This window comes from Euphorbia lathyris, chromosome 2, assembly GCF_963576675.1.
Source record: "Euphorbia lathyris chromosome 2, ddEupLath1.1, whole genome shotgun sequence".
NCBI lineage: Eukaryota > Viridiplantae > Streptophyta > Magnoliopsida > Malpighiales > Euphorbiaceae > Euphorbia > Euphorbia lathyris.
In genome coordinates this window covers 2,361,137-2,433,225 of record NC_088911.1, presented here as the reverse complement: position 1 = coordinate 2,433,225, position 72,089 = coordinate 2,361,137, and the positions used below count along the sequence as shown (strand labels likewise).

Here is a 72,089-nt window from a genome sequence, read left to right as displayed (position 1 = left end):
TGACGTTGACTATGGACGAGATAAGCTAGAGCGAAAAAGAACTTCAGGAGGATGTCACTTCCTTGGAAGCTGTCTTGTGCTTGGTTCAGTAAGAAGCAGTCGTCATTCGCCTTATCAACCACTGAAGCTGAGTACATTGCTGATGGTAGCTGTGTTGCCTAAGTCCTTTGGATCAAGCAACAGCTAGAAGATTATGGTGTTCAGACCAAAATAATTGAAGTCAAATGTGACAACAAAAGTGCCATTGACCTATCAAAGAACCCAATCCAGCATAGCAGGATGAAGCATGTCAGCATAAGGCATCACTTCATTAGAGACCATGTACTCAAGGGTGAGATCAAGCTGACCTACGTCCCAACGAATGAGCAGCTTGCCGATATCTTCACCAAGCCGCTGGCTCGTGAGCAATTCACATACTTAGAGAAGCTATTGGTATGTTTAATCCTCTTCAATAAATGCTAAGTATAATTCATACTGAGTAATTTGTTACATGCTGAGTGGCTATGCATGCTGAGTGCTTTTACTATGCAAAGTTATCAAACTGACCTATACACTCAGCACTTGAACTACTGAGTAACTACGTTGCTGAGTAAAGCAACTTGCACAATTAGGGTTTGCATGCGTATTTAAGTAGCCTCTACGATGATGTAAACGTCATCATTAGTAAAACCACGCGCCGTATCTCGCAATCAATGTCAGTTATTTCTGACTATCGATGGTTCAAATTCCCACCGTTCTCCCTGACCTATAAAATCGACACTTACCAGCTATAAATAGTGAAAGATTTCTCACTATTTTCTTTCTACGCTTGATTTTCGCACTCAAACTCTCTCTCTCTCTAAATCTCTAATCCTTCAACAAATTCCCAAGAACTCTGCAAGAACATCATGTCTGATTCCCAAAATCTCTCCGATGACCATTACGAAGACAACCTATCAGATATCAATCCTAGCTCTCCACCTGAGTAGGAGCATGATGAAACCTCTGAAGAAGAAGCTCAAACGGGTCATGGTCGGCACGACAAACCCATGGATGAAGTCAGCATCCTTGGCATTGACCCCAACACCGAACAGTCAACTCCTTCAAAGAAGAAGAAAAAGGACAAGGGTAAGAAGCCTAAAGAAAGAACATTCCTAACCTTGTTGTCATATGTTGAGGGCCTCGATGTCATCCCTTCACGATGGTTCTCCAAGAGCTTCGTCGAAGCTGAGAAACCCTACACCGACTGGATATCCAAGAACGGATGGACCAAACTCTTTTCTCTGAACGGTCTAACTTACCCGAGGCTGGTGACTGAGTTCTACACAAACCTATTGGTTGCAAAAGACGATGTTGATTTCATGGTCACATATGTAAACAAAAAACAAATCATCATCGACCCCTCATACCTGTCCATTCTTTGATTTGATTAGTTTATGCATGCTTTAAGCTTAACTGATGTTAGGAACAGGATTAATTGCTAGAATGAGCATTGATAATGATCAACTAGCGTGTTTGTGTAAATAATGTGCCTAATGCCTGTAACCCTGACATTAGCTAGATAATAGATGGATTGATTCTTGACCACATAATCTTCTATACAGAATTTGCATTAAACTGGCTTCGCTAGAGACCACTAGGAATGAGGCTTGGTGGCTGGGCTACGACTTAAGCCTTAGTTGCCAAAGAACCTAATGCTTTGCATGACCTAGGGTATATGCCTAATCAAGCCGTCACCCGAATGCATGTGAATAGGAAGGACAATACTGATCACATTAGTCTTTCACTTAGGGCAATTACCTTCAATCACTTGTTGAACTTAGACCTGAACTCCTATAAACCCATTCATAGGAATTGACTAATAGATTCCCTTTCCTAGGTTGTAACTATCATTCTTCACAATCCACCCTGTGACTAGTTCTGTTTACTGCTTTCTTAGTTTAGCTGTTTATTTTATTAGTTTAAACACCAAATTGCTTTTCAACCCTGCTAAACAGACAAACTACCAATTAATTGCACTAATTAGGATAGTAGTCCTTGTGGTTCGATCTCATGCTTAAGCACTATATTACTTGTTGCGATAGGATACACTTGTCCCATTTATTGCTATATATTTTACGAGCACCAAGTTTTTGGCGCCGTTGCCGGGGACTACTTTAATTTTGATTAGTTTAAATTTTGATTGGTACATATTTGTTTGTTTGGCTTACCATGAACCGACGTTCTCGGAGTCATTCTCCATTACGGTTTGATCCTGATATAGACCGTCTCTCTCGCAGGTTAAGGAAAGAACGCCAGGCAGCCTTGCTTAGATAAAGAGCCGAGGAGAACTTCAACACAGCAATCCCCGAGGAAGTTTGTGAAGAGGAACCGATGGCAGATAGGTCTATTATGGAGCTGCTCAAGGCACAGAGGCCGGCTGCCACCTCAAGCATCCTTGATCTCGAGATTACGGCAGCTTCCTTTGAGATCAAACCGGCGATGATACAGATGATCCAGAACTCGGGTAAGTTTGGTGGGGATTACCATGAAGATCCCAACGCACATCTCAATAAATTTATGGAGTATTGTGGCACCTTCAAATACAAAGATGTTTCACCTGAACAAGTCTTCATGAAGCTGTTCAGATTTTCTCTGAAGGATGATGCTGCAGATTGGCTAAGCTCACTATCACCAGGTTCTCTGATGGATTGGAACGTCACAATGGCCGCATTCCTAGCCAAGTTCTTCCCGCCATCAAAGACTGCACAGTTCAAAAGCGACATCATGTCATTCCGGTAGTTTGAGAGCAAGAACCTACATCTGGCATGGGAGAGATTCCAAAAGTTGTTGAGGAAGTGCCCCCACCACGGTTTCGAGGTGCACCATCTTGTGGACCTGTTCTATTCAGGCATCACTTCTGCTAGCAGGGCCTCACTGGATGCTGCAGCGGGAGGTAATTTGTTCAACAAGACGGTGGCTCAAGCATACAGTTTGGTAAAGGAGCTGGCCGAGAGGAGTGCACATTGGCAGATCGAGAAGCCAAGCCAGAGAAGGGGAGTGTTTGCAGTAGCTGCCCCGAGTGCATCTGCAGAGCCCAATCCACAGATAACAACACTGACTGAGAAGATGGATATCCTGGTAGCTCAGTTTCAAAAACCTGAAGTAGTGGCTAAATGCGAGCTTTGTAGTGGCGGGCACAGTAACGCAGAGTGCCCAATGGTCATTGAGTCGGTGAACTATATCAAGCAATTTGGACCATACAACACTCGTTGGAGGCAGAATCTATTGGGGTTTAGTGTCCTATAGACAATTGTTCTAGGATACGAACTTAATGTAAATGAAGTGTTCTTTATATCATTTGTTTTAATGAGATATATGTTTTATAACTGTATTAAGGCAATCCCTTTTACGAACTAAATAAAGTCTAATAAAAGGAAATCCGTAAGTTTGTTTAAAGTGATCATAAAGTGTTCATACAAGCATGAAGTGAGACTAAACTTTATGATAAACTAATAAACTTAAAACCACCCCAAGTCAAGTGATATGCCCAGGATTGACATATCACTGTCCGACAGAAAGCTGATCTCACAAGCTTCATATATACAGATATATGGACAGTTACGTGGATCCAATAAAAGGGAGTTCATTAGGATTGGGGATCCGATTTGAGATAACTGGATGGGTAGATTCATCCTTGTCACCTGTTCATCTTATTGGTATTAATAGGTATAACTAATCCTCAGACTCAAAGGAATGTTAATTGGTCATTCTGAATTACTGAATGTGAGACTTTGATCCTGTTGTAACACGATCCTTAACAGAGATGACTCTGGGGTGTGAACAGCAAAGGTTGGGTGTCACAGGAGGTAATTTCAGGATAGTTATACATTGGATTGAGCATTTATCACTCCCGATAAATGGGAGATACATCCAAGGATCGCTTGTGGAAGACTCGACTCTAAATCCTTGCAAGGTGATAGCTTAAGACTTGAAATACAGATTTCACTTAACCTATCTATTTGAGTTGACTCGGCCTGTACAAGTAAAACGAACATCTCGCTATATGTGACTTGACATCATCCATAGTCATAAGATTCAGTTCAAGGATGTAGTTGATAAAGGATCGAATTATACTATAACTAATACGGATAGGTTAATGACAGAATCAACCTGTCTTCTTATGGCTCTAGGGGAATGATTACGGACTTGCTAATCACATACTCTGTACACCATTCCGTTATGCAAAGATTAAATATAATTCTTTGAAAATTAATTTAATAGTTGCATACGGCCAGAAGTAATAGGAACCTAATGGGTCACACATAAGACTTGGAACCTAAAAGAGAGATAGATGTTAATTAATTAATGGAAGCACAATTGAGCCCAATAAGGCCCATGGACCATAAGGGGGGTCGAAATTCATGTATAATGCATGAATGATTAATTTGATTTTAATCAATCCTAATTAGATTAGGATTATGAATTAAATTAATTAAAAGATAAATAAGTTAGGAGTTTTAATTAGATTATAATACTCCTATTATTATCCAATAAGGTTATTATTATTATCCTTAATATATTAGATATATAATGAGATAATAATTAGGAATTCTATTCCGAATTGAATTCCTATTCAGTAACCTAATTCTATCTAACTAGGGATTAGATACAAGAGATTATAAATACCCCCTATATAGGAATTTCGGCCAACACAAGCCAAAATCCCTAGAGTGATTTTCGAAATCTACTATAGTGCAAGAGAGAGAATTTTTGACCCCCAGTTCGGGGACGAGATTTTCTACGGCTTCCTTCCGATCAATTGATTTCATCTATTTCTTTTATCCTTGATCTTGTGTTGATTAATTAGAGGCAATCTATTTTGGTTGCTATTCAATGGTTGATTCTAACTTAATCTTCCTGTGTTTTATTTTGTGCTTGGGAACTCGGAGAAGAGTTGTGGGCACTACATTAACAACGGTAGATTGATCATCAAAAGGTAATTCTTCTTATCCCTCTTTATATGAAATAACGATTAACGGATCCTAGGGTTAATGGAAATAGGTTAAAATATTTATATTTCCGCTGCTATACCTTAGCCTAATTTCCAACAGAATCATCCAGGGTTCAGTTAGTCCAACAACCAAGCAGCTCTTGGACCACCGGGATTTGCTCCTCCCCCACCTCAGCAGAACCAGAACCAGAATCAGGGGCAAAGGCCCAAGAGTGGAATGGAGGAGAAGATTGATGCTATGGTGAAGATCCTTGGAACAATGGAAGGCAGGTTAGCCAACAATGAAGCCTTCTGCAAGGGCTTAGAAACTCAGATTAGCCAGCTGGCTAAGATTAATTCTGAGCGAGCTACCGGACAGCTACCTCCTAACAATGAACCAAATCCAAGGGAGAGACAACCACCAACACCCTGAGGGGGAAGGACAGTCTAAAGCTCTATAGACTTTAAAATTGAGCGCTGTTGGGAGGTACCCCAAAGATGAGTACAATTTTTGGACAATTCTTTTAATTATTTCATTTTAATTTTTAGCAAACTATTTGAGTGATCAACTCTTTGGTCCTTTCTAAGTTTTGTTAGGATTCCATTAGGATTTGTTATTATTTAAGTTTTAATTGAAATTTGGTGTCTATTCCTTGCTTGTATAAATTAGGATAGCATTAGAATAGAGTGGGCAGGACTAGGATAGATGGATTGGGATCAATAGGTTAGTAATTCTTAAATATATATATATATATATATATATATATATATATATATATTTCGCGCCTCGTCTCGGTGAGACAACTAGTGTCTCGCCGAGACAAGAGAACGTCTCGGCGAGAAACAAGACGTCTCGCCGAGACGTACTATGGGGCCACGGCAGCATTTCTGCCAGCCGCGGTGTCTCACCGAGACACTGTGTGACTCAGCGAGACGAGCCGCCTAAGGCTCATCTTGGGCGGCTAAATCAGGGGATTGGCCGAACCAATCCCCTAAACTCCCCCCTATTTATTATTCTAACCCTAACCTACCCCTTCACCTACTTTCACCACCATAACCCTTATTCCATTCTCTCTCTTCCAACTCCTTTGCTTTGCTCTCTCTCTATATCCATAAAACCAAACTATCTTCTACCTTCTTCCTCCTCTCCTCAACTCCATTTCTTCCCTCCTTTCATTTGTTCTTCGAGATCATTAGCTGGTAAGTTTTATTTTACTTTGATTCTAATGATTTTGGTTAATTTATGCTTGTTGGTACTTGGATTTGAGGTGGGATAAATTGGGGATGTGCATGTTTTAGGTTTTCTTTTGCTTATTGCTTAATTTGGCTTAGGTAAAATTAGGGCTTTTGATTGAGATAGAATGCTTTAGGGATTTCTGCTTAAAGGACTTCATTTTTCTAATTGAAAAGTGTTTTAAGGGTTATTCGTGTGTGGTTTGCATGTTGGGTATGGTTTTTGTTTTGAATTTCTTAGATTTAGGATTTTATTTGGGTTGTGTTGAATGATTTTTGGTTTTAGGGGTTAGTTTATTTTAGTGAGTTTCTTTGTTCTAATTTCAAATCTTTTTAGGCTTAACTTCCAAAATTGCTACTGAACAATCTTACCTCACTGTTTCTTTTAGTTCTGACTTCAGCAATTTGTTGAAACACCTTTCCACATAATTTTGATTTGACAAAATTGTTTAAGTATAATACATATTCTAAACACACTAAGTTTAAATGCTTTGATTTAATTCTACTAATGTGTTTGTTCAATGTTGAGTTAAAATGTTATAAGACATAAGGATCAAATGGCCCAAGCCCATTACGGAAGCCAAGGCCCAAGTCAAACAACTCAGTACACTCGGCCCGCGTATGTCAAGACGTTGCCGTTTTGAACAAAACGCAACTCAGCAAACGGAAGGATCTAGAAGACCTTCGGGAACAACTTCAATATGAAGATGCTGAGTAGTCTCGACAAACGTACAAGACAGCAGTTGGCGAAGGAAAACTTCCAGACAAAGTGTTTCCTCTTTTGGCAAAGTTCAGACGACACAGTATGCTGTCAAGTTGACTTTACCATAAAAGGAGAGACCATCTGCTGAGCTGACCGAGGACAGAAGATACACGATTCTGATTGGCAGAGAGCTCTGAGCAAGTCAGGATGACAACGACATATAGCCGTTTCCCTCCAACGGTTATTTCGAAATTCGAAATGACCGACGCCCAGACGTCTCTATAAATAGTCCCATCACAAGCTTCACAATACACAGAACTTGATCAAGCCATTACGCTGACCAAATCTCTACAAGTTCTGCAAGCAAAGAAGCAAAGCAAAATCTTACACTACATTTCTCAATCTGTGTAAAAGTCTAGAGTGATTGTTTCAATCGTCTAAAGTGTCTTAGCACATCTTTGTATTAGGACAAAACACTTATCATTTCTAGAGATAGAAAGGAGAGGCTGAGTACTCGGTTTTAAGTACTCAGCGGAGAGATTAGGATTGAGTAGAAGTATAGAGGAAGGTACTCTTGTCATACTCAATTGCTGATATTGTAAAAGGTTTGAGGCTCTACCTTTAAAGAGCTCAGTAGAGGATTTGAAATCTCGGAACGTGTTCCGGGGACAGGACGTAGGCTTAGAAGAAGCCAAACCTGGATAAATCTGTTGAGTGAAGTATTTCTTACCTTAACTCTTTATTTATATTGCTTGCTTTAAATAATCAAAACTGACCAAGTAAAGAGGTCAAGTTGAGTTGTGCGCGTTGAACGTCTGACCTCAGGAATAGAATCTAAGTGCTATCTCCTGACTCAAGCTAAGAAACTGACCTAGTCACCAGTTGACTAAGCCAGTATCTTGCTGTTTACTCAGCGCCGCTGTTCAAACTTTTTTCCTGAGAAAGGAAGTCTGCCCTAATAGCTTAAAAAGTTTAAATAGTTCCTAACCCCCCCCCCCCTTGGAACTATACTTGCAACCAAACAAGGGACCAACAAGTGGTATCAGAGCTCTAAAAGCTCACCTTAAAAGGTCTAACAACCTTGAGCTGATCCCTACCATGGGCGAAAACAGCACTCGGTTTCTCCCTGGAAACCAAACAACTTAAATACTGCCTGAGGGGCTGTCCATTACAAGGCCTCCCCTATTCTTCGGGTCAAACTATACCTTCTGGAAGAATAGGATGAAAAACTTCATTCAGGCTACAAACATGAGTGTCTGGCTATCTATAGTCCAAGGCCCATTTGTACCTGTTGAGGTTGTGGCTGGCCAAACAGTTGTAAAAGCTGAGGCCAAATGGACAGAGGATGATCTTAAGAAGCTTCAAAACCATGCTTCGGCTATCAATATGCTTCACTGTGCGCTCGATGCTGCAGAATATAACAAAATCTCAGGTTGTGAGTCGGCGCAAGAGATCTGGAAAAAGCTGGAAGTCACCTACGAGGGAACAAACAAAGTAAAAGAATCCAAGGTGAATCAGCAGATGAGACTGTACGAGCTGTTCGAGATGAACAATGATGAGGGCATTTCAGACATGAACGCAAGGTTCGCCAACATCATTAATGAGCTCAAGAGACTTGGGAAAATCTTCACTGAGGAAGAACAAGTCAAAAAGATACTCAGGAGTCTTCCGAAAGACTGGCAAGCAAAGAAGACATCAGTTGAGGAAGCTCAGGATTTAACCACCTACAAATATGACGAACTCATCGGTTCATTGCTGACCCATGAGATATCCATGAAAAACTTTGAGTTGAAGGAAAAATCTGAAGACAAGAAGTAGAAGTCACTTGTCATGAAAGCTGACTCCACTGACGGGAGCTCAACTGATGATGAGGAGATGGCTATGTTCACAAGGAAGATGAAAAGGCCGTTCAGGAAGAACGACAAATATTCTAAAAAGCCTTAGAAAAAGTTTGATAAGTATAAGGCTGACTCAAGCGACAGCAAATACAGAAAGGACAGCTCAAAGCCCATTACATACTTTGAGTGCCATCAAACTGGCCATATTAAGTCGAACTGCCCCATGCTGAGGAAAAACAATAAGAGTGGGAAGAAGGAAATGGTGGCTACTTGGAGCGACAGTGATGAGTCTTCATCCACAGAAACTGAGGCCACCGAGTCAGCGAAGATATGCTTCATGGCTGACGAACTTGCTGAGCCATGCGTCTCTGAGCATGCTGACCCATCCATCGCATCAGATGATGAGGAGCAATCAAATGAGGTAATTTCTCTTCCCCAGCTCAGAAATGATATGGTTAATGCCCTGAGTGATCTCTATACATTTGTCAAGAAGTGTAATAAGAAAGTTAGAGCACTCAGCAGGCGCTGTGACGAAGTGGAAGAGGTCAAACTCAGTGACCTCAGATTCCTTCTTCAGGACAATTCAACTCTGCATGATAATATGAAAATCATTGCTGAGTCTGTCTCTGAAGTCCAGTCAGTTTCAAAGAAACTGAGAAAGGACGTCACAACTATCCAGAACCAACTAAAGGTTCCAAATAAAAATAACCTTCCTCTGAGAACTCAGTACCAAGGTACTAAGCAGAGATGGAATCCCCAGCGAAAAGTCCAGTGTGACTTTTGTGGGAAGTTAGGACACACCACTAAGGTGTGCTACCATGCTCAGCACTGGGGTGCTGACAAGTCAGTAAAAAATCCTAAACAGAAGGTCAGCTGTGACTTCTGTGGGAAGAATGGCCATACTGTCCATGTATGTCGCCATAAAATAAAGTATGATGCTATACCTGTTGCACCTAACAAGTCAGGACCCAAAAAGAATTGGGTACCTAAAAGTAACTAGTTACAATGCAGGTAAGCCTGAGATGTGCCGAGAAGTCAAAGATGTGGTATATTGACAGCGCATGCTCAAGGCATATGACGGGTGATGAAACTCAGTTCATCACGTTTGAACGTAAACGAGGAGGGAGCGTAAGTTTTAGAGACAGCAAGAAGGGTAAGATAGTAGGGTCAGGAACCATCGGAGGTAATCCTACTATTGAATCTGTCTCCCTAGTCAGCGGACTCAAATATAACTTACTCAGCGTAGCTCAGCTATGTGACAATGGGAGAAAAGTTATATTTGATGCTACTGGATGTAAAATATACGAGGGTAAAACAAATGAGTTAATTTTAACTGCCCCTCGAATAGATAATGTCTTTATGATAGATTTAGAGAAAAAGTTTTCAAAAACTGTGTGCTTAGTAACAAAGGAAGAAAATTCCTGGCTATGGCACAGGAAACTTGGTCATGTAAGCATGGACCTCCTGGCCAAACTAGCAAGAAAGCAATTGGTTGAGGGACTGCCTGAACTTAAATTTCAAAAAGATCAATTATGCCACGCTTGCCAAGCTGGAAAACAAACCAAACAATCTTTTCATAGCAAAAATATCGTCTCAACTAAACGTCCGTTAGAGTTACTACACTTGGATCTCTTCGGTCCAGTCCAGCCACTGAGTCTGGGTGGAAGAAGATTTTCCTTGGTCATTGTAGATGACTTCTCTTGGTATACGTGGGTTATCTTGCTGACCAGCAAAGATGAGACCTTTGAGACATTTTCGAATTTGGTTAGAAAAATTGAAAATGAAAAAGACCTAAAATTAGCTCACATCCGTAGTGATAACGGTGGAGAATTCAAAAACCAAAAGTTTGTTGAATTCTGTGAAGCCAGCGGCATTGACCACAATTTTTCTGCTCCTAGAACACCTCAGCAAAATGGGGTTGTGGAAAGGAAGAACAGAACTCTGGTTGAAATAGCCAGGACAATGCTGGATGAGCATAGGCTTCCAAAGTACTTTTGGGGAGAGGCTGTTAACACAGCATGCTATATTCTTAATAGGGCTCTAGTTAGACCTATACTTAAGAAAACCCCCTATGAACTTTGGAAAGGACGAAAGCCCAATATTGGATACTTTTGTGCCTTTGGCTGTAGATGTTTTATTTTAAATACCAAAGATAGCTTAGCAAAGTTTGATTCAAAAGCTGATGAGGCTATCTTTTTGGGCTACTCAACAAACAGTAAAGCATACAGAGTTTTTAATAAGCAAACTCAAGTTTTAGAAGAGTCAGTACATGTAGAGTTCGACGAAACTGACCCTGCAGGTAGATACCAGCCGCTGACCGAAGATGATCCAAACTCAGTAACCACCGCTGACCCAGAACCAGCTACTGAGTCATTCACGAAAAGGCTGACCAAGAGTAAGAGTGAACCTAAGATTACTTTTACTGACCCATCTACTTCTGCAAAGATTGTTGAAACAGGAACAGCACAAGACATAAATCTACCCAAAGAAATAAGGATTCCAAGAGGGCACTCCGAAAGTGCAATCCTTAATTCTGCTGGGAATACCCTGATGACGAGGAATCAACTCAGGAAGTACCTCAGCAATGTTGCCTTCGTCTCAGTACAAGAACCGAAGAATTTCGCTGAAGCTGAGTACGATGAATTCTGGATGAACGCAATGCAAGAGGAGCTCGATCAATTCAGAAGAAATGATGTATGGAAGTTAGTGCCTCATCCAAAGAGTCAAAAGACCATCAGAACAAGATGGGTCTTCAGGAACAAGATGGACGAACAAGGAAACGTAGTCAGGAACAAAGCAAGGCTTGTAGCTCAGGGCTACAGTCAGCAAGAAGGTATTGACTACGGTGAGACCTTTGCCCCAGTGGCAAGGCTAGAGGCAATTAGAATACTATGTGCATATGCATCTTACAAGAACTTTAAATTATTCCAAATGGATGTCAAAAGTGCATTTCTTAATGGATTTATAAACGAGGAGGTTTATGTAAATCAACCTCCAGGTTTTGAGGACCCTAAGTTCCCAAACCATGTTTACAAACTCAAAAAGGCTCTGTACGGCCTCAAGCAAGCACCACGTGCTTGGTATGAGAGGCTGACCAGTTTCCTGCTGACTAGAAATTACGTCAGGGGCAAAGCTGATACAACCTTATTCATTAAGAAAAAGGGTAAAGATACCCTGCTGGCCCAAATTTATGTTGATGATATAATATTTGGTGCAACTAACGAATCAATGTGCAAGGAGTTTAGCAAGCAAATGCAGACTGAGTTTGAAATGTCCATGATGGGAGAACTCAACTTCTTCCTCGGTCTTCAAATTAAACAAGGAAAGAATGGCATCTTCATCAGTCAAGCCAAATATGCCAAGGAGATTTTAAATAAATATGACTTGGAAAATTGCAAGCCAATATCCACTCCTATAGGCACTGACACTGTCCTCTGCGCTGATGAGAATGGTAAGTCAGTAGACAGCAAATTATATTGAGGTATGATAGGCTCTCTACTTTACTTAACAGCCAGTAGACCGGACATTCAGTTTTCAGTATGCTACTGTGCTAGATATCAATCTAACCCTAAAGAATCTCATTACATTGCTGTAAAAAGAATCCTTAGATATTTGCAAAGCTCAGTGAACGCAGGTTTGTGGTATCCAAATACTCATGATTTTACACTCATTGGATACACTGACGCTGACTATGGACGGGATAAGCTGGAACGAAAAAGCACCTCTAGAGGATGCCATTTCTTAGGAAGCTTTCTTGTATCCTGGTTCAGCAAGAAGCAAGCGTCAGTAGCCTTGTCTACCACTGAAGCTGAGTACATTGATGTTGGTCATTGTGTTGCTCAAGTCCTATGGATTAAGCAACAGCTTGAAGACTATGGTGTTCAAATGAAGACAATTGAAGTCAAATGTGACAACAAAAGTGCAATTGATCTCTCAAAGAACCCAATTCAACACAGCAGAATGAAGCATGTCAGCATTCGACATCACTTCATTAGAGACCATGTACTCAAGGGTGAGATCAAGCTGACCTTTGTCCCAACGGACGAACAGCTTGCGGATATCTTCACGAAGCCACTGGCCCGTGAGCAGTTCAGCATACTAAGAGAAGCAATTGGTATGTTTAATCCTCTTCAGTAAATTCCTGTGCTAAATGATATGAATGCTGAGTGAATTACATGCTGAATGATTTATTGTTTGCTGAGTAACTCATCGAAACTGGCTGAATATACAATACTGAGTAAACTTGCACACTGAGCAAATTAGTTTAGAACTTGAACTTAAAATCATCCTTAAATACAATACTGACCACTCAGAATATCAAACGCTTGACATTCTAAATACTGAGTGATTGATCCGTTAGCATAAATGCAAAGCACGCGTATAGCCTATGATGACGTATTCACCGTAATGTGTCATAAATGCCAGGATCATTGTCGGTACATGATCCCAAGGCAAAACTGACACATGGATTTGATTAAGATCCACACTGTTCACTTCGTCTATAAATTATGGGAATTTCCCCATCTTTTATTCTTTACGCTTAATCAATTCTAAAGGCAAAGAAACCACCTTGAACCTCTTCTCTCTCAAATTCCTCTAAGTTCTCCATATTCGAAGAATGACTAAGTTATCTTTCAACGTCTCCGGTGCCGGCCACCAAAAGTCCAGCTCCGATGAACCTTCACGAAACCCTTCTACACCGAGCAAGGGTAAAACTGGCCAACCTTCTGACCAAGGGAAAGCTATTAAGATCCGAACCTACTCCAAAGTATTTGAGAACGTATGCGAATGGAAGGTAGAACCCTCCAGATGGGTTTCGGAGCACTTCGTATAGAATGAACAACCATTTGCTGAATGGATTTCCAAGAATGAATGGACTGGGCTGTTCGAGGTCAGGGATGAAACCTATCCTGACCTAGTGAGGGAGTTTTACCACAACCTCAAGGTCGCTAATGACAATGCTGGCTACCTATGCACCGAGGTAAAAGGAAGAACCATCTTTGTCAACCCTCTCTACATAGGAAATCTCCTCCAGCTCAAAACTGAGGGAGTAAGGCTGAGGAAGTCAGGCGATCATGACAAAACCAACTATGTCCTTACCTTCTGCAAACCTGAGGGTTACTCAGGAAAAGTCTCAGCATCTTCAATGGGTCAGCACCAGAAGATGGCTCACTATCTGCTGATGTACTTTATCTATCCGAAGATCAATTGCACTACATCAGCAACGAACTTCGAGCAGTGCTTCATCTGGCACATGCTGACGTACACCCCCATCAACCTACCAGTTTTTCTTGTTGCTGGCTTTCTAAGAAGCACTAGTACACTGAGGTTAGGGTGAATTATTACCAGGATCCTCATCGACCACAAGATTGACCTCGAAGGTAAGGAATCCGTCAGAGGAACTGAGATCACAGCTGCCTCGCCGAGGGCACTGAAATTTGGGCAGCCCTTGAAGAAGGGAAAAGCTGCTGCTGCTGGTCAAACTGACCAAGCTGAGGAATCTGTTTCTGAGCCTAAGAAAGGGCGAAGAACTAAGGCCCCAGCTTCTCGCAAGAGAAAATCTGCTGAGACTCCTTCACCCAACGTTAAGTCTCCAGCAAAGAGGCAGAGGTCAGCTGGTAAGTCAGCTGAGAAAAGAAACAGGCAAGATGAGCCTGACACTGAGGAAGCTGCTGAGCTACCTTAGAAGAAGCAAAAGCCTTCAACACTGGCACCTCTGGACGTCATGCCAACTGATTCTATTGTACCGAGTGATTCTCATTTCACTCAATGCCAAGGTACTGATGCTGAGGAACATGAGGTCCAGTTAGATGACCACTTCATCTCCCAAGTTGAGGAAGAACTTGATGGAGATAATACTGAGGAGGAAGAGGAAGATGATGAAACCAGCGGCCAGGATGACGCTGAGGATTCAGAAGAAACTGCCAGCGAAATTGAAGTTGAGGATGCTAACACTGGGTTAGCAGGTGGAGCTGTGCAAGACTGACACTGAGTTGGCAGCTGGAGTTGAGCAAGTTGAGCAAGTTGATCAAGCTGACCAGACCCATACTGAGCAAAAGGAACCTACTCCTACTCACTCAGAAGAAGCTGCTCCTACTTTCACTCCACCACGAAGAAGGCGGAAGCTGGTTAAGGCCAGTGAGGTGATGATCAGTGAATCTCCTGTGCAATCACCTTCTATTCCTGAACTTGTCCTCTCCAAGACAACAAAGGATCCTTCTACTGTCAAACTGACATTCTTCAAGCGGCAATCCATGACAACTACCTCCGCGCCGTTAGAAAAACAAGCCTCTGTTTCTTCTCAACAGGAACATGCCGACCATCATACCTCAACCACTTCAACCAGTCAGGTTGAACCGACCACTGCTCATGCTGTGTCCTCAAGCATGGTGCTGACTCCCCATCCTTCCGCCGTCAGCACAGACAGTGTTCGGGTTATTACTTCCACAACAAACCTCTCTGCTGATCATTCAACACTTCCTCCAACTCAAGTGCAGATTGAGCCCACTCATCCAGTCACTGACCAGGATACTCCCTTCACTCCACTTTCTTCTGGTCATACTGATGTACATCGGGATGCCACTGAGTCCGGCAAAAAGCTCATTGACTCAGTGCAAGCACTCATCCACGATCTTCAACATTCCGCTTCGCCTGCTGCTGGATCTTCAAATCCTGAGACAACTCAGCTCTCCCAGGTCACTCTACTTCTAAACGAAGTCAAGGGACTCAAGGATCTGCTGAATGTAGTCTTGTCCTTCTAAGCCCAGCAAGCTACGCAGGATTCTATTGCCAAGTTGGCAGAAATACAGCTGACAACAGTTCAACATCTGAACTCTCTCCATCACCAAGTCCAGACGTTGTCCACTGTGAACACTGACTACACCACTTCCTCTGAACTCAAGATGCTCTTTGCTCAGCTTCACACTGAGCAACTGAAGACCAACGAGCAAATGGTGTCATATAGTCAGTGCTCAGTAGAGAAAATCGGTGAGGCCATCAGGCTACTTAACCTCAACAAGCAAGAGATGGATAGTGACGCGTTGAAGCAGAATGAGTTGCTGTCTCTCGCACAACAATCTTTCAACCACATCCGTCATAATAATATCCAGCGTCATCATTATGACTCAGCTCTCTTGAAGACATTCCACCAAGTCTTTGTTGGCCCTTCTGAAGCTCTCATCTGGCAAGCCAAAGCTCAAGCGTTCAGCATCAATATGCTCAGTGCTGCTGATCTTCGAGTACCAGTAGAAGTATCAGCTGATGGAGTTGCCATTTTTGATGGCGTCAATGATAGTGCTGACAAGCTAAAAGAGCTTTCACAAGAACTGACTCGCGCTGTCTTAACCGATGCGTTCAAGCTCCCTGAAGTTGACAAAATGGGGGAGAAAGCGCAAGCTGCTAGAGCTCTTCATGAGCGACGTCAGTACGAGCGAAGTCAATCACAGGGCAAGAAAAAGAAATAGATAGGCTAGCATAACTTAGGCCATAACAGTATAATCTATTTGTCTAGTTTATTTCTTTTACTGTGTAATTGCTGACTTCTATCAATATATATCATACTTACTTTTCTTATTCAAATACTGAGTTATGATATATGCTATTAAGTACTGAGTCATTATGTATCTTCAATTAAATCAGCTATGTAATACTTGTAACATTTATTGACTAAATGATATGCTGATAACATGTTTGACATTAACCTATGTGTTTATAAAACATTCTGATAAGAACTCATTGAACAACAAATTACTCAGCGCGCCCTCTATATGTTTAAACCTTCCGCTTAACATTGAGTAAATAGAATATGTGATATAACTGACCTATTTCTGAAAACTGACCTTAGACTTACTCATTTAAACCCTTAAATGTTTTAAGTAAAACTAAGTCAGTAGCTCAACCCTTACGGGGGAGTTTGCTAAATTATACTAGGTCAACTATCATGGGGGAGCTCATACTGAGTTCCTTGCTGAATAGTTTTGCCAACATCAAAATGGGGGAGTTTGTTGAAACACCTTTCCACATAATTTTGATTTGACAAAATTGTTTAAGTATAATACATATTCTAAACACACTAAGTTTAAATGCTTTGATTTAATTCTACTAATGTGTTTGTTCAATGTTGAGTTAAAATGTTATAAGACATAAGGATTAAATGGCCCAAGCCCATTATGAAAGCCAAGGCCCAAGTCAAACAACTCAGTACACTCGGCCCGCGTATGTTAAGACATTGCCGTTTTGAACAAAACGCAACTCAGCAAACGGAAGGATCTAGAAGACCTTCGGGAACAACTTCAAGATAAAGATGCTGAGTAGTCTCGACAAACGTACAAGACAGCAGCTGGCGAAGGAAAACTTCCAGACAAAGTGTTTCCTCTTTTGGCAAAGTTCAGACGACACAGTATGCTGTCCAGTTGACTTTACCATAAAAGGAGAGACCATCTGCTGAGCTGACCGAGGATAGAAGATACACGATTCTGATTGGCCGAGAGCTCTGAGCAAGTCAGGATGACAACGACATATAGCCGTTTCCCTCCAACGGTTATTTCGAAATTCTAAATGACCGACGCCCAGATGTCTCTATAAATAGTGCCATCACAAGCTTCACAATACACAGAACTTGATCAAGCCATTACGCTGACCAAATCTCTACAAGTTCTGCAAGCAAAGAAGCAAAGCAAAATCTTACACTACATTTCTCAATCTGTGTAAAAGTCTAGAGTGATTGTTTCAATCGTCTAAAGTGTCTTAGCACATCTTTGTATTAGGACAAAACACTTATCATTTCTAGAGATAGAAAGGAGAGGCTGAGTACTCGGTTTTAAGTACTCAGCGGAGAGATTAGGATTGAGTAGAAGTATAGAGGAAGGTACTCTTGTCATACTCAATTGCTGATATTTTAAAAGGTTTGAGGCTCTACCTTTAAAGAGCTCAGTAGAGGATTTGAAATCTCGGAACGTGTTCCGGGGACAGGACGTAGGCTTAGAAGAAGCCGAACCTGGATAAATCTGCTGAGTGAAGTATTTCTTACCTTAACTCCTTATTTATATTGCTTGCTTTAAATAATCAAAACTGACCAAGTAAAGAGGTCAAGTTGAGTTGTGCGCGTTGAACGTCTGAGCTCAGGAATAGACTCTAAGTGCTATCTCCTGACTCAAGCTAAGAAACTGACCTAGTCACCAGTTGACTAAGCCAGTATCTTGCTGTTTACTCAGCGCCGCTGTTCAAAATTTTTTCCTGAGAAAGGAAGTCTGCCCTAATAGCTTAAAAAGTTTAAATAGTTCCTAACCCCCCCCCCCCCCTTGGAACTATACTTGCAACCAAACAAGGGACCAACACAATTAACTTTCATTGTTATTGTGTTTTTCTTTTCTTTTGTGTTCGTGTTCTTTATTTTGCAGATTCAATGGAAGATCAACCACGACGCCGCCGTCTTCATCGACGTACTGATTCACTCCCTGAGGAGCTGGTGCCTATTCCTGGCACAGTTCGTGCAAGAATCGTCGATCCTCCTCCTCCCCCCCCACCAAACGCCAACCGGTACCACCACAGCCCATTGTCGCAGAGGTATCATTGTCCTTTCCTTATAGAATCTGTTGACGAGGGTAGACTTTTTAGAAAAATCAAAAATTATGAATGTGCAATCCCTCGATTTTTTGATTGGGATTGGTTGGCACAATGTGGTTTATACGAGCGGGTTCAATCTTTTTTGTCTAATATGGGTTGGTTGATAATTGAAAGGCGCCGTCGCCACCTCTCTCCCTCTTTTATTTTAGAGTTATACACGACTCTGAAATTGGAGACAGATGACGACGGAGTGAAAACTTTGCACTTTCGCCTTAATAACATTGAGCATGTCTAGACTGAGGAGGAGATGAATGAGGCCTTCGGGTTTAAGGAGGCCGATATTGTTGAGTGGGAGCGGGACTTAACCCACAGCCAATACTTCACTGAAGTATCGAGAGAGCCTAGTTATAACAAGAAAACAACCACTAATGCAAGTTTGACGGACCCAATGGACCCTCTAATGCACAAGTGGATTTTATTTAACCTTAATGGTCAGAGGGAGGCTGATAAGGTCACAGAATTGGACCTCCTTATGCTGTGGTGTATGAAAAAGGGTCATCCAGCTCGGATGGCCCACGTCCTATGGAACCAAATGGCACATTTCCGCTTCACTAAGCGCACTGCCTTCCCGTTTGGGGCAATAATTAGTCGAATCGCCTTTTTAGAGGAGCTCGAAACGGAATTGAATGCCAGACCCTCCACTCCATTCTTGTTGCTTGATAAAAAATACTTGAATAGGGCACATATTATTCACAACTCTGGTGTGTGGACTAGAGATTTTGAGGCAGGTACAACTGGAGCTAGTTCATCTAGAACAGGTGCAGTAGATATGATGACAACACGTTTTGAGGAGGAGGAGGCTGAGGATGCAGATTACCAACCGGGTCAAACTGGTGCACTCGAGGAAAGGTTGGAACTCGCCATTGCTGTGGGCGAACAGAATAGGGAGAGTATCTAGGCACTCAACTACGAGTTCCAGGATTTTCGCCTCGATTTCAATAGCCTGGCGAGTGATATTCGGGGTTGGATGGATCGCCACCCCTAGGGAGTATTTCTATCCTATTTCTTTTTCACAGTTTACTTTATGCTTTACTTTTGCATTTTTGGAATAAATGCATATCGTAAGTGTGGGGAGGTGGCAATAGGATAGAAAACTTTGGAGTTTTTCCATTAATTATGCATGTTTTTTCTTTTTATGCATTTTTGTGTGTGTTGCGTTTAGACCGCTTGCATGCCTTAGGATTTCTGAATTTTTGTGTTTTTCCTGTTTTTGCCATTAGCTTTTAGGAATAAAAAGAATCCTAGGCAGTTGATTTTGATGCATCTAGTAATCATGACATGACGATTGAAATTGTGTCCTAAAAGTCTGAAAGCTCAGTTGAAATTGGTGCATGCAAAAACTTGTGAACAACATTTTAGTCTCCAAAGAGTGTCATTTAACTAAGATTGACATGGAACGATTCGTTAGGTGAGGCTAGGATTGTTACAATTAACCCCTAAAATGTGAGTTAGAGCCAAAAGATCAATATTTTAGACTTATTTTTAGGAACAATTGATCTCTTAGGTGTGGGATACAGTTATTGTCATTATGCTCATAGGAATTGCATCCAATACTGGTTGAATGTTGTGTTATAATTGAACTTGAAATGATTAGGCAATCTAGGTATAGCCCCTTGTGAATTTAGCCTTTTCTTTGATTAGCCAAAATCCCTTACCAATTCCACTAGATAAGCCCCTTTGAGCCTTATTTTCCCCTCTTCTTTGATCAACCGAGTACAAGCCCTTAGCCTTCATAAATATCTTTTCTCACCCTAGTTAATTGACTCAATACCAGTTAGAAAAATACTTGGGCACACACCCTTCGAATTTCCGTTAGCTATAACTAAAAGGTTGTCATTCTATATATAAGAAGTAACCCACTCGATTGACCTTTAGTCCCCTCGTCCAAATAAAAAAAAGAAAAAAAAAATTAAAATTTCATATGGTTCGAAACTAGAGCCAAATAAATTGTAGAGGAAAGAATGGAAGGTGTACTTCAGTTGCTTCCCGAACTAAAAACAAAACAACTTTGAGCTTTTATCTCGCACACAGATCGGAAACGGTGCCAATTTGCCAAATTCTAGCTAGTTGAGTCATTAACTTTTTGCCTAAATTCCCTTTTTCCTACCCCCAAACCTTTAGCCTCTGTTACAACCCTGTAAAGACCTATAATCTTGTTTAATTGTGATGCTAATTTCGACCGGATGGATGATGCAATCCCAACGTGACCATTTTGTGCAGTAAACTGTCGAGCGTTTACCATATGCATATTTTCCCTAAACACTTGAGTGTAAAAGCGACCACCTGTGAGCTAGCAGCCTTAGTCCTCGCCTTTCGTTTTTGCAAAGTGTTGGTTGATAAAATTACTTGATCAGTTTTGGAGACAGTTTTGAGGTTCATGTCGTTTTTAATTGCAACTTGAGTAGTCTGAAACAGTATGGATAATAAAGGTGCAGTGGATCCTCGTCCATGTACGGGAGCTATTTGTTGATTTTTCACTGCTTTTGATTCTTTCTTGCTTGAGGACAAGCAAGGTTCAAGTGTGGGGAGGTTGATAGCTCCCATTTGTATAGGGTTTTTAGCCCCTTTTTAGTTCATTTTCGCTTTATTTCCTTTCAGTTTTGTTGTCATTTTGTTCGCTTTTAGTAAAAATAAGTAGTTTCGAGTATTTATGGCATTTTCTGTGTTTTCAAGTGTTTTAAGGTGTATTTGAGTATTCCCGAACCAGACCCGAGCCTTTTGGAGCAATTTCGAACAATTCAGGGACCGTCGGAGCACTTTTGGGATTCAAGCGTTTTTTTTATGCAATGCACCTGCTACGTTTCAGAGGTGTATGACATCTATATTTTCTGATATGATAGAAAAATTCATGGAGGTCTTTATGGATGATTTTTCTATTTTGGGTACTACTTTTGATAGCTGTTTGCATAACTTGGGATTAATGCTGCAGAGATGTGAGGACACTGACCTAGTCCTAAACTGGGAAAAGTGTCAGTTTATGGTCACTGAGTGTATAGTGTTAGGGCATAAGGTATCATAGAAAGGGATTGAGGTAGACCCTGCTAAAATTGAGGTCATTGAAAAACTACCTCCCCCTTCCAGTGTCAGAGCAGTTAGGATTTTTTTAGGACATGCTGGCTTTTATAGACGTTTTATTAAGGATTTTTCTAAAATTGCCAGGCCTATGACCCAATTGTTGCTGAAGGATGCCAATTTTGTTTTCACACCTGAATGTCTTGAATCTTTTAACACTTTAAAAGACAAATTGATTAAAGCTCCAATAATGGTTAGTCCCAACTGGGATTTACCATTCGAGCTAATGTGTGATGCCAGTGACACAGCTATAGGTGCATGCTTAGGTCAAAAAGTGGATAAAATTTGCCAACCAATTTCATATGCTAGTAAAACTCTTCATGACGCTCAATTAAATTATACTACCACAGAAAAAGAGTTGTTAGCTGTGATTTTTGCACTTGACAAGTTTCGTTCATATTTGGTGCTTTCAAAAATTATTGTTTACACTGACCATGCTGCACTGAGGTATTTGTTTTCGAAGGATGCCAAACCTAGACTCCTTAGGTGGATTCTGTTACTGCAGGAGTTTGATCTGGAGATACGAGATAAGAAGGGAGTTGAAAATGTGGTTGCTGATCACCTTTCCAGATTAGAATAAGAGGAGGTGGATACAGACACCGATGTAAACATCCAGGAGACATTTCCCGACGAGCACTTACTGTCAATTAGACATGTCCCTTGGTTTGCTGATTTTTAGAATTTCTTTGTAGGAAAGCTGATCCCTCCAGACCTCTCCTACTAGCAGATGAGGAAGTTCCTACACGACGCAAAGCAGTACCTCTGGGACGATCCATACCTATCAAGGTTTGCGGCGACAACATCATCCGCCGGTGCATTCCTGAGGAGGAGGTAGCTTCCGTCCTTGCATTCTGTCATTCTAAAGAGGTAGGTGGCCACCATGGAGCGGACATAACTGCAGCTAAGGTACTCCAGAGTGGGTTCTATTGGCACACAATCTTCCATGGCGCTTTTAATTTTGTTAAAAACTTTGATAAGTGTCAACGAACTGGTAACATTTCACAGAGACATGCCATGCCTATGAAACCAATTTTAGTCTGTGAAATCTTTGATGTTTGGGGGGATAGAATTCATGGGACCTTTCCCGAAGTCGTTCAATAACGAGTACATCCTTGTAGCCGTGGACTACGTTTCTAAATGGGTGGAGGCTGTAGCCCTGCCTAGTCATGATGCGCGGGCTGTCATCCGATTCTTGCAAAAGAATATCTTCACACGGTTTGGCACCCCCCGCACCATTATTAGCGATGGCGGGTCTCATTTTTGTAACCAAGCTTTTAAACAGGTCCTGCATAAATATGGGGTTACTCATAAAGTGGCTACCCCGTATCATCCCCAGACTAGTGGTCAAGTTGAAGTGTCAAATAGAGAGATCAAAACCATTCTTGAAAAAACAGTAAATTCCTCTAGGCCTAATTGGTCACTCAAATTAGATGATGCCTTGTGGGCATATCAGACCGCGTTTAAAACACCAATTGGCATGTCCCCATTCAGGCTAGTTTACGGTAAGGCTTGCCATCTCCCTGTAGAACTCAAACATAAAGCCTACTGGGCTACCCATTTTCTAAACTTTGATACACTAGTTGCAGGTGAGAAACGGTTATTGCAGCTTGATGCCCTGGAAGAGTTCAGGCTCGGTGCCTATGAGAATTCATGGATCTACAAGGAGAAGACAAAAAGATGGCATGACAAGAGAATAATCAAACGCCACTTTGAGGTAGGGGATAAGGTTTTACTGTACAACTCCAAGCCGCGATTATTCCCTGGTAAGCTGAAGTCGAGGTGGTATGGACCATTTGAGGTCACCCAGTTATTCTCTTCCGGAGCAGTCGAGATCACAGACGGTCGCAATGCCTCTTTCAAGGTCAACGGGCAGCGTCTGAAATTTATGAAGATAACTTGGGCGTAGTGGAAACACTGCGTTACATAGACGCCCCTTGAGGGAGTTTTCCTATCCTATCTCTTTTCTTTCACTTATTGTTCAATTTTATAAATATGCACATTTTGGAATTAAATGCATAATTTAATGTGGGGGAGGAGACAATAGGATAGGACATTATGGACATGTACAATTGCATGTTTTATGCCACTGTTTGTGTTTCTGTTTTGTGGTATGTTTGTATGTTTATTGGTCTGTTTTCAAATTTTAGGATTTCTGAGATTTTACTGTTGCTTTCAGTAGTTAGAAATAAAAGAATCTTAGGCAGTTATTTTTGATGCATCTAGCAATCCTGTCACTGCATTTGAAATTGTGCTCTAAAAGTATGAAAACTCAGTTGAAATTGATGCATGCCAAAACTTGTGAACAACATTCGAGTCTCCAAAGAGTGTCATTTGACTAAGATTGACATGGAACGATTCGTTAGGTGAGGCTAGGATTGTTACAAATAACCCCTAAATTGTGAGTTAGAGCCTAAAGGTCAATATTTTAGATTCATTTTTAGGAACAATTGATCTCTTAGGTGTGGGATTACAGTTATTGTCATTATGCTTATAGGAATTGCATCCAATACTGGTTGAATGTTGTGTTAAAATTGAACTTGAAATGATTAGGCAATCTAGGTATAGCCCCTTGTGAACTGAGCCTTTTCTTTGATGAGCCAAAAGCCCTTACCAATTCCACTAGATAAGCCCATTTGAGCCTATATTTGCCCCTTTCTTTGACTAACCTTGCTACAAGCCCTTAGCCTTCTTAAATACCCTTTCTCACCCAAGTTAATTGACTCAATTTCAGTTAGAAGATCCTTAGGTACACACCCTTCAAATTTCCGTTAACTACCATTGAAGGGTTAAAATTCTAAATAGAAGAAGTAACACATTCAAATTTACTCTTTGTCCCCTCTATCCCTAAAGAAAATATATATATATATATATGTGTGTGTGTGGTTCAAAACCGAATCAAATAAATTATAGAGGAAAGGATAAAAGATATTCTTTAGTTGCTTCCCAAACTGAAAAATTAAACAACCTTGAGCTTTTATCTCGTGCATAGCGGAAAAAGTGCCAATTTTTGCATTTTAATGCTAGCCAGTTGAGTCATTAACTCTAAGCCTAAATTCCATTTTCCTACCCCCAAACCTTTAGCCTTGTTACAATCCGAAAAAGACCTATAATCTTGTTTAATTATGATGCGTAATTTTGACCGGATGGATGATGCAATTCCAACGTGACCATTTTGTGCAATTAACTGTAGAGCGTTTACCAAATTCATATCTTACCTAAACACTTGAGTGCATGAGCTACCACCTGTGAGCTAGCAACCTTAGTCCTCGCCTTTCGATTTCGCAAAGTGTTGGTTGATAAATTCACTTAATCAGTTCTGGAGATTATTTTGAGGTTCACTTTGTTTTTAATTGCAACTTGAGTAGTTTGAGACCGTATGGATAATAAATGTGCAATGGATCCTCGTCTGTGTACGGGAGCTATTTGTTGACTTTAGGGCTGCTTTTGATTCTTTCTTCCTTGAGGACAAGCAAGATTCAAGTGTGGGGAGGTTGATAGCTCCCATTTGTATAGGGTTTTTAGACTTCTTTTAGTTTGTTTTTGCTTTACTTCCTTTCAATTTCAGTATCATTTTGTTGTCTTTTAGTTGTAATTAGTAATTTCCGTTATTTATGGCTTTTTCTGTATTTTCAGGTGTTTTTAGGGCAACTTGAGCATCTCCGAACCAGACTCATGCCTTTTGGAGCATGTCCAGACAGTTTGGGGACCATTTGAGCAAATTCCGAAGGCCTAGGGACCGAAACAGATAAACTCCGGAGAGAGCTGCCACGTTTCATCACCTGTCTCGTCGAGACCGTGGCTGTCTCATCGAGACATAGCCTGTCTCGGTGAGACGAGCTGGGCCGATGGTTCCCAAAATGGAACCATCGCGTGGTGTCTCGACGAGATGCCAAGTGTCTCGTCGAGACACCTTTTCGTCTCGTCGAGACACCTCTTGTCTCGACGAGACAAGACGCTGGGAAGCAATTTCCCAGCGTCATCTCACCTTTAGGGCGCGAATCTTGTTCCGAAAATGTCCAAAATACCCCCTGAAAACACCTTGCACTATAAATAGAACATTATGCCTCCTTTGTTAGGGTTGGCTTTTCTTGCTATTATTCTTTTCTTTCTTGCTTCATCTTCTCCCTTTTTCTTTTGAACAGATTTTATGATAATTTTAGCTTGAATTATTTTGCTTGGAACTCAATTGAAGATTGATTGAGGAGAGAAATCTCTCCCCATTTTGTAATCAGAATCAGACACTTCCGGGTTTTGGATTTCTAATTCCCTCAATTGTCTTTTACTCTTTGCTTGTTTAAATTAATGGTGATTCTTGTGGATGAATTGTGTGGTAATGATTTGGTTGCTTTAATTATGAACTAATCCTCACCCTATCTGGGATGGGGATGAGATTGATTGTTTGACCATGTATGATTAGGGATTCAGTGTATGGAGTTACTTCCAATTGATTAGATTGCGCATGCTTAATGACCTAGATTTATCAGAAATAGGGTCGAGGATAGAATGAGATTCGATGATGATCAACTAGCCTGAAACTACTGCAGCTAATGCCTATAATCTGACTAATATAGGATCACAGATGGGTAGTTACCTGACCAAGGAACTACCTAATCCGAATTAGCATAATCTAACCTCGTTAGAGACCACTAGGAGTGCGGTTTAGTGGCTAGGCTACGGCTTTAGCCTCAATCACCACAGAACTTAATGCTTCGCATGCCCTAGGTTATATGCCTAATCAAGCCGTCAACCGACTGCATGTGAATAAACTGCAATGATTGACCATATTCATGTCGTTGATTAGGTGATTACCGTCAATTGTCCTTAGATATACAACTGAATCCCGGAACATTATACATAGAATCCAATTAAGAGAATCCACATCTTAGACTATCTCATCAATTAAATCGAATCCTACCCCTTCAATAGCTTTTATCATTTGTTTTAGAAATTTATCTCTTTTAACGACTCCAATATATATTCAACCTTCCGAACAATTACGTTCTTTTCCTTAGACCGATTAGTTGCGACAGATAGTCTTTGTGGTTCGATCTTATGCTTAAGCACTATACTACTTGCTGCGATAGGATACACTTGTCCTATTTATTGCTATACATTTTGCAAGCATCATTTATACAATAGCAGCATTTAACATTTTTTGTGGAAATATCAGTTGTTTTAGAGCTTTTCGTTAAAAACTGTTTTGATATATTTGATATTGACAAAACTATCCTTCTAATTTCTAAACATTTTCTGTTTTAATATTATTCATATTTCTATAACATTATTATCGAAAGAACAAGGTTTTCCCCATCCAATAAAATTATTATTATGAAGTTTTAGGGAAATGTACATAAATAAACCTTGTGGTTTGACTGGTTTGCAAATACAATATTCGTGGTTTAAAAGTTGACAAACGGATACCATGTGATTCATTTCATTAGCAAAGACAATCCAAACTGTTAACACCGTTAGAAAATGATGATTTGGTAATTTATGGTCAAATAATCAATGGGTGTTTTTGTGGTTCCTCATTTTTTTACTTTTTTACCCAATCTCTAAGTGGCACATCATCTCCATCACTCCATTCTCTCTCATAATTTGCTTTCTCTCTCCTTATTTCTCTTTTTTCTCTCTTTAGATTTGTGATTCATAGTTATTCACTAGTATTATCTCGTTTCCTTGCAAAATTCATATGATTTTTTTTTGGATAATGAAACATTTTCCAACTTGTTTAACCTCTTTCTCGTAGCATGTTTGCTTACTATATTTCTTCAAATATTCTACTTCTCACTAGTGGCGAATACAACACTGGTCTGTTGGGGGATCAAAATTACACGTGTGTGCATAAAAAGAAATTTCTAAATCGAACTTGCTCATTTTTTTTTTGCATGTATACATATTATCATTTGAGTGGTCCAAAACCAATTTTTATGTACCACTTTAAAACGTCTCAAAATTAAGCTTTATTTGGACTACAAAAGTAAAATTAAGTCGTTTTGAACAAACTTAGGAAAATTTATCGTCTGTCACATATTAATCAAATTGGATTTTGTAACTAAAATACAAATTCATTGAGTTAATTAACCACCCTGAACCTTAATTTTTCGGAAACATGAGGCTAAAACCATTCGTAGTAGGGACAGTTCCAACCACAAAGGACCGATTTTACACGTGGTGTGTAATTTTAATGGAACATGAATGAATTAATCTGCACTTTCCAATGTTTGGGAGAGTTTAGATACCGAGATGGTGATCGAACAAGAGATTAATTAATTCTTGTTTGAAAATCGCAATTCTTTTATTCCAATATTGTGATTTAAATCATAAACTTGACATTCTTTTACTATTGATTTTGTAAAGTTTGGATTGGACTATTCAGTCATAAGGATTGTATTCTATTCTATTACAGTAATGAAGATTCAAAATGTTCGAATATATGATGATTGTTCAAGGTTATCTTATGTATATGCGTCAATGGCGTTCCGCTCAGAATCTGATCTTGGAACTTTTTGCAGATCGTTAATGAATCAAAGTTTTCTTTCTCTTGAATTGCTAATTGGATTAGGCTTCAAGAATCTGTTGAACACGAATTAAGTTCTTTCTCTCTACACTGTTTAATGAAATATGAAGAATTAATCTCCATATGATTGATTTTCAAGAGCAGAACTTGAATTCCGTACGTTTTCTTATGTTCAATTTTTTTAGAGAGAGAAAAATTAAGAGAGAGCAGAGAGAGAAGAATAAAAAATAAGAAATAAAGAGAGATGAAAAAGATGGTTTAATTGATTTTTATTTTTTATTTTGAGGTTTGTTTGTGATAATTAGATAATAAGGGGTTAATTTATAAAATAAATAAATATAAGGACCAAATTAACTCTTTTTCCTTTGACTTTTAACATCGTTAGTTAACTTGGTATGTGTTTGCTAATGGAATGAACCTCAATATACTATTTTGTAAACTTTTAACCGACAAATGTTCCGATCGAAAACAGGTGTAACCACAAGGTTTATTTTTGTACTTTTTCCTAAAAAATTTGCAAATATTTATACGAGGTTTTTTCCATTTGTAAAGATAGATTTTTTTTAATTAAAGACATCCAGATTTACTTACAAATTTGCATATTATGTTTCCAAGCAAGATCAATTTTAGCCCTATGTTATAAAAAAATTAGAAAAATTCATCAAAGTTGAGATGGCCCAGTTGGTCTAAGGCGCCAGATTAAGGTTCTGGTCTAAAAGGGCGTGGGTTCAAATCCCACTCTCACCAATTTATGTTTTGAATTTTAATTTGAAAAAGTGAAAGTTAGCTTAGTGGTAAAATGTTTATTAATCATCTTTTAATATTCAATAATACTAATTGGTATTTTCCAAAATTATATGGATTTTGAAGGTTGATTAACGGATATTCATGCACGAATCAATATTCATTAACGTTTATTATATTTCTACTGCATCACTAAGTGTACGGATGACGTGATGTACCAAGTGACTCGACATATTATAAACTTAAAAAGGATCTGAATACACTTTTTATAGTAAATTATTATTTTAGGTAGCTGCTTCTACAATTATAAATTTTTAATAACTTTCCCATTTTGTTGAGAAAAAAAAATCCAAAAATTACAAATTCAATGTTACACCTACATGACTCCTAAAAATACTAAATCAAAATCTCTACACCTACACACTAACTATTACTATGAAATATCATAAATACCCTTGAAAGAACATGAAAGTATGCATGCCCCATATGTCATTATCAAGTACAATACTGTATTTTTTTTTACTTAAAATGTGTTGCTTAAAAAGTATAGTATATGAAAGATGTAGAATTAGCGGATGTTTGTTTCAGATTTCCAGAGCAGTGTTTAATGTTTCATTCGAAATCGCAAGAAATGTAGTGTTTAGTGAGGTTTATACAATAGCAGCATTTAACATTTTTTTGTGGAAATATCAGTCGTTTCAGAGCTTTTTGTTAAAAGTTGTTTCGATATATTTGATAATGACAAAACTATCCTTCTAATTTCTAAACATTTTCTGTTTTAATATTATTCATATCTCTATAACATTATTATCGAAAGAACAAGGTTTTGGCCCATCCAATAAAATTATTATTATGCATATCATCCATATCATTTATGCATAGAGGTCATATGCGTCGCCTAATGTGCGCTGCCTATTTTAGGTGTGTTTAGTAACTCGATTTGGTCTCCTACAGATAAAGGCCATTTATTATGTGCCACTTTAAAACGTCTCAAATTAAGTCATTTTGAACTACAAATTAAAACGCCTCAAATTATTTGGACTACAAAAGTAAAATTAAGTCATTTTGAACAAACTTAGGAAAATTTATCGTCTATCACATATTAATCAAATTGGATTTTGTAACTACAGTCTGGGCTCTCAGGAGTATCATATCTCATTTGTCTATGGAAGTAACAGTGCTATAAGGCGTCGTCTTCTCTGGGATTCTATTTTAGGTATGGAGGGGGGAGAAAAAAGGCTAGTGATTGGTGATTTCAACGGGGTTAGAGGGGTGCATGAGAAAACTGGCAGACCTCCATCTCAAAGAAGTTGTAGGGAATTTAGAGAATTCATCAATATGGGTGGATACATGGAGGTGGAGAGCTCTGGCCTATATTTCACCTGGTCGAATGGTAGGTTGGGAGATGACCATGTAGAATGCAAATTAGACAGAGTCCTGGTTAATGAGGCTTTTATTGACAGCTGGGATAACATGAAGGATATTAAGGCTAAGGTATAGCAGCGGAAATATAAAAATTTTAGCCTACTTCCTTTTAACCATAGGATCCGTTAATCGTTATTTCATATAAAGAGGGATAAGAAGAAATACCTTTCGATGATCAATCTACCGTTGCAAACGAAGTGCCCAAAACTTCAAAAGAGATGTAAACTGTTTACCAATCTGCCTCTATCCCAAACAGACCTTCCAGACCTCCGAACGACAATCCCTTCGGTGGAAACGTGGATGAATATGTCTAGAAGCTACTGTCCAAAAATCACGACGATCCGACGGTTCAATCTCCGGGAATCCTCGAAATAGTGAACTGACCTGATGTAGGCGAAGAAAAACGAATTTCTCCCTTTTGATTGTTTTTCCTTCTTTCGTGAACACGGTGAGATTAAGTTAGAATCAACCCTTATGAGATGCAACCAAAATAGATTGCCTCTAACAAACCAACACAAGATCAAAGAGAAAGAGGGATGAATAAGATTAATCAATCGATGGAATGCCGTATGAATTCTTGTTCACGAACTTGGGAATAGAATTCTTTTCTCTCTTAATTAAGCAATTTCGAAAATCACTTAAGGGGAGGGATATAGGCTTAGTCGAAATTCATTAAGGGAAGGGGTATATATATTAGCTTGTATCTAAACCCTAGTTAGATAGGAATAGGTTACTTAATAGGAATTCCATTCGGAATAGGATTCCTAATTATTATCTTATAATATATCAAATACATTTAGGATAATAATAAATAACCTAATTGGATAATAATAGGAGTATATTAATCTAATTAAAACTCCTAACTTAATTATCTCTTAATTAATTTAATTCATAATCCTAATCTAATTAGGATTAATGGAATAAAATTAATTCCTTACTAATACATATAAATTTCGGCCCCCTCCTAGTATTTGGGCCTTACTGGGCTTAATTGGGCTTCCATCTATTAATCATATCCATCTCTCTTTTGGTTCCAAGTCTTATGTGTGATCCATTAGGTCCTTACTACTTCTGGCCGTATGCAACCTATTAAATTAATTTCTTCAAGAATTATATTTAATCCCTTGCATAACGGAATGATGTACAGAGTATGTTATTGGCAAGTCCGTAATCATTCCCCCAGAGTCCGTTAAGAAGACAGGTTGATTCTGTCGTTAACCCTTCCGTATTAGTTACTGTATAATACGATCCTTTATCAACTACATCCTTGAACTGAATCTTATAACTATGGGTAATGTCAAGTCATATATAGCGAGACGTTTGTTTTACTTGTTATTGGCCGAGTCAACTCAAAAAGATAGGTTAAGTGAAATCCGAATTTCTACTCTTAAGCTATCACCTTGCAAGGGTTTAGAGTCGTCTTCCACAAGCGATCCTTGGATGTATCTCCCATTAATCGGGAGTGATAAATGCTCAATCCAATGTATAACTACCCTGAAATTATTTCCTGTGACACCCAACCTTTGCAGTTCACACCCCAGAGTCATCTCTGTTAAGGATCGTGGGACCACAGGATCAAAGTCTCACATTTAGTAATTCAGGATGACCAATTAACATTCCTTTGAGTCTGAGGATTAGTTATACCTATTAATACCAATGAGATGAACAGTTGACAAGGATGAATCTACCCATCCTGTTATCTCAAGTCGGATCCCCAATCCTAATGAACAACGTTTTACCGGATCTATGTAACTGTCCAGATATCTATATATGTGAAGCTTGTGAGATCAGCTTTCTGTCGGACAGAAGACATTGTTACATACAAGTCTCAACTGTGATATATCAATCCTAAATATATCACTTGACTTGGGGTGGTTTTAAGTTTATTAGTTTATTATAAAGTTTTGTCTCACTTCATGCTTGTATGAACACTTTATAATCACTTTAAACAAACTTACGGATTTCCTTTTATTAGACTTTATTTAGTGCTTAAAAGGGATTGCCTTTATATAGTTATAAAACATATATCTCATTAAAACAAATGATATAAAGAACAATTCATTTACAATAAGTTTGTATCCTGCAACAATTGACTATAGGACACAAAACCCCAACATACTCCCACTTGGACTAAAGCCAATTGTTTCTAAAACTTATCCCAGTAGAAGTTAAATGACGATCATGTACTTTCTGGGTTAAAGGCTTTGTCAACGGATCTGCAACGTTGTCCTCTGTAGGTACTCTTTCTATTCTCACATCTCCTCTAGCCACAATCTCTCTAATGATGTGGTATTGCTTTAGGTAGTGCTTGGATGCATTATGAGACCGTGGTTCCTTTGCTTGCGCAATGGCTCCATTGTTATCATAGTACAGAGTAATGGGATTGACAATGTCAGGCACCACACCTAGTTCTGTAATGAACTTTCTAATCCAAACTGCTTCCTTTGCTACTTCCGCAGCAGCGATGTACTCTAACTCGGTCGTAGAGAAAGCTACTCTTCCCTGCTTGGAACTTTTCCAACTGACCGCGCCCCCATTTAGGATAAACAGGTATCCTGATTGGGATTTGAAATCATTCTCATCTGTGAGATGACTAGCGTCTAAAAATCCTTGTATTTTCAGATCTCCTTCTCCGTACACTAGAAACATATCTTTAGTTCTTCTCAAGTACTTAAGAATGTTTTTGACGGCAATCCAATGCTCGTCTCCCGGATTCCCTTAGTAACGACTCACAGATAACGCGAACGCTACGTCGGGTCTAGTACATAGCATAACATACATAATCGAACCGATCGCGCTGGCGTACGGGACTACAGCCATGCGTCGTTTGTCATCATCAGTTTTAGGACATTGATAATTGTTTAACTTTACTCCATGTACCATGGGTAAGTTACCTCATTTCGATTCAAGCATGCTAAACCGATTTAGCACCTTTTTAATGTATGTAGCCTGTGAAAGACCAAGCAGTCTACGTGATATATCCCTATAGATCTTTATACCAAGTATATAGGCTGCTTCACCGAGGTCTTTCATTGAGAAGTTACCGGATAACCATATTTTCACTGACTGTAAAAGAGCAATGTCATTTCCCATTAACAGTATATCGTCCACATATAGTATGAGAAATGCTATAGAGCTCCCACTTGCTTTCTTGTAAATGCAAGCTTCTTCGCAATTTTGTTCGAAACCAAATTGTTTTATGGTTTCGTCAAAACGCTTGTTCCAGCTTCTAGATGCTTGCTTGAGTCCATAAATGGATCTCTGAAGTTTGCAAACTTTATTTGCATCCTTTGATATGAAACCTTCAGGTTGCATCATGTATACATCCTCAAGCAGGTTTCCGTTTAGGAAAGCTGTTTTCACATCCATTTGCCAAATCTCATAATCAAAATGAGCGGCAATTGCAAGCATGATTCTGATTGATTTGGACATAGCAACGGGAGAGAAGGTTTCGTCATAATCAACACCTTATTTTTGACGATATCTTTTCGCTACCAACCTAGCCTTGTAGGTGCTAACCTTTCCATCCATGTTAGTCTTCTTTTTGAAGATCCATCTGCACCCAATGGGTTTTATCCCTTCGGGTGGATCAACCAAAGTCCAAACTTGGTTAGTATACATGGAATCCATTTCAGAATCCATGGCCTCAAGCCATGCTTTAGAATCTGGACTAGTAAGAGCCTCTTCGTAGTTTTCGGGTTCGTCGTCTAACACGGGAACCTCGTCATCATCTCCCACTAGAAAACCATATCTAACTGGGAGTTCACGAACTCTTCGTGATCTACGAATAGGTGCCACTGGAGTCTCATCTAATGGGACTTCTTCGGGTACCTCGACCACCTCCGTTGTTTCAGTTGGTGTTTCTTCCTCTTGAACTTCATCGAGTTCAATCACGCTTCCCTTTTGTGTTTCTTCGAGAAACTCTTTCTCTAAGAAGGTTGCGTGTTTGGATACGATCACTTTCTGATCATCTGGATGATAGAAGTTATATCCCATAGTTTCCTTAGGGTATCCAATGAAGAAACATTTATCAGATTTAGAATCTAATTTATCGGACGCAACGCGTTTGACATATGCTGAACAACCCCATACTCTCATGAAAGAGAACACGGGTTTCCTACCAACGAACAATTCATATGGTGTGGAACTAGCGGATTTAGTTGGTACTCGATTCAGGGTGAAGAGGACAGTTTCTAAGGCATAGCCCCAGAACGACTTTGGAAGTAAGGCCATGCTCATCATGGATCGTACCATATCTAATAGGGTACGGTTTCTCCTCTTGGATACACCATTGTGTTGTGGTGTATAGGGAGGTGTCCATTGTGAGCATATCCCACATTCAGTTAGATAATTCAGAAAATCATCAAAAAGATATTCGCCACCTCGATCAGATCGAAGTGTCTTTATTTTCTTTCCTAATTGATTTTCCACTTCATTCTTGAAGCATTTGAACTTGTCAAAAGCTTCTGATTTGTGCCTCATCAAGTAGATATAACCATAGCGAGTATGGTCATCTATGAAGCAAAGGAAGTATCTGAATCCTCCTCTTGCTTGGACTGACATAGGGCCACATACATCTGAATGAATGAGTCCTAGAGTGTCTGATACACGCTCACCTTTATTGCTAAAGGGTGTCTTTGTCATTTTACCTTTTAAACATGATTCGCATGTTTCCAATGATTCGGGATCGATTGGATCTATAAGCCCATCTGAATGTAGCTTTAGCATGCGTCTCTTGTTTATATGGCCTAAACGACAATGCCACAAGTAAGTTGAATTATCTAGCTTATGTCTTTTGGTATCAATTGCAAAAACAGGAGTTTTATCATCTAACACATAAATCCCATTTTGTGATATTCCTGAAAAATAAAAGATCGAATCTTTATAAAAATTGCAACTATTGTTCTTTATTGAAATATGAAAACCGTCGTCAACGAGACGGCTAGTAGAAATAATGTTACGAGACATCTCAGGAACGTATAAACAATTCCTTAATTCTATTACAAGCCCAGAGGGCAAAAGTAAAACATAATCTCCAATTACGAGGGCGGCAACTCTTGCTCCATTTCCCACTCGCAAGTTTATGCTTCCTTTCTTTAGTTCCTTAGTCTGTTTTAGCTCCTGCATATTTGTACAAATATGAGATCCACATCCGGTATCAAGTACCCAAGATTCAGCCAATGAAACCGTATTTATTTCAATATAGAACATACCAGATGAAGAAGTACCGCCTTTTCCCTTCTTGAGGGTGGCTAGATACTCCTTGCAGTTTCTCTTCCAATGCCCATCTTTACCACAGAAGTGGCACTCTCCTTTGGGCTTCTTAACTTCCTTTCCCTTGGACACATCTTTCTTACCTTTCTTGGGATGTTTAGAATTGGGAAATTTACCTTTTCTTTTCTTCGATCCCTCGATTACAAGAGCCGGTATGGCCTTGTCTTTCTTCATATTGGGCTCAACTGATTTGAGCATGTTTGCAAGCTCTTCAAGAGAGGTTTGCAAGTCATTCATTTGGTAGTTCATGATGAACTGTGAATAACTCTCTAGGAGGGACTGAAGAACAAAGTCGGTACTTAATTCGTTGTCCATCACAAATCTAATACTAGAAAGTTTGGTAATATAGCCTATCATCTTGACACAATGTGTCATGACAGATGTGCCCTCTTGCATCCTGCAACGATACAACAATTTTGATATCTCGTAGAGTTCGCACCTGGTTTGTTTCCCAAACAATTCCTTTAGGTGCATGATGATGGAATATGCATTCATCTCCTCATGTTGCCTTTGTAATTCCGATGTCATCGATGCAAGTATGATGCAAGCGGCATGATCATCATCAGCCTTGTGCTTCTGATAAGCATCAATTTCCTCGATGGGAGCATCATCTTCAGGGACAGGGGGTATCGATGTATCAAGTACATACCCAATTTTCTCGAACTTCAAAACAATTTTGAGGTTACGAAACTAGTCGGTGAAGTTTGAACTATTCAACTTGTTATCGGTAAGTATATTTTGCAGATTGGTGTTAGTCATGATTTTAAGAGTGTTTAATTAAACTTGAGAGTGAGAAAGAGTAGACGTATGTTATTCATTTGTTTTAAAGTATAACAATCTAAAATTATAGGCCTTTTAATTTATTTCAGATTGCTCCCACTATTTTGCCAAATTAATAACCCTCCATATTAATTCGAAGAATTTCACAAATCCTTTAGTGAGCTAGGATCCTAACTCCTGAGATTTCGCCTTGACTTTAGCCAACAAGCTAGTCCCATTCGTTAGGTAGATTCATGCAATCAATCACATCTCGAATGTGATTCCTAGGTTATTGGGTTAGTAACTAATATGTCATTCATATTAATCCCAACCATTTTGCCCATTAGTTTATGACAACATTAGTTTGCCCATCCAATTATCATAATCTAATTTAAGTACTACCCCATATTCATGAAAAAATGATTTTCGATAATCCAGGTGTTACCATAAGACCCCGAGCTTGACTTTAGCCAACAACCCAAAGGCCCCCAGTACTGCCGGCTGAATTATAATATTAGGGAGGGGCAACCGATTTTAATAACTTGCTTATTTACTTAACTTTTTAACGAGGGATTTTATTTAGGTCTCATTATCTAACTTAGTCTTGATTTGCTTTAGCATACATCAGACACACATACATTCACATACATTGGCGTTATGGACATATCATCTAAATTATTCCGTCGAGCCAGAGACGGAATAAAAGGCCAAACCTAAGGAAATACTAACTATTACATATTTCTCTTTAGGTCCTCCGTCTTCTCCTTGGCGCCTTGAAATTACATATTAATTTCTATACTACTTTAAGAAAACTTCAACTGAATTGAAGGGAATTAGATGAGAGGAGAAATTACAATAGATAGTAGAAAGGCAGGACTCGCAGGCCCTATTTCAAAAATACCAAAAGACTAAAAGAGGGTCCAAATATGTCCATAACTCCAAACATGCATAGACTCAATTAAATAAATTTAATTGGTTGATTACATAACCGGCTTATGTAATATTTAGGTTAATCACATTAACTCGTCAAATTAACTTTCATCCAATTTTACTTCTAATCGTTTTGTATCTTTATATTAATCCTTAGATTAATATAACCATATAAAACGTTGATTATGCTCGTCCCATTTATTTTGATTTTAATTCATTTAACACTTTGATTTACATATTGGTAAAAACAAACATTTAAACGAATTATTCATTCGATAATCAAAACAGAAAACTATTAATTTCTGAAAACATTCTAAAACAATTTTAAAACGGTTTTCAGAAATAGGATAATCTACAATAGATTTCCGTTTTATCATTTAGAATTAATAAAACTAATTTTATCAACCTAACTATAAAACTAATAGATTTTGTTATAATGATTATCAACCGAAATAATTAGGAACATAAGCATAATCAGTTTTAATTAACAATTAATCAAAACTTTATTTATCTTTAGAATTAATCAATCAATACTATTTGTCAATTAATCCTAACCATAAATATTTATTCAATCCTATTGAAAACTTCTATATTTTCATATATGAAATAACGGATTTAACGATGGCTCTGATACCACTGAAGGATATTAAGGCTAAGGTATAGCAGCGGAAATATAAAAATTTTAGCCTAGTTCCTTTTAACCATAGGATCCGTTAATCATTATTTCATATAAAGAGGGATAAGAAGAAATACCTTTTGATGATCAATCTACCGTTGCAAACGAAGTGCCCACAACTTCAAAAGAGATGTAAACTGTTTACCAATCTGCCCGTATCCGAAACCGACCTTCTAGACCTCCGAACGACAATCCCTTCGGTGGAAACGTGGATGAATATGTCTAGACGCTACTGTCGTAAAATCGCGACGATACGACGGTTCAATCTCCGGGAATCCTCGAAATAGTGAACTGACCTGATGTAGGCGAAGAAAAACGAATTTCTCCCTTTTGATTGTTTTTCCTTCTTTCGTGAACACGGTGAGATTAAGTTAGAATCAACCCTTATGAGATGCAACCAAAATAGATTGCCTCTAACAAACCAACACAAGATCAAAGAGAAAGAGGGATGAATAAGATTAATCAATCGATGGAATGCCGTATGAATTCTTGTTCACGAACTTGGGAATAGAATTCTTTTCTCTCTTAATTAAGCAATTTCGAAAATCACTTAAGGGGAGGGATATAGGCTTAGTCGAAATTCATTAAAAGAAGGGGTATATATATTAGCTTGTATCTAAACCCTAGTTAGATAGGAATAGGTTACTTAATAGGATTCCATTCGGAATAGGATTCCTAATTATTATCTTATAATATATCAAATACATTTAGGATAATAATAAATAACCTAATTGGATAATAATAGGAGTATATTAATCTAATTAAAACTCCTAACTTAATTATCTCTTAATTAATTTAATTCATAATCCTAATCTAATTAGGATTAATGGAATAAAATTAATTCCTTACTAATACATATAAATTTCGGCCCCCTCCTAGTATTTGGGCCTTACTGGGCTTAATTGGGCTTCCATCTATTAATCATATCCATCTCTCTTTTGGTTCCAAGTCTTATGTGTGATCCATTAGGTCCTTACTACTTCTGGCTGTATGCAACCTATTAAATTAATTTCTTCAAGAATTATATTTAATCTCTTGCATAACGGAATGATGTACAGAGTATGTTATTGGCAAGTCCGTAATCATTCCCCCAGAGTCCGTTAAGAAGACAGGTTGATTCTGTCGTTAACCCTTCCGTATTAGTTACGGTATAATACGATCCTTTATCAACTACATCCTTGAACTGAATCTTATGACTATGGGTAATGTCAAGTCACATATAGCGAGACGTTCGTTTTACTTGTTATTGGCCGAGTCAACTCAAAAAGATAGGTTAAGTGAAATCCGAATTTCTACTCTTAAGCTGTCACCTTGCAAGGGTTTAGAGTCGAGTCTTCCACAAGCGATCCTTGGATGTATCTCCCATTAATCGGGAGTGATAAATGCTCAATCCAATGTATAACTACCCTGAAATTACTTCCTGTGACACCCAACCTTTGCAGTTCACACCCCAGAGTCATCTCTGTTAAGGATCGTGGGACCACAGGATCAAAGTCTCACATTCAGTAATTCAGGATGACCAATTAACATTCCTTTGAGTCTGAGGATTAGTTATACCTATTAATACCAATGAGATGAACAGTTGACAAGGATGAATCTACCCATCCTGTTATCTCAAGTCGGATCCCCAATCCTAATGAACAACGTTTCACCGGATCTATGTAACTGTCCAGATATCTATATATGTGAAGCTTGTGAGATCAGCTTTCTGTCGGACAGAAGACATTGTTACATACAAGTCTCAACTGTGATATATCAATCCTAAATATATCACTTGACTTGGGGTGGTTTTAAGTTTATTAGTTTATTATAAAGTTTTGTCTCACTTCATGCTTGTATGAACACTTTATAATCACTTTAAACAAACTTACGGATTTCCTTTTATTAGACTTTATTTAGTGCTTAAAAGGGATTGCCTTTATATAGTTATAAAACATATATCTCATTAAAACAATTGATATAAAGAACAATTCATTTACAATAAGTTTGTATCCTGCAACAATTGACTATAGGACACAAAACCCCAACATAACATCCGGTGCTCGGTCCTCCCTAGGAATAAATCGGACCACTACCTGATTCTTCTTGCCTGCAGAGTTGGAGCTGTACGTATTGGTAGGTTCAGATTCCTTTCTATGTGGACAACACATGAATCGCTGCACAGGTTGGTGTCTGAGCATTGGACTGCCTGCTCTACTTCCCTCCCCCTGGCTCAACTACTTTGCCATAAGCCTAAAACTCTTCATCCCAAGCTCCGTATCTGGAATCGTGAGGTGTTTGGAAGGGTTGAATGCAACATTGATGCTGTAATGAACAAACTGGAGGAGGTTCAGATTGGCATCGCTGAGCAGGGATTGAATGAAGCTTGTATGGTTCAAGAAGAGGAAGCTAAGAGGGATCTTGAGCTTCAATTACTCAGACAAGAGATGCTTCTCCGAGACAAAAGCAGGGAGAAATGACTTAATCTAGGAGATCGCAACTCCAAGTTCTTTCAGCGGTCTGCAAAGATTAGAAAGGTGCAAAACTCTCCAGCCTTATGATTGATAACTCTATCATGTCTGATGAGAGTACGATTGCACAGTATGTGGTTTCTTACTATGAATCGCTTTTCACTGGGGAGTTAAGACATATTAATTATGAAGCTATTAGCTCAGTAATACCAAACACGGTGACTGACCTTGACAATGAGGAGCTCACTAAGCCTCCGATGAATGGCGAAATCAAGGATGCTGTGTTCAGTATGAATAGAGACAGTTCGCCGGGTCCGGATGGGTTTGGGGGGACCTTTTATCAGCATTGTTGGGACATCGTGGGTCCGGACGTATGCAAAATGGTTCTCAGCTTCTTTGATTCTGGTTATATGCTCCCCGGAATGAATTCCAGCATCATTTTGCTGATTTCCTAGGTTAAAGGCACCAATGAGATTCATCATTTCAGACCGGTTGCAATGGGAAATTTCAACTATAAGAGCATCTCTAGAATCCTATCTGACAGAATTGCCCCTATTGCTTCCAGAATTGTATCTGACAATCAATTTGGTTTTATAACTGGTAGAAGCATCCATCATTGCATAGCAGCAGCTTCGGAGGGTGTCAACCTTCTTAAAAATAAATGTTTTGGGGGAAATATGGCGCTAAAAATAGACATCAGAAAGGCGTTTGACACCTTGGACTGGAATTTCTTATTAGCGGTTCTGGACTCCTTTGGATTCTCGCTGAAATTCAGAAACTGGATTCTTGAGATTCTTAGATCAGCTAGAATCTCAATTGCTATTGGAGGTGGCATCAAAGGCTTCTTCAGCTGTTCTTGTGGGGTTAGGCAAGGTGACCCGCTTTCCTCCATACTCTTAGGGCTTGCGGAGGATTTCCTGGGTAAGTGGATCTCCAAATTGATTGACAAAGGCAGTTTTACACCCATGAGGTATACCAATAACACTGTCTTTCCTTCTCATCTCCTCTATGCTGACGACATGATGATTTTTTTTGTCAAGCATCGTTAAGAAACATGAAGTGCATCAAGGAATTTTTCAGTCTCTATGAATCATTATCTGGACAGGCTGTCAATTGGGATAAATCACATGCTTATTTTGGCAACTTCATTAATGCTAGCTAATCTATTAGGAATTCGGATTGGTTCACTTCCATTCAATTACCTTGGTGTTCCGTTGTTTCAAGGGGCTCCCAAATCATGTTATCTGCAGCCTATCGTCGACATGTTCCTTGGTAAATTTAATCTCTAGAAAGGTCAGTCCCTTTCTACTGCAGGCATGCTTACTTTAATTAAATCATCATTGACGGGCGCCCTGGTGCATTCGTTCTTGGTTTACAAGTGGCCCGGTGATCTAATCACACTGATTAACAAGGCTATCCATAACTTTCTATGGACTGGGGACAGGGATAAAAGAAAATTCATTACTGCTTCTTGGGATATCTGCTGCAGGAAAATTAAGCATGGTGGGTTGGGTATAAAAGACCTTAAACTGTTTAATAAGGCTCTTCTGGCTAAGTTTTGCTGGGATTTACTGCAGGGAAATGGTTTCATCATCTCATTGCTCAAAGCAAGGTTCTTGGATATTTTGGGATTGGAGAAAAGGTTCATTACGAACTCCACCATCTGGTCTTCTTTAAAATCAATGTTCACTGCTGTCAGAAACGATGCTATTTGGTGGTTTGGAGATTCTTCCTGTCTGAATTTCTGGATAACCAGATGGATAATTCCGACTGTCGCGAATCAGATGGACATTCCAAGAAAAATACAGGCTTCTCTCTACAGGCCTTTGCATGAGTTCAGGGTCAATGGAAGCTGGTCTAATCTGAATCTCCTTCCCATTCATATTCAAAATAACATCAGAGAAATTGCAACGTTTGGGGAAGATGATTGCTGCATATGGCAGCCTGCTGATTCCGGCGTCTTAACGGCCAGCGAGGTTTATGATAAGCTCCATCGGGGCCAACTCTCTAGTTGGAGTAAGTTGTTGTGGAACCAGTTCATTCCTCCCAGGCGAGCTATAATATGCTGGTTGTTTCTGCATGGTAGACTGGAGGTTCAGGAATTGTTGCAATCTCGTGGGATCGCCCTGGCCCAGAGATGCGAACTGTGTAGGGAAGCGGGTGAGAGCTTGGAGCACTTGTTCTTCAACTGTCGTATTTCACAGCTTCTTTGGCGTATGGTTTGCGGTGCTAATTATGTGCGTTGTCCGGTTTTTAATGCCAGTAGTTTTTGTGATCAGATCAAAGGGGCTCAGGTTAATAAATACGCGAGGAAAAAATGGTTTTTCTCGGCTGTTACTTGTATCTGGTATATTTGGTTTATCCGCAATAGAGTAATTTTCGAGTAAGATCTCCCTTCAATCCAAAATCTAGGCTACAATCTTATGATGTTAATTAGGGAAGGTTCCTTAAGTGGGCTTGTGTGTCCACGACCGCCTCCTGAATCGAATTACAGGGTTGTTCAGTGGATACCCCCTCCGACCGGATGGATGAAAGTAAACACTGATGGTGCCTGGGAATCGAATGGATGCGATGGGACTGGAAGAATTTTTAGAAATCATCGTGGCTTCGTGACTAGTTGTTTTACGGTGCCCCTGCAAAATTCAAATGTTCTTATCGCCGAGCTTCAGGCGATCATCTTTGCGGTGAGTGAAGCCTAGGAGAGGAATTGGAAGAATCTGTGGATTGAGTCAGATTCTGCATATGTAGTTAATATTCTTAAACAGCAATCCCGGGAAGTGCCTTGGAGAATCCGGAGGGAATGGTGCAGCTGTCTGCAGAAACTTCCTGGGATGAATTGGAGTGCTACTCACATTTTTAGGGAGGGAAACCAAGCAGCGGATCATCTTGCTAGCATCGGTCAAAATGCAAATTCCCGGTTATGGTGGAGCATCCCTCCAGACTCTTGTCAGAGTTTTGTTTTCGATGATATTTGTAACGTAGCGCGCATACGTTTTCTTTAGTTTTGCTTCTGTCTTTAGTTTATGATTCTTTTTATTTTTTCTCCCCTTGTATTCTGTTTTCATTTTTTTAATAATATTCGGGTTGGGGGCTGTGTCGGGGGTGCCAACCTCGTTGGGATGTCTGACCTGCCCTCGCGTCCCAGCTTTCAGTAAAAAAAACTAAAATACGAATTCATTAAGTTAATTAACCACCCTGAACCTTAATTTTTCGGAAAGATGAGGCTAAAACCATTCGTAGTAGGGACAGTTCCAACTACAAAGTACCGAGACAATTCATGATAGAGGTGGTTCTGGAATCTAGTGACCTGGCCCCCTTATCTCCGCCCTTTGTTCTCACCCACATCTCCTCACTTCCTTCAAATCCTTTTCCCTCTAATTTTGTTCCCAACAATAACAAGTTACATGAAGTGATTAAACTTGGAGAAGGACATTTGAAAGGTTCGGACGATACTTTTATGGAAAAAAATGACATTTAAAAGCAGACATGGTTGGATAAAAGAATGCATAAAATTGAAATCTGGTAAAGTTGGATGAACATAGAAAGTGATCAGTGGTGAATATAGGATTGTTCAGTTGCGGGGCCGATTTTACACGTGGTGTGTAATTTTAATGGAACATGAATGAATTAATCTGCACTTTCCAATGTTTGGGAGAGTTTAACTACCGAGATGGTGATCGAACAAGAGATTAATTAATTCTTGTTTGAAAATCGCAATTCTTTTATTCCAACATTGTGATTCAAATCATAAACTTGACATTCTTTTACTATTGATTTTGCAAATTTTGGATTGGATTATTCAGTCATAGGGATTGTATTCTATTCTATTACAATAATGAAGATTCATAATGTTCGAATATATGATGATTGTTCAAGATTATCTTATGTATATATGTCAATGGCGTTCCGCTCAGAATCTGATCTTGGAACTTTTTGCAGATTGTTAATGAATCAAGGTTTTCTTGCTCTTGAATTGCTAATTGGATTAGGCTTCAAGAATCTGTTGAACACGAATTAAGTTCTTTCTCTCTCTACACTGTTTAATGAAATATGAAGAATTAATCTCCATATGACTAATTTTCAAGAGCAGAACTTGAATTCCGTACATTTTCTTATGTTCAATTGATTTTAGAGAGAGAAAAATTGAGAGCAGAGAGAAAGAAGAAAAAAATAAGAAATAAAGAGAGATGAAAAAGATGGTTTAATTGATTTTTATTTTTTATTTTTAGGTTTGTTTGTGATAATTAGATAATAAACGGTTAATTTATAAAATAAATAAATATAAGGACCAAATTAACTCGTTTTCCTTTGACTTTTAACACCGTTAGTCAACTTGGTATGTGTTTGCTAACGGAATGAACATCAATATACTATTTTGTAAACTTTTAAACGACAAACGTTCCAATCGAAAACAGGTGTAACCATAAGGTTTATTTTTATACTTTTCCCTAAAAAATTTGCAAATATTTATACGAGGTTTTTTCCATTTGTAAAGATAGATTTTTTTTAATTAAAGACATCCAGATTTACTTACAAATTTGCATATTATGTTTCCAAGCAAGATCAATTTTAGTCCTATGTTATAAAAAAACTTAGAAAAATTCATCAAAGTTGAGATGGCCGAGTTGGTCTAAGGCGCCAGATTAAGGTTCTGGTCCGAAAGGGCGTGGGTTCAAATCCCACTCTCAACAATTTATGTTTTGAATTTTTAATTTGAAAAAGTGAAAGTTAGCTTAGTGGTAAACTGTTTATTAATCAACTTTTAATATTCAATAATACTAATTGGTATTTTCCAAAATTATATGGATTTTAAAGGTTGATTAACGGATATTCGTGCACGAATCAACATTCATCAACGTTTATTATATTTCTGTTGCATCACTAAGTGTACGAATGACGTGATGTACAAAGTGACTCGACATATTATAAACTTAAAAAGGATCTGAATACACTTTTTATAGTAAACTATTATTTTAGGTAGCTTCTTAATTAAATTTTTTTAATAACTTTCTCATTTTGTTGAGAAAAAAATCCAAAAATAAGGAATTCAATACACTTACATGACTCCTAAAAATGCTAAATCAAAATCTCTACACCTACACACTAACTATTACTATGAAATACCATAAATACCCTTGAAAGAACATGAAAGTATGCATGCCCCATATGTCATTATCAAGTACAATAATATATTTTTTCTTAAAATGCGTTGCTTAAAAAGTATAGTATATGAAAGATGTGGAATTAACGGATGTTTATTTCAGTTTTCCAGAGCAGTGTTTAATGTTTCATTCCAAATCGCAAGAAAAGTAGTGTTTAGTGAGGTTTATACGATAGCAGCATTTAACATTTTTTTGTGTGGAAATATCAGTCGTTTTAGAGCTTTTCGTTAAAATTTGTTTCGATATATTTGATATTGACAAAACTATCCTTCTAATTTCTAAACATTTTCTGTTTTAATATTATTCATATTTCTATAGCATTATTATCGAAAGAATAAGGTTTTGACCCATCCAATAAAATTATTATTATTTTCTTAAAAAAAATTATTATAATGAATTTTTAGGGAAAAGTACACCAATAAATATGGTGGTTTGATTGGTTTGCAAATACAATATTCATGGTTTAAAAGTTGGCAACCAAGTACCATGTCATTCATTTCGTTAGAAAAAACAATCCAAACTGTTAGCACCGTTAGAAAATGATGATTTGGTAATATTTGGTGGTTTCTCATTTTTTTACTTTTTATCTTTGTCAACGAGCTGCGATCTAAAGTCAACAAGGGAATTAAAGTCAAAACGCATGAAGTCGGTCTTAATTGACTTCTCGACGAGCTGGCTAGAGACTGCTCGACAAGCTAGATGCAATTTCATAATTAGAAGAAAAGCTCGAATCTGCCTAAATGTCTCCAATACCTTCCTTACTCAATCCCAAGTCAAATATGGTAAGAAAAGGAAGCATCCTTGAAATCTCCAAAACCTTCCTTTACTCAATTACAAATCAAATATGGCAAGAAAAGGAAGTATCTTTTGAAATTCTCTCACGCCTTCCTTATTTAATTTCAAATCAAATGTGGTAAGAAAAGGAGACATCCTTGAAGGCTAAGATACTTATGTGGGTTTATTTTTTGTAATTGGGAGTCTTGGACTCCTATAAATAGGAGCCTTTTCTAATTGGTAAAGATACAATTTTAGAGATATGTTCTTGTATTGCAATTTAGCTAGAAGTTTATTATGGATTTGAAGTTTTGTACTGTTCAGTTTTTCCAGCTTTATTCTAGTTTAGTGAGGGCCAAATTATTCCATAATTTGCACCTTGCAAAACTTAGACTTTGTTTTTTTTAACCCATTTGAATTTTGTGTTCTCAAGTTACAGTAGCGTAAATCTGGATCCTGAATGGCTAAATGAATTTGGTCATTCACCGTTAGATCTAAGCTCATTAAAATTCTACGGTGGAGATTGAATGCATCCTAAGGTGTAGATTTAATAAGTCCAGATCTAACGGTGAAAGACCAAATTCATTTGGTCATTCAAGGTCCAGGTGAACGCTAATTGAATTCCTTCTTTTTCATCTTCATTTTCTTCCTTTTAAAGAATTCAATTATGAATAAATTTAATTCTCAGTTGAATAATTTTGTTTATTAGAATTTTTTTTAGTTTGTTTGATTTCTCGATTTGAGTCTCGTCAGACACCATTTAAGTGGATTCTCTCATCATTAAAGCTTTGTACGTACACTATTAAAGCTTCTTCAATATTCTCTATAAATAGATTTAACTTTGTTTTGCATTTTAATTTTCCAACTATCCCTAAATATCATCTCTCAATTGAGAAATATGAATAGTGAAACCTCATAGTTGGGTAAATATGAGGTTTCATTGTTCATTCTCTACAAATTAAATTAAAGAATGAATATTTTAATGGGTTTTTTTTGTTTTTTTAGTATAAAAATAGATTTAAGGTAAACAAATTGTGCTTTTATCTGTGTATTTTTATTTATTTTGGATGTTGTCAATGAGTTGTATATTTTTTTGAATGTATATTATACTTTTTTATAAACAAATGTATATTATACTTTTAATATTATAATTTTACATAATTTCACAATATATCTATATTAATTTATACAATGTAAATTTATATTATTTTATTACATTTAGTAATTTTACACTAATAATTAGAAAATAATTAATATTGTATCATCAATTCATTAAATATATTAATTCAATTTTTTTTCAAACATGATTCAACATATATATATATATATATTATAATTATGATCAATTATTTTTATTTCTTATAATATTGTAAGTATTTGGATATATAAGTTGAAACACGTATGTGACATCCCTAAAACCCTAACATATACATCTTCCCACATTCATATATGTTTTCATAATTGAATACATACATTTTAGATTCATCGCATTGTCATTAGAAGTTTCATATGCATAATGCGATTACCGTGCGATTAGTAGACGATTAGTGTATCGTTAAGATGTGACGATTGGTTAATGGAGTTAGGACTTAAATGAATGAATGAATGAATTCATATGTCCTAAATTGATTAAGTTACACTTTAGGAGGGCTGAATTTGAGGTTTGTGAGCAAGCACGAGGTGTCACCCCAATATTAAGACAAAATACACCTCTTCATTTGCCAAATGATGTGCACAACTCATTCTTTATCTATTCCAGCCACAATTTCGACCAAAGCTTCAGCAAAACCTTCCTTGTTCATACCCTAAACCTCTCCAAAGAAAACTCTTCCAATTTCTTCCATTTTCGAGTCAAACAAGTCAAGTTAGGAAGCATACTAGGTGATAGACACGAGTTGCAGGTTAGTATGTTGTTTTAGCTTGTTTTCTATGAGTTTGAGATTCTGAAATACCTAGGTATGATCATAGGATTTGTTGTGGATGAGTTGTGATGGAGTTTGTTGAGTTTTTGTGTTGTTTAAAGTGGTTATAGGCTGTCCCAATGAAAGATATGTATCAAGTGCCCTAAACAGAAATTTAGGGTACTGCTTTCAGTCATTTTGGAGCATGTTTTTCATATTGATATTCTTCGAATTTGAAGATACATAAAGAATAACATATGTTTCTATATGTGTTATGAAACCCTCTGTAAAATATGGGATTTTAATTCCATATATAGATGAAGAAAACCTAGATGGAACATGACTGCCTCGAAATTGAATGTCATGTGAGGCAGCCATGTTGATGTAGCATTTTGAGGACCTTAGAGTCATAATTTGAGAACGTTTATTTATACAAAAGTGTTCCTAACTACTTGAAGTATATGTATGTAAAAGGATTTGGCAATACATTGTGTTTAGTATGAGCTAGGTTGAGTGAATTATGGTAGATGCAAATCTGGATAGTCTGTTTCTTGGCAGGAAACAGGACAGAACCATTTTGCATGCCATATATTGTGTAGAAGTGATCTTCACATAAATTTTGGATATGTTATACCCATATATGTCTAGTTTCAGTAGGTTCAAGAATCAGGGCATTTGGATTTATATAGAGAGAGTTATGGCAGAATGTGTGCAAGTAGGTCATGTGATGATCTAAGACAAAAGGATTAGATTGCATGAACTTTGTGGCATTAGTGTCTTGTAAATCATATAGCATTCCTTAGTTTATATTTTCATTAAGTTTATGTTAAGGCTAATTGGATCAATGTTATGTGACATTAGGAGGGCAAGGTGCAATTGAACGCACAACCGATCGTGTTGAATAGATCGAACCAAGTGCGACGGTAAGCATATTGCTTATATATGTGTATGACTGTATTGTGCCTTGTGACTTGTTGAGTGTGAGATGTGGTTGAATCTGATGTGAATGAAGTGGATAATGTTTGAGTGTTTATGATACGTCATGATTGATAAGAAAGTGTTATGATTGAGTATGTTGCAGTGTTATGCGTAAATACGGCATGTTAAGCCTTGTGCACATACTAGAACTGAATAATGGTTGGATTATAAATGAATATAAGCTTGCTTAGATGGATATGTGAAATGGTCCAAGTTGAGAGTGATATCCGAATATTGTGAGCCGGAAGCACATGTGTTGAGATATATGAGTACGTGAGTGAGTGTAACTCCTCCGTAGCACAGATGATTGTATTCCGAATTTAGTGAGCCGGAATACAGATTGGGCCCAAGGACCATTTTATATATATTGTCTAAGTACAGCAAGGCCTTTCTAAAATAAGTATTACTATAATAAGTGAAACAGGTGAATAAAGTCTACCTTGGTATTGATGATATATTTTGATTTGTGCTCTTTACATTACTTTTGTATATACATATATGCGTAATATGTTTATTGAGTAGGCAGCTCACCCCTTGCCAACAGATTTTACAGGTTAGGTGGAGTTCTTCTTGCTTAAGGTCGCACCAGCAGTGTCAGTCCATTCTCATCTAGGCATTTTGGAGTCTTGTGAATGTACTTTTGTTTTGTAAATCCTCTGTGTAGGATAATGACTTAAACGTGTATTGTAAATTATAAATGCTTTCTCTTATGTATAATATGTAAAATTTATATGAGATTGAAGTTTATATGATTGAGAATTGAAAACATGTCTATGACTGATATTGTGTGAGATATCATGTGATCCAAATGAGGGGGTTACATTTAGTGGTATCAGAGCGGGTCTACTTTCCTAGGGATTTGGTTGTGTATGACTTGTTTTGGATTCCTAGGGTAAGACCACATAATCATATTTTCTTATCCTAAAGCATGTTGACATGGTCATGTTTCATGTAGGGTTATGGAGTCTGATGGTGAGAATGGACAATCCGGTCATATGTCTAGTCATGGTTCAGTTGGTCGTGTTCATGAGTCTGGGGGCTCAGAACATATAGGAGCTTCAGAACATGCAGGGTATCCTCAGGGTTACAACCAGTTTGAACAGATGATGGGAATCTATTTGGCTCAAGGTCAGCCTCAGCCACGTGTTCAAGCTCGTCGAGATGCGCCAATCTTTGATAAAAATTTTGAAAGGCTTAAAAAGATGGGTGCAACAGAGTTTGAGGGTAGCACAGATCCTGATATAGCTGATAAATGGTGGGCCAAGATTGAAGATGTACTTGAGAACACAGAGTGTCGTCTGGACTCAATGGTCAAATATGTTTCTAATCTTTTCACTGGTGAAGCTTTAGAATGGTGGAGATCTATAAAAAGGACAAGAATTAGAACTGAAATAACATGGGATATTTTCAAGAAGTTGTTCACTAATAAGTACATGTCAATGATATACAAAGATAGGAAACAAACAGAGTTTTTAACCCTTATGCAGGAGGATATGTCTGTGGCTGAATACGAGCTTAAGTTTAACACTTTAGCCAAATATGCACCTGCAAATGTGGCTACAGAAGAAGCAAAATGTCGCAGGTTTGAACATGGTCTACACCCAGATGTTAGAATGGGGATTCATGCACATGAAACGAGCTTTAGATTGTTAGTAGAATCTGCACTCAGAGCGGAGGAAATTGTGAAAGATAAAGAACAACTTTTTGTAACTAAAAGGGCTAGATTTGATACAGAGGGTCAGTCTAGCAGGCCAACAAAGAGAGGTGGATTCTCAGTTTCTTCTAGAGGCTATTCTCAACAATTTAGAGGTGGTAGTAGTAGTATCCATCGTGGTGGGACTAGATCACGGGGCGGATTTGGAGATGTTTTGAGTAGTGCTCCATCCGTTGGTAGTAACAGATTTTCAGGTGGTCGGTTTAATAGTGGGTATAGAAGAGGAGCGAGGACACCATCTTTTCCAGCTTGTCAGACATGTGGACGGGTACACAGATGTGAGTGTTGGGGACCTTCCCTGGTTTGTGGTAGATGTGGCCGATCTCACACAGGAGAGTGTTATGGTTCATTTAAGAAGGGTACATGTTTTGAGTGTGGAGAAACAGGCCATTATCGTAATGATTGTCCCTTACTAGTTGATAGAGGAGAGAGAGTTCAACCTCAGTCTAATATAGGAGGTGGTGCAGCTGGAGTGGATAGAGGCAGAGGCAGAGGTCGAGGAGGAGGTAGAGGGGGTAGACATGATGCTCCTATGGGCGGACAGACACAAACTTTACCACGAAATAGAGCCTTCAATATGACGAGGGGTGAAGCTCAAATAGCACCAGAGGTTATATCCGGTACAATTTCTATCCTTGATACCTTAGCTTTTGTTTTGATTGACCCTGGATCCACTCATTCATACATAACACCTGAGTTTATATTGAAAATAAATGGGAAGGTAGAACCATTAGGATATGATGTGGGAGTTATCCTGCCAGTTGGAAATAATGTTATTGTAAATCAGGTTCTGAGAGATTGTCCTATAAAAGTGAGGGGAAGTGAGTTCCCTATAGATTTAGTAGTTATGGGGTTTAGAGAATTTGATATTATTTTGGGAATGGATTGACTGTGTAAATATGAAGCTAAAGTTGATTGTTGTTCAAAGGAAGTTGTGTTACATTTTACTTCAGAGTCAACTGTGTTATTTGTTGGGGAGAGAAAGGTTGTGCCGTCTTGTTTAATATCTGCAATTCAAGCAATCAGATGGATTAGAAGTGGGTGTGAGGCATATTTAGCTCATGTTGTGGATACTAGGAAGGATGGAGGCAAATTGGAGAATATTCCAGTGGTGAGAGATTTTGCAGATGTATTCGTAGATGAACTACCAGGATTACCACCTCATAGGGAGATTGATTTTCCTATTGAGACCATGCCAGGAGTATCTCCTATATCAATTGCTCCATATAGAATGGCTCTAATGGAATTACAAGAATTGAAGAAACAAATAGAAGAACTACTTGAAAAGGGGTTTATACGACCTAGTACTTCACCGTGGGGAGCACCTGTATTATTTGTGAAGAAGAAAGATGGTAGTATGCGACTGTGTATCGATTACAGACAATTAAACAGAATGACAGTGAAAAACAAGTATCCATTGCCTCGAATTGATGATTTGCTAGATCAACTTAGAGGAGCTCGTCATTTTTCAAAGATTGATCTAAGATCGGGCTATTGGCAGTTGAGAGTTGCCGAAGCTGACATACCTAAAACTGCTTTTCGTACAAGGTATGGTCATTTTTGAGTTTCTTGTGATGCCTTTTGGCTTGACTAATGCTCCTGCAGCTTTCATGGCATTAATGAACAAGACTTTTTAGCCATATCTAGATAAGTTTGTTGTGGTGTTCATTGATGATATCCTAGTGTACTCAAGAACTGTGGGTGAGCATGAACAACATTTGAGAATTGTTTTGAAAATTTTAAGAGATAATCAGATGTATGCAAAGCTGAGCAAATGTGAATTTTGGATGGATGAAGTTGTATTCCTTGGTCATGTGGTGTCAGGTGAAGGGGTTCAACCCGACCCTTCCAAAATTAAAGCCATTGATGAATGGGAACCACCAAAGAACGTTACAGAGCTTAGGAGTTTTCTTGGGTTAGCTGGTTATTACAGGAGATTTGTAGAGGGGTTTTCTCTGATTGCAGGTCCATTAACTAAATTGCTGAGAAAGGGCGTTGTATTCCAGTGGAATGATAAATGTCACCAAAGCTTTGAGGAACTAAAGAAGAGATTGACTTCTGCACCAGTGTTAGTGTTACCTTCTGAAGGTGGTGGCTTTGTTGTTTATACAGATGCCTCGGGACAAGGTTTGGGATGTGTTCTAATGCAAAATGGGAAAGTCATTGCATATGCTTCTAGGCAACTGAGACCTCATGAGATGAATTACCCCACACACGACTTAGAGTTGGCAGCAGTCATCCATGCATTGAAGGTATGGAGACATTACCTATATGGGGAGACATTTCAGATTCTCACTGATCACAAGAGTTTGAAGTACATCTTTACACAAAAGGAGTTGAACCTAAGACAAAGGAGATGGATTGAGCTATTAAAAGATTATGATTGTACAATAGATTACCATCCAGGAAACGCTAATGTGGTTGCAGATGCTTTGAGTAGAAAGAGTGTTGATATTATGGCTAGTATGAAGAGTTATAGTTTAAATTCACTAGTGGAGATGCGAGCCATGGATGTGCAATTAGAAGTAAATGAAGTAACAGGTTTGATGGCTACACTACGGGTAAAACCAGATTTGAAAGAAAGGATCCAAGAAGCACAATGGCATGATCCTTATTTACAGAAAATGTGAGATCGTGTACAACAAGGTAAAAGACCTGATATTTCTGTGGAAGATGATGGAACTATGATGATAGGTAGTCGATTATGTGTTCCCGATGTAGCAGATTTAAGATCAGAAATTCTACAGGAAGCACATAATTCTCCTTATGCTATGCACCCAGGAATGACAAAGATGTACAGAAATTTGAGACCTTTTTACTGGTGGCCTACAATGAAGAAAGATGTATCTGATTTTGTTTCCAAATGTTTGACATGTCAACAGGTTAAAGCCGAACATCAAGCTCCCGTGGGAAAACTAAAACCTTTAACCATACCAGAGTGGAAATGGGAGAGGATCACTATGGATTTTGTGATGGGATTACCAAGAACAAGGCATAGACACGATAGTATATGGGTGATAGTGGATAGACTTACGAAATCTACTCACTTTCTACCGGTTCAACAGACAGACTCGATGGATAAATTGGCTAGACTTTATGTGGAACAAATTGTGAGATTGCATGGAGTACCTATATCTATTGTTTCAGATCGTGATCCTAGATTTACATCTAGATTTTGGGGCAGTTTACAGCACTCCTTGGGAACAAAATTGCATTTCAGTACAGCTTTTCATCCACAGACAGATGGACAATCAGAAAGAACTATTCAGACCTTAGAGGATATGATGAGAGCTTGTGTTCTTAATTTCCAAGGTGAGTGGGATATACATTTACCTCTTATGGAGTTTGCTTATAATAATGGTTATCATTCGAGTATAGGCATGGCACCTTATGAGGCATTATATGGAAGACCGTGTAGAAGCCCTATATGTTGGGATGTTGAAGGAATGAGGCAATTAGAAGGACCTGAGTTAGTCCAGGAAACGGTTGAGAAGATCAATGTCATAAAGAAGTATTTAAAAGCTGCACAGGAACGTTAGAAAGCTTATGTGGATCAGCACCGAAGGGAGATGGAATATAAAGTTGGAGATACAGTGTTTTTAAAAAATATCCCCATGGAAAGGAATAGTTCGTTTTGGTAGAAGAGGGAAGTTGAATCCAAGATACATCGGGCCTTATGAGATCATTGAGAGAGTTGGACCATTGGCTTATAGGTTAGCTCTACCACCAGAATTGTCTTTAATACATGATGTATTTCATGTGTCAGTATTAAGAAGATATAGATCAGACCCAAGTCATATGATTCCTGAACCCGAGATTGCAATAGTGAACACAGACTTGACTATTCGTGAGCAACCTTTGGAGATTTTGGGACGAGAAATGAAACGACTCAGAAACCGTGAAATTCCAATGGTTAAGGTGAGATGGAGTCATAATCAAACACTTGATGAGGCAACTTGGGAGGTGGAAGAAAATATGAGGACACAATATCCTTACCTATTTGAAGCTTCTGGTAAGTGAATTTCGGGGACGAAATTCTTTAAGGGGGGAAGAACTGTGACATCCCTAAAACCCTAACATATACATCTTCCCACATTCATATATGTTTTCATAATTGAATACATACATTTTAGATTCATCGCATTGTCATTAGAAGTTTCATATGCATAATGCGATTACCGTGCGATTAGTAGACGATTAGTGTATCGTTAAGATGTAACGATTGGTTAATGGAGTTAGGACTTAAATGAATGAATGAATGAATTCATATGTCCTAAATTGATTAAGTTACACTTTAGGAGGGCTGAATTTGAGGTTTGTGAGCAAGCACGAGGTGTCACCCCAATATTAAGACAAAATACACCTCTTCATTTGCCAAATGATGTGCACAACTCATTCTTTATCTATTCCAGCCACAATTTCGACCAAAGCTTCAGAAAAACCTTCCTTGTTCATACCCTAAACCTCTCCAAAGAAAACTCTTCCAATTTCTTCCATTTTCGAGTCAAACAAGTCAAGTTAGGAAGCATACTAGGTGATAGACACGAGTTGCAGGTTAGTATGTTGTTTTAGCTTGTTTTCTATGAGTTTGAGATTCTGAAATACCTAGGTATGATCATAGGATTTGTTGTGGATGAGTTTTGATGGAGTTTGTTGAGTTTTTGTGTTGTTTAAAGTGGTTATAGGCTGTCCCAATGAAAGATATGTATCAAGTGCCCTAAACAGAAATTTAGGGTACTGCTTTCAGTCATTTTGGAGCATGTTTTTCATATTGATATTCTTCGAATTTGAAGATACATAAAGAATAACATATGTTGCTATATGTGTTATGAAACCCTCTGTAAAATATGGGATTTTAATTCCATATATAGATGAAGAAAACCTAGATGGAACATGACTGCCTCGAAATTGAATGTCATGTGAGGCAGCCATGTTGATGTAGCATTTTGAGGACCTTAGAGTCATACTTTGAGAAAGTTTATTTATACAAAAGTGTTCCTAACTACTTGAAGTATATGTATGTAAAAGGATTCGGCAATACATTGTGTTTAGTATGAGCTAGGTTGAGTGAATTATGGTAGATGCAAATCTGGATAGTCTGTTTCTTGGCAGGAAACAGGACAGAACCATTTTGCATGCCATATATTGTGTAGAAGTGATCTTCACATAAATTTTGGATATGTTATACCCATATATGTCTAGTTTCAGTAGGTTCAAGAATCAGGGCATTTGGATTTATATAAAGAGAGTTATGGCAGAATGTGTGCAAGTAGGTCATGTGATGATCTAAGACAAAAGGATTAGATTGCATGAACTTTGTGGCATTAGTGTCTTGTAAATCATATAGCATTCCTTAGTTTATATTTTCATTAAGTTTATGTTAAGGCTAATTGGATCAATGTTATGTGACATTAGGAGGGCAAGGTGCAATTGAACGCACAACCGATCGTGTTGAATAGATCGAACCAAGTGCGACGGTAAGCATATTGCTTATATATGTGTATGACTGTATTGTGCCTTGTGACTTGTTGAGTGTGAGATGTGGTTGAATCTGATGTGAATGATGTGGATAATGTTTGAGTTTTTATGATACGTCATGATTGATAAGAAAGTGTTATGATTGAGTATGTTGCAGTGTTATGCGTAAATACGGCATGTTAAGCCTTGTGCACATACTGGAACTGAATAATGGTTGGATTATAAATGAATATGAGCTTGCTTAGATGGATATGTGAAATGGTCCAAGTTGAGAGTGTTATCCGAATATTGTGAGCCGGAAGCACATGTGTTGAGATATATGAGTACGTGAGTGAGTGTAACTCCTCCGTAGCACAGATGATTGTATTCCGAATTTAGTGAGCCGGAATACAGATTGGGCCCAAGGACCATTTTATATATATTGTCTAAGTACAGCAAGGCCTTTCTAAAATAAGTATTACTATAATAAGTGAAACAGGTGAATAAAGTCTACCTTGGTATTGATGATATATTTTGATTTGTGCTCTTTACATTACTTTTGTATATACATATATGCGTAATATGTTTATTGAGTAGGCAGCTCACCCCTTGCCAACAGATTTTACAGGTTAGGTGGAGTTCTTCTTGCTTAAGGTCGCACCAGCAGTGTCAGTCCATTCTCATCTAGGCATTTTGGAGTCTTGTGAATGTACTTTTGTTTTGTAAATCCTCTGTGTAGGATAATGACTTAAACGTGTATTGTAAATTATAAATGCTTTCTCTTATGTATAATATGTAAAATTTATATGAGATTGAAGTTTATATGATTGAGAATTGAAAACATGTCTATGACTGATATTGTGTGAGATATCATGTGATCCAAATGAGCCAACACAATTGGAATAGACAACTGACTGGAACACTTATGAGAAACTTGGGGATTGACATTGAAAAACAAAAGGTGGCATCTTTAACCTTCTGGTGCTTTCTTTGTTGCCTGAGTGACATTGGATCTTTCTGCCCTTTCCACCATTCTTGCCATGTCAAATACCTCTTCAAATAAAGAAAAACTACTGCACCTCAACATCTCATGAAACTTAGGCAGAGTTCCACATAGTATGATGATAATGAGAACATGAACAAGTGGCTTATCCTGGAGGAGCATCATTATGTCCTTCCATCTTTCAAAGTAACCAGTGAATGACTCGTTAAGCTCTTGCTTAATTTCGACCAAATCTATCATGGTCGTCTTCCTAGGAATGTTGCATTCAAACCTCCTAATAAATACCATAAAAACCAATCCAAAATCTTGATGCACATCTTTAGGCACTTCAAGGTACCACTAGAAAATTTTCACCTTCTAGAATGGAAGCAAACATGGTAACAATATCAGACCTTGTGGCACAATCACAAGGTCTGAGATTGTTACCATGTTTGCTTCCATTCTAGAAGCTGAAGCTTTCTAGTGGTATCTTGAATTGCCCGAAAATGTGCATCAAAAGATTTTGGATTGGTTTCCGCAACCTTTATTAAGAGGTTTGAATGCAACATTCTAGGAGGGTAACCATGACAGATTTGATCGAAATAAAGCAAGAGCTTAACGAGTCATTCACCGGTTACTTTGAAAGGTGGATGGATAAGATGATACTCCTGTTGGATAAGCCACTTTTTCTTGTTCTTATTATCATCCTACTATGTGAAACTCTCCCGAAGTTTCATAAGACGTTGATGTGCAATAGCTTTTTTCATTTGAAGAGGTATTTGATGTGGCAAGGAGAGTGGAGATGGTGGAAAGATCCAACATCACTCAGGCAACAAATGAAGCACCAAAAGGTTGAAGATGCAACCTTCTGTATTTCAATGTCCAATGTTTTGTTTTTTTGGATTGTGTAATTAAACTATTTACCCATTCAATGAAAGTTTATTTTTTATTCCCCAAGTTTCTCACAAGTGTTCCAGTTACTCATCTATTTCATTTGCGTTGGCTCATTCTCACGTAGTCTGTCATGTCAAAAATAAAAAAAATATAACAAAGCATCATACAGTATTCATGTCATCCATATCATTTATGCATAGAGGTCATAGGCTTCCCCTAATGTGCGCTGCCTATTTTAGGTGTGTTTGGTAACTCGATTTGGTCACCTACAGATAAAGGCCATTTAAGATAAAATATAAAACAAATCTCATATTTTTAATTTTATTAGTATAAAAAAATTGCAAATATTTATACGAGGTTTTTCCAATTAAAGATTGATTTTTTTTAAATTACAAACATCTCGATTTACTTACAAATTTGCATGCTAGTTTTAAAGAAAGATCAATTTTAACCCTATTTTATAAAAAAAATTAGAAAAATTCATCGAAGTTGAGATGGCCGAGTTGGTCTAAGGTGCCAGATTAAGGTTCTGGTCCGAAAGGGCGTGGGTTCAAATCCCACTCTCAACAATTATATTTTTTGAATTTTAATTTGAAAAAATTGAAAGTTAGCTTAGTGGTAAGATGTTTATTAATGCTTTTGGTATTCAATAATACTTTTTTCTTTTGGACGAAAGAATATAATCAATGAATCAAATCAGAACAAATGGCTTCCTACAACCAAGATGGGGCAGAAAAAGACACGAACTCGCTAGCATTGGACAGGGCATGTCGTGCTACAACATGGCCCCCCTGTTCGATAGGCGTAGAGAAAAACACTATAAAATCGTGTCGACAATTTAAAAGAACTTTGCAATCCTGTAATATAGAACCGAACTTTGACAAATCTAAACCAACAACATTTACACTATTAACCACAGACAAATAGTCACTTTCAAAAATTACGTTGATGCAGTTTAGATGGACTGGCCAAATTGGTATTTTCCCAAATTATATGGATTTTGAAAGCTAATTAACGGATATTCGTGCACGAATCAATATTCATTAACGTTTATTATATTTCTGCTGCATCACTAAGTGTACGAATGGCATGATGTACCAAATGACCCGACATATTATAAACTTAAAAAGGATCTCAATACACTTTTTAGGGTTAATGTATAAAAATACCCTTAACATTTTAGGTCAAGAGAAAATTTACCCCTAACATCTAAAATGATGCAATTTTATCCCTAATGTTGGTAGCCAAGATCAATTTTACCCCTAATGTTGATAATTTTGGTCAATTTTACCCCTATTATAAAACACGAATATTTTTATTCCTTATTTTACACCAATTGCATATTAATTCGTTCCAAAAAAAGATTTCATGTTTTTTATAATTTAATAATAGAATTAGAGATTAATATTTATAAATTTGGTGAATTTTTTGAATTTGTTTGTCCAATTTGTACAAAAGACATTATATTTTTATTTTTTATTTTTTTTTCACATCCCAACATATGTTTGTGATTTGTTACTCATAAAATGACGCACGTGTGAAGTATAGATGACAAGATTCATGTCCAAGAAAACAATTTGATGAATTATTTCTCAAATTTACCCAATTTATCAACGTTAGGGATAAAATTGCTCTTGGTTCCAATGTTAGGGGTAAAATTGCATCATTTTAGATATTAGAGATAAAATTTCTTCTGATACAAAATGTTAGGGGTATTTTTACAACTTAACTCCACTTTTTATGATAAATTATTTTAGGTAGCTGCTTTGACAATTATAAACTTTTAATAACTTTCCCATTCTGTTAAGAAAAGAAATCTGAAAATTAGGAATTCAATGTTGCACTTACATGACTCCTAAAAAATGCTAAATCAAAACCTCATACACCTACACATTAACTATTACTATAAAATGCCATAAATATCCTTGAAAGAACATGAAAGTATGCATGCCCCATATGCCATTATCAAGTACAAGAATGTATTTTTTTTTTCTTAAAATGTGTTGCTTAAAAGTATAGTATATGAAAGATGTAGAATTAGCGGATGTTTGTTTGAGTTTTTCAGCAGTGTTTAGTATTTCATTCTAAATCGCAAGAAATGTAGTGCTTAATGAGGTTTATACGATAGGAGCATTTAACATTATTTGTGAAACTATCAGTCGTTTTAGAGCTTTTCATTAAAAACTGTTTCGATATATTTGATATTTACAAAACTATCCTCCTAATTTTTAAACATTTTCTATTTTAATATCATTCATATTTCTATAACATTATTGTCGAAAGAATAAGGTTTTGCCCCATCCAAAAATTATTATTATTTTCTCAAAAAATTATTATTATGAATTTTTAGAGAAAAGTAAATAAATATTGTGGTTTGACTGGTTTGCAAATATAATATTCGTGGTTTACAAATTGACAAACGAGTACCATGTCATTCATTTCGTTAGCAAAACAATCCAAACTGTTAACGCCATTAGAAAATGATGATTTGGTAATATTTGGTCAAATATTCAATGGGTGTTTTTGTGGTTCCTCATTTTTTTACTTTTTTCTTTGTCAACGAGCTGCGATCTAGAGTCAACAAGGGAATTAAAGTGAAAGCACATGAAATCAATCTTAATTGACTTCTCGATGAGCTGGCTAGAGACTGCCTGATGACAAGCTAGATGTGATTTCATAATTAGAAGAAAAGCTCGAATCTGCCTAAACGTCTCCAATACATTCCTTACTCAATCCCAAGTCAAATATGGTAAGAAAAGGAAGCAGCCTTGAAATCTCCAAAACCTTCCTTTACTTAATTCCAAATCAAATATGGCAAGAAAACAAAGTATCCTTTTTGAAATTCTCTCACACCTTCCTTACTTAATTTCAAATTAAATATGGTAAGAAAAGAAAGCATCCTTGAAGGTTAGGAAGATACTTATGTGGTTTTTTAGTAATTATGAGTCTTGGACTCCTAAAATAGGAGCCTTTTCTAATTGGAAGAGATACAATTTCAGAGTTATGTTTTTGTATTGCAATTTAGCTAGAAGTTTATTATTGCTTTGAAGTTTTTTATTGTTCATTTTTTCCAGCTTTATTCTAGCTTAGTGAGGGACAAATTATTCCATAATTTGCACCTTGCAAAACTTAGACTTTGTTTTTTTATTCCATTTGAATTTTGTGTTTTCAAGTTATTATTAATTGAATTCTTCTTTTCATCTTCATTTTCTTCCTTTTAAAGAATTCAATTATGAATAATTTTAACTCCCAGTTGAATAATTTGGTTTATTAGAATTTTTTTTAGTTTGTTTGATTTCTCAATTTGAGTCTCGTCGGACATTTTTTGGGTGGATTCTCTCTCCATTAAAGCTTTGTGCATACACTATTAAAGCTTCTTCAATTTTTTTCAAAAATGATTCAACATTAATATATATATATATATATATATATATATATATATATATATATATATATATATATATAGGAGAGATCAGGTATGACACAAGCCTTATTGTGTGACAAGGACCAATTTTATAATTAACTAAGGGAATGTGGCAAATTTGTAAATAAAAGAAAGTGAAATTGTTTTATTTTTTTTCTTTAAAATGCAATTTAAGATCCCAGAAACTCGGGTAAAAAAATTTCCGGTGAACGGAATCCGGCGATCTGTTTTTCTGTGAGAAAACAATATCCAGAAAATTCTCAAAAAATTTCAGAAAATGTAAAACATTATTCTGTGAAACTTTAATTCGTGACTCAAAGTGAGATTCCTTACGGTTTATTCCCAGATCAACGAAATCTGGCGGTTAGATGAGCGTTTTCCGATAAAAAAAACCGAAATTGCCCAGAAAATTCTCAAAAAATTCCCGAAAATGTAAAACATTATTTGGATAAACTTTAATTCTTGAGTCGAAGTAGCATTTCTTACAGTTTAGTCCCAATAAAACTTTTTCCTTAATTTTATCTATCCATTTTACATCATTCAACAATTTATTGGGTCAAAACCGTAAGAAATACCGCTTCGACCCAAGAATTAAAGTTTTTTAGAATAATGTTTTACATTTTCTGAAATTATTTGAGAATTTTCTAGGCACTTTTTTTCTCGCCAGAAAACGCCCACCTGGATTCCGTTCACCGGAACTTTTTTTACTTGAACTTCAAGGATCTTAAAATGACTGTCTAATTTAGACGAGTCTAATAGTATAAAAAATTTCGAAAAACGAGATTAGAAATGTCAGAAAAATGTATTTTAAAGAAAAAAATAAAACATTTTTCTGTTGGAACAATATAAGTAGGATAAAAAAACGTGTCCAGAAAATTATAAAAAAATTTCAAAACATGTAAAACATCATTTTAAGAAACTTTAATTCTTCGCTCAAAGCGAGATTCCTTATAGCTTTGACCCAATAAATTATTGAAGCATGTAAAATGGATAAAATTAAGGAATAAGTTTTATTGGGACTAAAACGTAAGAAATCTGATTTTGACCCAAGAATTAAAGTTTTTTAGAATAATATTTCACATTTTTTGAAATTTTTTGAGAATTTTATGGACACTTTATTTCTCGCCAGAAAACACTCACCCGGATTCCGTTCACCGGACTTTTTTTTACTTGAGCTTTAGGGATCTTAAAATGACCGTCTAATTTAGACGAGTCTAATAGTATAAAATTTTTTGAAAAATAAGGTTAGAAATGTTGAGAAAATGTATTTTAAAGAAAAGAAATAAAACAATTTTCTGTTGGAACAATATAAGTATTATGTTGGAACAAATGGTACACTGATTTGGAACAATGTAAGTAGGACAAAAAACGTGCCTAAAAAATTATCAAAAAAATTCCAAACATGTAAAACATCATTTTAAAAAATTTTAATTCTTGGCTCAAAGCGAGATTCCTTACAGTTTTGACCCAACAAATTGTTGAAGCGTGTAAAATGGATAAAATTAAGGAAAATATTTTATTGGGACTTAACCGTAAGAAATTGCTCTTTGACCCAAGAATTAAAGTTTCTTAGAATAATGTTTTACATTGTTTGGAATTTTTTGAGAATTTTCTAGGCACTTGTTTTCTCGCCAAAAAACGCTCACCCGGATTCCGTTCACCGGAAATTTTTTTACTTGAGCTTCAGGGATCTTAAAATGACCGTCTAATTTAGAGGAGTCTAATATTATAAAAAATTTCGAAAAACGATGTTAGAGATGTCGGGAAAATGTATTTTAAAGAAAAGAAATAAAACAATTTTCGCTATCCTCTCTTTCATTTTATTTACAAATTTGCCACCTTGCCCTTTTTAATTATCATCAAAACTACGTAGTTTTGTTATGTCACACAATAAGCTCTTTGTCACACCCTAACACATTGTCACACTAGATCTCACCCCTATATATATAGGGGAGGGATCAAGTGAAAACCTCCTCTTATGTGAGGACACTTGCTTATGGTGAGAACACTCAAAACTACGTCGTTTTGAGTATATAAATCAATAAAAATCAGTAAAAAAAACACTAAATGCTGCTAGTGGGGGTCAAACTTGGCACTTCTCATCTACACTCCACCCTACTTACCACTGAGACAATTGTTTCTCTTATGTATTATATCACACGCTGCTTAATATATCATTGTGCTAGTAGCTTCTATTGTTTAATATTTGACACATGCACTTGTTAATATCGATTAAATATGTATAATAATGAATTATTAATAGAAAAAAATAAATGTGTACAATAATGAATTGTTAATAGAAAAAAAATGTGCATAATAATGAATTATTAATAGAAAAAAATCTAAGAACATGCTCCAATTTCTTATTTATTTAATTCCTTTATATTTTTATAATTTATGTTATATAAGAAAATATATTTTTTAAAACATATGTTAGAACATATATTTTAACTTTTAAAACACGAACTATGAAGTTTAAAACGTACGCCATGTTTTTTATAACATACGTTATGTTTTTTAGAACATGTGTTATGCTTTTTCAAACATGGGTTATAATTTATATTATAGAAAAAATGAAAAACGATCCAGATATCTACTGATTTTTTTAGAACATTATACTTAATTTTTGGAACACAAACTATATATTTTTTAAAACATACGTTAGAACATATATTTTAACTGTTAAGAAACGAACTATGAAGTTTAGAACGTAGGGTATATTTTTTAGAACATACGTTATATTTTTTAGAACATACGTTATATTTTTTAGAACATGTATTATATTTTTTCGAACATGAGTTACAAATCATATTATAGAATAAATGAAAAAACGATCCAGATATCTACTGATTTTTTTAGAAAATTATACTTAATTTTTGAAACACAAACTATAAACTTTAGAACATACGTTATGTTTTTTAGAACATACGTTATGTTATTTAGAATATGAGTTTTTTTTAACAAAAAAAATGGTCCATATATTTACTATTTTTTTAAAACATTATACTTAATTTTTAGAACACAAATTATAAAGTTTAGAACATATGTAACAATATTTAGAACATCATCCTTAACATTTTAAAACATAAATTATAAAAATATAGAGGAATTAAATAAATAAGAAATTAGAGCATGTTCTTGGATTTTTTCTATTAATAATTAATTATTATGCACATTTCTTTATTTTATATTAATAATCATTATTATGCGCATTTAATCGATATTAATAAGTGCATGCGTCAAATATTAAACAATAGAAGCTACAAGGGCAGTGGTATATTAAGCAGCGCGCGACATACTATATAAGAAAAGTAATTGGCTTAGTGGTAAGTAATGTAGAGTGTAAATGAGGAGGTCTAGGTTCGAACCACTTAAGTAGCAACAGTGTTTTTTGTTAATTTTCATACTCAAAACGACGTAGTTTTGAGTGTTCTCACCATAAGGAAGTGTCCTCACCTAAAAAAAGGTTCTCACAAGAGCCCTCTCCTATATATATAAATTATTATCAATTATTTTTTATTTATTATAATATTTTAAGTATTTTAAATTATTGAACTAGAAAAAATTGAAATGATTAATCCCCTAAATCTTATGTGGAACATATTTGGATATACATAAGTTGAAACACATATCATTTTAGAGAGGGGTCGGTCATATTATTACGCCAAGTATAAGAGCCCCTAATGTATACATCCATTTTTAGCAGTTAATGGAGATATCGGATTTTCGATCACTACACCTCTAATGTTATCCTCTAACACTGGGATCTGTCCCTGAGAACACTTTGACGATCAAGTTAGTACCAGGAAGGGAAGACAAAAGATCAATGAACAATAAGAGAGAGAGAATTTGAAATTGTTTACCATTAATGAGGTCTTACTATTTATAGGAGTTGGGCATCTGGTCCATTATCCATAATACCTTTGGGCTCCAGTTAATTAGGTCGAATTCCTACTAGGTTTGCCCTATGTACGGGCTTAGAGGGCTCTACTAGACAGGGTTGGCTTATGGGCCTACATCCCTCATCAGTTAGTCCACCCCCCAACATGTGGTGTATGGACCATTTGATGTGAGGGTCCGCAAGGGAGAGTGGAGAGTAGTGGATGAGCAATTATTATCAATTATTTTTATTTATTATAATATTTTAAGTATTTTAAATTATTGAACTAGAATTAATTTTAGTATAAATTAATAAAAAAGAAAAAATTGAATTGATTAATCCCCTAAATCTTATGTGGAACATATTTGGATATACATAAGTTGAAACACATATCATTTCAAAGAGGGGTCGGTCATATTATTACGCCAAGTATAAGAGCCCCTAATGTATACATCCATTTTTAGCAGTTAATGGAGATATCGGATTTTCGATCACTACACCTCTAATGTTAGCCTCTAACACTGGGATCTGTCCCCGAGAACACTTTGACGATCAAGTTAGTACCAGGAAGGGAAGACAAAAGATCAATGAACAATAAGAGAGAGAGAATTTGAAATTGTTTACCATTAATGAGGTCTTACTATTTATAGGATTTGGGCATCTGGTCCATTATCCATAATACCTTTGGGCTCCAGTTAATTAGGTCGAATTCCTACTAGGTTTGCCCTATGTACGGGTTTAGAGGGCTCTACTAGACAGGGTTGGCTTATGGGCCTATATCCCTCATCAGTTAGTCCACCCCCCAACATATGGTGTCTGGACCATTTGATGTGAGGGTCCGTAAGGGAGAGTGGAGAGTAGTGGATGAGCATGTCTAGTTTCTAGTGGCTTGGGTCCATCTAGGTCAATATACAACCTAAAACTTAAGCTGGGGTCACTAGAGGCGTCTCCATATCTGGTAACACCTTCACAGATGTTCCTCTATGTTCAGGAGACTTCATCAATAAATGTCATATACTGGTCTGCGATGGTGTCTTTTTCAATTTGGTGATAAGAACATCCTCTTTCTCATTCGCCACAAGTGTGGCAACTGGAATACACGACTGACTGGAAGAATTATGAGAAACTTGGGGAATATAACTAAAAACAGGAAGCATATGAAATAAAAACAGGAGGAACCGAAGTAAGCAATAAGTGAGCCCGCTCAAGAGCCGAAATGTCCAAAATCGGAACATACCCTTGGTAGGTGGACATGTCATAATCGGCTAATTCACCCCGTGCTCCCAAAACAATTGCAGTGATAAAATTACCGAGAGGGACTTGAATGGTATGAGCCCTCGAAGCACGAAATAAATTGTCAAATAGCATACCGATGCTATCAACCCTCAAACCCTTAAACAAACAATCCAAAACAAACAAATCCCGAACTTGAATTTTTGAGCTCTCAACACGACCAAATAATGAAAAACTCAGAAATTTGTGAAAGAAGAACACACAATTGTCCTTAATCAACTTGCTTGAAGTATTTTTGGAGTTAAAATATTCTTGATCCGAAAGAGTTTACCAAATAGAGTCGTTATCAAAATCCTTAGGCTTGTCATAGAAATCACGAGTAGGGAAACCAAACATATTCCCCATAGCCTCATAATCGATGGTATAGGTGATACCATTATTTCTAAAGGAGATTGATGTCTTCTTCTTATTCATGGTCAAAGTGACCAAAAATTCTACCACATATTCCGTAATATGGGGAAAATGCATAGAAACAAAAGCTTGTCAACCCAAAGTTTCAATGAAAGCATCAATTCGAGTAGAGAAATTCAATGCTCTTACCGAATCGAAGTCAAGGAAGTGCATATCCACAAACTCCCTCTTGGAATTGGAAAAGTGAATGAATCGAGCGGCTTCCTCCTCCGTTTCAATGTCAAAATAGGCTCCGCAACGTATACGAAGCCGATTAGCTTCCGTAACTTGGGGCTTGTGACCAACACGCTTTGTTCTAGGCATTTTAATGGTGTTTAGGGTTTGCAAAGAAGAAGAAGAAGAAATGAAAAGGGAGAAAATCAAATGTTAAAGATAAGGTGGGAGTTGTAATGTGGAATTGAATTGATAAGTGATTAGAGAGGGTAAAGAATAAATTGGGAAGAGTAAAAGTAATGTATGGGGAAGAGTTTAGAGTAGGGGATTGGGTAAAAAGTGATGTGATGTGAGGGTTGTGTAAGGAGTAGGGTTATATAGGGTGAAATAGGGAGATGTATAGGTAGAGTAGGAATAGGAATAGACTCAAAAATAGTTCCAAAATCCGGATTAATTCGTCCTACAGGTCGCGTGTCGCGACCGAGAATGCCGATCCGCGGTCGCGGCACGCGAATTTTAGAGAATATTTTGCTCTAAAATCGGCCTGTTTTTCCTGGACTTACCGAGAATACATAATTCTCGGCTGAGAATCGGTCCATTGTGGTTGTTATAAGTATATTTTGACTTGGTTTGTGCAATTTTTTGATTAATTGTGTCCTGAATTAAATTAAAACTGTACCTGCACTTAAAAACTTAAATGAAAAACATTAAATACAAGGAAAACCAAAGGTTTATCTGTTGGGGTTTTGTGTCCTATAGTCAATTGTTGCAGGATACAAACTTATTGTAAATGAATTGTTCTTTATATCATTTGTTTTAATGAGATATATGTTTTATAACTATATAAAGGCAATCCCTTTTAAGCACTAAATAAAGTCTAATAAAAGGAAATCCGTAAGTTTGTTTAAAGTGATTATAAAGTGTTCATACAAGCATGAAGTGAGACAAAACTTTATAATAAACTAATAAACTTAAAACCACCCCAAGTCAAGTGACATATTTAGGATTGATATATCACAGTTGAGACTTGTATGTAACAATGTCTTCTGTCCGACAGAAAGCTGATCTCACAAGCTTCACATATATAGATATCTGGACAGTTACATAGATCCGGTGAAACGTTGTTCATTAGGATTGGGGATCCGACTTGAGATAACAGGATGGGTAGATTCATCCTTGTCAACTGTTCATCTCATTGGTATTAATAGGTATAACTAATCCTCGGACTCAAAGGAATGTTAATTGGTCATCCTGAATTACTGAATGTGAGACTTTGATCATGTGGTCCCACGATCCTTAACAGAGATGACTCTGGGGTGTGAACTGCAAAGGTTGGATGTCACAGGAAGTAATTTTAGTGTAGTTATACATTGGATTGAGCATTTATCACTCCCGATTAATGGGAGATACATCCAAGGATCGCTTGTGGAAGTCTTGACTCTAAACCCTTGCAAGGTGATAGCTTAAGAGTAGAAATACTGATTTCACTTAACCTATCTTTTTGAGTTGACTCGGCCAATAACAAGTAAAACGAATGTCTCGCTATATGTGACTTGACATTACCCATAGTCATAAGATTCAGTTCAAGGATGTAGTTGATAAAGGATCGTATTATACCGTAACTAATACGGAAGGGTTAACGACAGAATCAACCTGTCTTCTTAACGGACTCTGGGGGAATGATTACGGACTTGCCAATAACATACTCTGTACATCATTCCGTTATGCAAGGGATTAAATATAATTCTTGAAGAAATTAATTTAATAGGTTGCATACGGCCAGAAGTAGTAAGGACCTAATGGATCACACATAAGACTTAGAACCAAAAGAGATATGGATATGATTAATAGATGGAAGCCCAATTAAGCCCAGTAAGGCCCAAATACTAGGAGGGGGCCGAAATTTATATATGTTAGTAAGGAATTAATTTTATTCCATTAATCCTAATTAGATGAGGATTATGAATTAAATTAATTAAGAGATAATATAATTAGGAGTTTTAATTAGATTAATATTCTCCTATTATTATCCAATTAGGTTAATTATTATTATCCTAAATATATTAGATATATAGTGAGATAATAATTACGAATCCTTTTCCGAATTGGATTCCTATTAAGTAACCTATTCCTATCTAACTAGGGTTTAGATACAAGCTAATATATATACCCCTCCCCATGTGAATTTCGACCAAGCCCTAAGCCTCCCCCTTTTGTGATTTTCGAAATTGCTTAGAGAGAGAGAGAAAAGAATTCTATTCCCAAGTTCGTGAACAAGAATTCATACGGCATTCCATCGATTGATTAATCTTATTCATCCCTCTTTCTCTTTGATCTTGTGTTGGTTTATTAGAGGCAATCTATTTTGGTTGCATCTCATACGGGTTGATTCTAACTTAATCTCACCGTGTTCACGAAAGAAGGAAAAACAATCAAAAGGGAGAAATTCGTTTTTCTTCGCCTACATCAGGTCAGTTCACTATTTCAAGGATTCCCGGAGATTGAACCGTCGGATCGTCGCGACATTTGGACAGTAGGTTCTAGACATATTCTTCCACGTTTCCACCGAAGGGATTGTCGTTCGGAGGTCTGGAAGGTCTGTTTCGGATAGGGGCAGATTGGTAAACAGTTTACATCTCCTTTGAAGTTGTGGGCACTTCGTTTGCAACGGTAGATTGATCATCGAAAGGTATTTCTTCTTATCCCTCTTTATATGAAATAACGATTAACGGATCCTATGGTTAAAAGGAAGTAGGCTAAAAATTTTATATTTCCGCTGTTATACCTTAGCCTTAATTTCCTTTCAGTGGTATCAGAGCCATCGTTAAATCCGTTATTTCATATATGAAAATATAGAAGTTTTCAATAGGATTGAATAAATATTTATGGTTAGGATTGATTGACAAATAGTATTGATTGATTAATTCTAAAGATAAATAAAGTTTTGATTAATTGTTAATTAAAACTGATTATGCTTATGTTCCTAATTATTTCGGTTGATAATCATTATAACAAAATCTATTAGTTTTATAGTTAGGTTGATAAAATTAGTTTTATTAATTCTAAATGATAAAATGGAAATCTATTGTAGATTATCCTATTTCTGAAAACCGTTTTAAAATTGTTTTAGAATGTTTTCAGAAATTAATAGTTTTCTGTTTTGATTATCGAATGAATAATTCGTTTAAATGTTTGTTTTTACCAATATGTAAATCAAAGTGTTAAATGAATTAAAATCAAAATAAATGGGACGAGCATAATCAACGTTTTATATGGTTATATTAATCTATGGGTTAATATAAAGATACGAAACGATAAGATATAAAATTGGATGAAAGTTAATTTGACGAGTTAATGTGATTAACCTAAATATTACATAAGCCGGTTATGTAATCAACCAATTAAATTTATTTAATTGAGTCTATGCATGTTTGGAGTTATGGACATATTTGGACCCTCTTTTAGTCTTTTGGTATTTTTGAAATAGGGCATGCGCGTCCTGCCTTTCTACTATCTATTGTAATTTCTCCTCTCATCTGATTCCCTTCAATTCAATTGAAGTTTTCTTATAGTAGTATAGAAATTAATATGTAATTTCAAGGCGCCATGGAGAAGAGGGAGGACCTAAAGAGAAATATGTAATAGTTAGTATTTCCTTAGGTTTGGCCTTTTATTCCGTCTTTGGCTCGACGGAATAATTTAGATGATATGTCCATAACGCCAATGTATGTATGTATGTGTGTCTGATGTATGCTAAAGCAAATCAAGACTAAGTTAGATTATGAGACTTAAATAAAAATCCCTCATTAAAAAGTTAAGTAAATAAGCAAGTTATTGAAATCAGTTGCCCCTCCCTAATATTATAATTCAGCCGGCAGTACTGGGGGCCTTTGGGTTGTTGGCTAAAGTCAAGCTCGGGGTCTTATGGTAACACCTGGATTATCGAAAGTTATTCTTTCATGAATATGGGGTAATACTTAAATTAGATTATGATAATTGGATGAGCAAACTCATGTTGTCATAAACTAATGGGCAATATGGTTGGGATTAATATGAGTAACATATTAGTTACTAATGTGGTTAGTAACCCAATAACCTAGGAGTCACATTCAAGATGTGATTGATTACATGAATCTACCTAACAAATGGGACTAGCTTGTTGAGCAAACTCAAGGCGAAATCTCAGGAGTTAGGATCCTAGCTCACTAAAGGATTTGTGAAATTCTTCGAATTAATATGGAGGGTTATTAATTTGGCAAAATAGTGGGAGCACTTGGTGGCCTTTACAGCCGGTCCCAAGCCCGGACAAAGGAGGAGGGTTGCGGTAGGTTTGTGGCGGCCAGCGTAAAACTTAGCCACATCTTATGACATGAACCATAATATAAATATCGTTGGGGCGTTCCCTACTCAGCGAAGCGCTGCACTTCCTAGACCCGGGTGTAGTGATAAATGTGCAAGGGTTGCTAGGTCGTCGCCCCGAAGCGGCACGCCACCCCAGGACCCGGGGGTGGTGTCAAATATGCAAGGGTTGCGGGTAAATAAGCTAGTCCACGGTAATGGTAGGGGTAGGGGTAAGTGTAGTAGGTTACGCTTTGGGACATGGAACATAGGTTCTTTGATAGGAAGATTAGCTGAAATTGTAGATGTTATGAAGAGGAGGAGAATAAATATATTATGCCTACAAGAAACCAAGTGGGTTGGAGCCAAGGCTAGAGAGATAGCTCCTTGGGGTTATAAGCTTTGGTACTCAGGAAAGGATAAGGTTAGAAATGGAGTAGGTATTCTTATTGATAGGGAGTATATTGATGATGTAGTAGCGGTGTCTAGGAAGAGAGATAGAATTATGAGTGTTAAGCTAGTGATAGGG

At 37.2% G+C, this 72,089-nt stretch overlaps 3 non-coding genes across 3 annotated transcripts; all 3 read left to right on the top strand.

The window, feature by feature from the left end:
- Positions 1-28,607: 28,607 nt before the first annotated feature.
- Positions 28,608-28,688, top strand: TRNAL-AAG (transfer RNA leucine (anticodon AAG)). Its single transcript has one exon. It is a non-coding gene; the product is annotated as a tRNA-Leu (tRNA).
- Positions 28,689-44,809: 16,121 nt separating this feature from the next.
- Positions 44,810-44,890, top strand: TRNAL-AAG (transfer RNA leucine (anticodon AAG)). Its single transcript has one exon. It is a non-coding gene; the product is annotated as a tRNA-Leu (tRNA).
- Positions 44,891-58,549: 13,659 nt separating this feature from the next.
- Positions 58,550-58,630, top strand: TRNAL-AAG (transfer RNA leucine (anticodon AAG)). Its single transcript has one exon. It is a non-coding gene; the product is annotated as a tRNA-Leu (tRNA).
- Positions 58,631-72,089: the final 13,459 nt, after the last annotated feature.